The sequence below is a fragment of the Clarias gariepinus genome, chromosome 27, assembly GCF_024256425.1.
Source record: "Clarias gariepinus isolate MV-2021 ecotype Netherlands chromosome 27, CGAR_prim_01v2, whole genome shotgun sequence".
NCBI lineage: Eukaryota > Metazoa > Chordata > Actinopteri > Siluriformes > Clariidae > Clarias > Clarias gariepinus.
Genome location: NC_071126.1, coordinates 24387195 through 24459283, shown reverse-complemented (window position 1 = coordinate 24459283; position 72089 = coordinate 24387195). Strand labels below are relative to the sequence as shown.

Here is a 72089-nt window from a genome sequence, read left to right as displayed (position 1 = left end):
ATTCCTAGAGGCGAAGTGAACCCACGCGCCTCATAGGAGAGGGCAATAGCATCTCTCACGTAGCTTGCGGCTTCAAAACATGTAAAAACTGCTCTGACTTACGCCACTGGCTAATGCGGTGGACGTAAATCTGAAGAGCACGTACTGGACACAGTAAGTGAAGTCTCTCCTGCTCCGAAGCTGTAAAGGCGGAGGACAGAAGGCTTTAAAACAATAGGATGCATATTGGCAAATGTGTGCGGAGAGGACCAACTCTCCGCATCACAGACTTGCTGCAAAGGAATACCTCTTGCTAGTGCAATTGATGAGGCGATTCCCGTGGTTGAATGAACCCTGATTCCTAGAGGCGAAGTGAACCCACGCGCCTCATAGGAGAGGGCAATAGCATCTCTCACGCAGCTTGCGGCTTCAAACATGTAAAAGCTGCGGTGGATGTAAATCTGAAGAGCACGTACTGGACACAGTAAGTGATGTCTCTCCTGCTCCGAAGCTGTAAAGGCGGAGGACAGAAGGCTTAAAAACAATAGGATGCATGTTGGCAAATGTGTGTGGAGAGGACCAACCCTCCGTGTCACATACTTGCTGCAAGGGAATACCTCTTGCTAATGCAATTGATGAGGCGATTCCCCTGGTTGAATGAGCCCTGATTCCTAGAGGCGAAGTGAGCCCACGCGCCTCATAGGAGAGGGCAATAGTTGTCCGATCCTCTTAGAGAGGTAACACCACTTAGAATAGTCTTAATTACGCTGGCTGGACGACCAGCTTGACTTAGAGTCAGAGAGTAGTAAAGGGGACATTTGTGATCTTGCGAGCCAAAGAGGTCCACCTACGCTACATGAGATTTTCCAAGAATGTAAATCGCCCTGAGGGACAGGAATCTGGTGCGCTAGCTATTTAGCGGCGCGAGCACAGTCCGCCCTGGCGATTAATATACGAGACTGCCATAGTGTTGTCCACCCGCACTAGGACATGGTAGTCTCAACTGCTGGAGGAAGTGCTTTAGGGCCTGAAATAGAGCCATGATTTTGAGGCAATTAAGTGCCGCGCAAAAAGATGGCCTCTCCAGCTCCCTTGGGCTGGACGGTCATTTAAGACCGCACCCCAGCCCATGAGGGAAGCGTCTGTCGTTAGCATCTGCGACGACAAGACGAACTTAGAGTGGGACCCAGAGTCAGAAACCGGGGTCTGAACCACATAGGAAGGGTACGAAGCACCTGGCGCGTAGCCCTTATTGGGGATTGGCCCTAGAGTAAAATCCCCTGGTTCTTAGCCACAACTGAAATGCTCTCATGTGCAGAAGGTCCAAAGGTGTCACCGTGGATACAGCTGCCATGAGAGCTAAGATCTCTGAAAGTGATGGTCACTTTCTGGTCTAGCTTGATTTCCTTGATGGTGTTGAGAATGGATTCGACACGAGCGGGAGACAGCTGTGCCCGCTTACGCTCAAATTCCATGTGACACCCAAAAATGTTGTCCTCTAAACAGGAAAGAGCATGCTTTCATGGCATTGGATCTCAATCCTAGGAAACAAAGATTAGCTAGAACGACATGCTGATGTCGAAGCGCTAGCTACTGAGACTGGGCCGGCCAGTCATGTAATTCAATACGGATGCTCTGGAGTCGTTAGAGCCAGAAATACATCCATGTATTTTGTGTATGTGCGGGTGAAAAAGCTAGACCAAACGGAAGGACCCGATACTGGTAAGCTTCGCCCCCGAAAGCGAACCTCAGGAACCTCCTGTGTTGTGGCAATATTTCCATTGATTTATTTTAGATAGCGGTAAAGCCCGCAAAATCTAAAAAATTAGACGCAGCCCCCCGTTCCTCTTGCACTTTCCGGTTTCATGGAAGTGGAAACCACGCCATTGAAACGCGGAGGGTGATGTGAGAACTGAATCCTGTAGTTTCTCTGTACAGTGCTTAGTGCCCAAGGAGATATACTTGGCAGTAGCTTCCACGCTGCCAGTTTCTCAGAAAGGGGCAAAGCTCAGCGGCTTGGTTAAACGGGGGGGAGGGATGTTAGATGTTCGGCATCCTGAAACACGGCAGGAAAAACCCGAAGAACTAACATTTTATTGGAGACTGGAGTTGCCCGAAACACCAGTGGTGGCGGAGCAAGAACACCAACCTCCTGGGGGTGCCAGGGAAAACACTTTATTCTTTAAAAGGAATTCTGCGTGCCTATCCCCATTGGGGGGCCACCCCCCACGGTCCTGGGCACATGAACCTCAGGGCTTTTTTGTGAAGACAATATAGTCTGACCTCTTTTGAGGCGGACCCGGTCGAGACTGGGTGGCCGACAGTCCCGACTCTTGAGCAAGGCGGGGAAGGAATTTCCCGAAGGCTTGTTATACAAACTTCGCCTCATGAACCTAGTGGCGACCGAGTTAACGACATCGCCAAGTAGGCCGGGAGGCGAGATGGGGCATCGAGGAGGAATACACGATCCTTCTCCTTAATGCCCCTGAGATTCAACCACAAGTGCCTCTCCGCGGAGACCATAGCAGCCATAAAACGGCCGATAGCACGAGCCGTCTGCTTTGTTGCACGAAGAGACAAGTCTGTGGCCCGGCGTAAATCCAATACGCCTTACCTTGCAGAGCCCCGCCAGTACTCAAGTCTCTCAGCAGGTCAGCCTGGTAGGCGTGCAAAACCGCCATGGTGTGCAATGCGTCAACCTGACCTGCTGCCTGAAGAGCTTTTCCCTCCAGGGAAGATAAAAAGTCTACACAACTTGAAAGGAAATAATAGCTTTTCAGGAAGGATGATGTCCCAGAAGAGAGATAGCCTGGAAGCGTCTCTTCTATCTGGGTGTCATCATATAACTCCGCGTTTCTACCTCAATTATATTTAAATAAATAAATAAGTTGATGGCAGGAAAACACGGGATGAATACAGCTTACTCCATGAAAGGGTTAACTTATATGGAGATTGCTAAGAAAAGGGAAGAGAGCGTCGTTGAGGCTCCGCCCCCGGCCACCCGACAGAACCTGCCGTCTATGATTTTTTTTTTTTTTATTATTATTTTTAAGTGCTTAGAGCCTATTACCATCTCCGCGGAAGCAGGAGAGGATGTTTATCCTTGCCCATTCACAAGAAGCGCGGCGCGCGCTTGCGAGCGGACAGAGGGATTTCCCGATCCGATGAGAACGCGAAAGAAAGGAGTTTTAAATCCGTCTCTCACTGCTCTGCCGGATGCACGAGTTTAAGCCCCAGGAATGCGCGGCGGCTCGAAGATTCCCAAGGAATGCGAGGCGCGCGCGTAGCACTTAATCGAAGCAGTAAAGTGTAGAGATCGCCCTCCGATATGGATTATACACACGGAGGGACATCTCGTTTAAACTCTGCCATTATCGGTGAGTTAAACACTTATTTTTGTTGGTTAGACACAACACGCTCACAACTAGACAAGGTGAAGACAAGAATCTGAGGAATGTTTCCGGTTCACTCCTATTTATAACCTGCAGGTGCGTCCTATCAGATGACGTCACCTGACCGAGGTTATAAAAGCCAAAAATTTGGCGTGTTTGGTACACACATGCTTCACAACCGGCAACATGACAAGATGTTCCCATAGCGTTTTCACGCAGCATCGAGTGTAGCCTTTGAAAGGGAACTTTAAGTATTATTAAGTATGTCATGAAAAATATTGCAATAAGTAGTTTTATTATTTATTAATTAAAAATAGCATAAGCATCATGGGTTGTGTATTGAGTGATTTAAATCTGTTTTATTAATCGTTTTTTTCCCTCTTTTTTACCACATCATCTATTTATGAAACTATGTTGACGTAAGTTATGTTATATTTATTAAAAATAGTAACCGGCTGCTTGGACACTGCAGTTAACTAAAGCAGTCAATGCTCCATCTGGCGGAATTATACAGCATTACAACCATCTTTTTAGAAAGCGCATGGGGGCGTTTATGGGGCGGGGCATCGTTAACTACGTCATCGCGCGGGATCACATTCCGTGCACGGATCGATCATGGTCCTGTCACGGTCCTGTCATGGACCTATCATGCTCCAAGCGGCTGTTTGACGTGGCTTCCACTGTAGTGATTAACATTTTTTAAGTCACTTTTTAAATGTGTAAAGGGTCTATGCGAGAAGGCGTGAACTATCATTACTAATGCAGTGATTCACACCTGAGTAGACAAAGGCCTGCATACTGATCTGCATAATGAGCCATCAGACAGGTATGTGACTGAAAGAGGAGAGTTACAAGTGTGCGTGCATATTATTCACAAGTTCTGACGCGTGTCCTTAGTTACACAGTTTCATTGACGACTCCAGACATTTACATTTAGGCATTTGGCAAACGCTCTTATCCAGAGCGACTTACATTTTTATCTCATTACACATCTGAGCAGTTGAGGGTTAAGTGCCTTGCTCAAGGGCTCAACAGTGGCAACTTGGTGGTTGTGGGGTTTGAACCTGGGATCTTCCGAACCGTAGTCCAATACCTTATCCACTGAGCTACCCCTGTAGTCACGACAAGTCGCTTGCTGTGTTCTGTAGCTTCGATATTTATTGTATTCCTTTTTGCTTACTGTCTCACGGTCAAAAGCTTGTGTGCTTCACACCTTTCTGTATCCTTCCGTGTCTCAACAACAACTAACAACTAATGTGCGTAATAGACATGAAACTACATAACTGTGAGATGATGTCACAGAACAACTCATGAAATGATGTCACAATACAAATTACAGAGTATGATACTTAATGCTTAATGCTTAACTAATAAACTGAAATAAGATAAACATAACAAAAAATCACAAGAATGAAATATGGCCCTTACATTTCCAGCCCCTAATTGACAGGCAGGAGGACTGACAATTACACACATTTTTTGTTTTGTTGTTTTTTTGTTTTTTTTTTACAATTGGGCCACAACATTTACTATTGGATTAAAATTTGAATTAACTTTCTTAACACTTTAAACATTTGTTAACGGTTTAAGGTATTCATATCGTTGCGTACCAAATAAGAGAAAGATGACTACTTTATAAGGTAACTAACATTCTATTTCTCATATGAGGCACAGCTTATCGATGGGTCTTTCCAGGGTGCTGGTTTTAGTTTTGCCCAGCACACGTCTCACAAGTCCTTTTTTATCAAGGAACACTTTCGTGATCCGTCCGACGACCCATGAATTTCTTGGAGAAGACTCATCAATTATTAGGACTACATCTCCGATCGTGAGGTTTTTTCTCACCTGAGACCATTTTTGGCACTCCTGAAGCAAGGGCAAGTATTCACGCACCCATTGCTTCCAGAATAGGTCGGCAAGGTATTGAATTTGCTTCCACTTGCGACGTGTGTAAATGTCCTCTTTTTTGAAAAGTCCAGGAGGCAAGTTTGGTTGTTTTTTCATCAGCAGCAGGTGGTTAGATGTCAGGGGCTCCAGGTCTGTGGGATCGTCTGTAGCAGTGGTAAGGGGACGGTCATTCATTATAGCTTCCACCTCACACAGGAATGTATGCAAGCTCTCATCGTTTAGTGTTTGTTCTTTTAGTATGAACCTCAAGATTTTTTTAACTGATCTTATCTGCCTTTCCCATATTCCACCAAAATGAGACCCAGCAGGAGGTTTAAATATCCATTGTATCCCCTTTTGCATGAGGACGCCTTCAATTTTGGACTGATTCTACTGTTGGATAGCTTTACGCAATTCAGTCTCAGCACCTATGAAGTTTGTTCCATTATCACTTCTCATAACTGACACCTGGCCTCTTCTGCACATGAAGCGTCGAATAGCATTTAAGCAGGAGTCTGTATCTAATGACTGCGTGACTTCAATGTGCTCTTGTTGTCAAACAAGTTAACAATACGCCATATCTTTTAACATTACTTCTACTCCGTTTGACCTCTAAGGGTCCAAAATAGTCTACCCCTACGTTAGTGAACGGTGGGTGATCTGGTGTTATTCTATCATGTGGCAGTTCTGACATTTTTTGTTCACTATTCTTTGCTCTGATCTTTTTACGTCACACAACTGGACAGAAACTTTCTCACAAGGAAATTTGCAGTCGGAATCCAGTATTTCTGCCGCAATTTCAAAAGCATATAATTTCTTCCACAATGTCCGACCTGTTCGTGAATGTCTCTTAGGATTAAAGTTGTAATGTGTGAGTCTTTGGGTATAATGACTGGGTGTTTTACATGCTCAGGCAATGCCGACCTACCAAGACGTCCTCCAACTCTTAGCACTCCATCCTGCAGTACTGGATCTAGTTTGGAGAGACAACTGTTTCTTTTTACGGATGCATTACCCTTTTGTAACATGGAAATTTCGTCTTTGAATTTTTGGTTTTGAACGAACTTAATGACTTCGTTTTCTGCCATTGTTAGGTTCTTAATTGTTAGAGACTTATGGTTTTCTGTTATTGAGTTGTTTGCCTGTCCCTTAATCCCTTTTGTTCTCTGTTTAAGCATGTCCTTAACGCAAAGAATCCAGGCAGCGGATCTTTTCAGCTTGTACCAGTCAGAGTGATAGTTAATCAATTTACTCACGGCATCTGTGCTCTCTGTAGTCTTTACGAGATTCACTGAGGCTGAGTGTTTAATCTCAGTGTCATCCTCTTTCGTCGACAGATCATGAATGTTCTCAGGCCATTTACTCTCTGGTTTTTTAAGAAAGGGGGACCATGGATCCAATTGTTGTTTTTCATGAATTTTTCCCAGGAAACTCCTCTGGAAGCAGCGTCAGCTGGGTTTTTTGAAGTGTTGACATACCTCCACTGCTGTGGCTTGGTTGACTCTCGTATGATGGAGATTCTGTTAGCGCCAAAGTTTTAAAGCGAAGCTTCTCATTAACAATGTATCTTAAAACAGTTGTGCTGTCGGTCCAAAACACAGAGTCCAGCAGTTCTATTTCCAGTTGACCTTTCAGCATTTTGTCATTGTTTACAGCAACCACTGCCGCTGTCAATTCCATTCGGGGGATAGTAGTTTGTTTTCTCGCTACGCGAGAATTCCCCATCATGAATGCACAGTGTGTGAGTCCATCAGCATTTACTAACCTAATATATGCAAATTGGTAGCATTGTCTAGCTCATCCATGTAATCGATGCTTGACATGGTATTGTAACATTTTACTAGAAACAGGGAGAAAGGTGTCAGCGACTTTCCGTCCTCTGACTTTATTTCCGGCCAGTTGAGTGCCTTTTGCATCAGCGTTGTAGCAATTATTTGTCTGTTTCCAAACTTGTCATGTAACAGTCTCATAGCTTCTGCGTAGCCGCAATGTTCTGGCATAAGCTGGCAGCTTGTCACAAGGTCCCTAGGCTGTCCTTTAGTACACTGCTCAAGAAAGAACAGCCTGTCCAGATTGCTATCAGTTTTGGTTTCGATGCCATGTTTAAAGGCTCTTACAAAGGACGTGAACTCAAGAGGGTCACCATCGAATGAAGGAACATCGCGCGGAGGTAAGGAAAGTTGCCTCTGACTCTTCGCAAACATTTCTGTAAGATCTGCCTGAAGTGGCATCCTACCCTGAGGCTCCACTATGTCAGTGTTGTAAAGTGAGTGTTCGTTACCTTGGGTAGGCCGTTCCATTAGGGTGCTTGACATTATGGGTTAGACACTCGCATGCTTAAGTGGGTTGCTCGGAGGCGTGATGGCAGTTCGAGGTATTCCGTTGCCGAACTGTGGTCGTAGTGGTCGCTGTGCTCCGGTTCGGGGGGCATGCACCACTCGTTTCGACGACCACGCTCCGTCTCGCAGGATGTTGTTTTTAACGGTTCTGGTAAGAATTTAGTTTAGCATCGGCTATTGCAAGTGCCATTTCCATTTCCAGCCTTTCCTTTTGTGCCTTTAATTGTGCTTGTTTAGCCTTTAGTTGTGCTTTCATTTGCTCTTCCTCAGCCTTTAATCGTGCTTTCAATTGCTCTTCCTCAGCCTTTAATCGTGCTTTCAATTGCTCTTCCTCAGCCTTTAATCGTGCTTTCAATTGCTCTTCCTCAGCCTTTAATCGTGCTTTCAATTGCTCTTCCTCAGCCTTTAATTGTGCTTCTTCCAGTTCCAGCACCTGCCAATCTCTTAAGGTTGCTGCTTTAGCCAGCAAAGCTGCTCTGTTGGCTTCTGCCCTTTTTAGTCTAGTTTCGGATGCTGCTGACGTTAAGGACCTCTTGGATGCCGCTGACGTTACGCTTCCGTGCCTTTGGGGAGCGGGCGTCTTTCGCTCCAGCATTGACACACTGTCGTTTGGCGAAACTCCATCGTCAACTGTTTGGGGCAACTTAAAGCAATTACTAGTTTCAGCGATCCACGACTTTACTCTTACCATAAATTCTGAGCAGCGCGTCAATCTAGGGTGATACCAGTGGTGCTGATCGGTTTCACGCTCTTCATTATTTGCGCACGATCGCACTTTTACATTGCTTTCAATAAAGTCATTTAGCTTGTATTGGCGGCGCTTGGCCTTAACGTCATGCAAATTACAAGCATTGTCCATAAGCGCCTCTAGTTCATTGTATAATACAGTTAACTGACTCCACTTGCCTTCTCTGGCGTTCTTCAGTTCGTGAAGCTTGTCTGGAGAATCATTTTCGTCGAGCACTATCACCTGCTCAGATTCGCCGATAGCGACGTTATCCTTGCTGTGTAACATGGTGAAGTTTAAAGCAGGCAACTCTTGTCGCTTTCGGTTTTGGTTGCTCGTTGGCAATCGATGCGCGTTTTTGAAATCGCACGCGCGCTCTTAATTTTTGCAGTGGAGAAAGCTTTTGACTTTACATGTGTGTGCATGTTATTCACAAGTTCTGACGCGTGTCCTTTGTTACACACCTTTCTGTATCCTTCCGTGTCTCAACAACAACTAACAACTAACGTGCGTGATAGACATGAAACTACATAACTGTGAGATGATGTCACAGAACAACTCATGAAATGATGTCACAATACAAATTATGAGTATGATGCTTAATGCTTAACTAATAAACTGAAATAAGATAAACATAACAACAAATCACAAAAATTAAATATGGCCCTTACAACAAGAAAGAATCTAAAGACAAAATAAGGTATATATATTTCAGTGTTTAGGTTATTTAAGAATGTATTTGACACACAAAAAAAAATTAAGATTTACTTGTAAGTTCAGTTAAACAGTTTATTAGGCCTAAACAATTAAAGTTGACTTTTTAGCTGCATTACTGCAGTCACTATAACAGAAAATATAGCTGTTATAACAAATTACACATAAATTACGTGTTAAAATATAAAAGTGTAAGAACAGTGCAAAACTGAAACTCAGCAAATACTCCACAGAGAGACACAAAATACATATCTATAGAAAGCTTGAATTGTCTACTTTTACATTTACCAATACAACTCAAAAACAAATCTGTTTTTATGCTGTTTTTTTCTCATTACAGCTGATGTGATCCAGCCTCCCTGTGCGCGCGCTGTTGATGAAAGGTTCATTTCGATATGAACAGCGCGCGCACGGCAAGGCGGGATCACATTAGCTGTAATGAGCCGATACAGGAGAATCTGTACCACTCCCTACTTTTATACGGATTACATAAAAACAGATTATTTGTTTCCGAGTTGAATTAGTAAATGTAAAAGTAGACAATTCAAGCTTTCTATAAATATGTATTCTGTGTCTCTCTGTGGAGTATTTGCTGAGTTTCAGTTTATTTTACTAACGTGTTTCTCTCTGCAGTTCACGCAGACCAAAGCAACAGACAGCGCACCCGTTTTTTTTTTTATTTAATTAATGCACAAAGTTTTATTTTTACAGATGTGGTCATTAAGATTGCGCATGTTTTCCTGCGAGATGCCTCAATTTAGCGCGCGGAGCGCCGCGACTTGCCGTAAGCAACATTCGGGAATTTAAATAAATGTGTTGTGCTTCACTGAATATCCGCCAGATGACGCATGGAAGGACTTTATTTAAACGCCGGACCAATACAACGAAGAATTGTGTATAATTACTTAGTCTAAAACAATATTGTTCCCAATGCTGAAGCAAACATGAATTTTATTTTGCTTTACAACAGATCTTTCATGATAAATGCGTGTATATGTGCTTCATATTATTTTCATAATGATGAAATGAGATGCCCAAATTCGTGCTTTAAAATTCTTAATAAGTTTTTTATATATTTTTTGTAATGTTTTAACAGGGACAAAACAGTGAAAGACATGGCAATGTCTCGGTTTACATGGTGTTGAAATTAATTTAATTTCCTGATAGTAGGCTATATGATAGTCTTAACTATGCGAATGTCCTGATTCGTGAATATGCCAACATATCTTATTTAAAACGTAAAAAATGTGTCGACATCATCAGAAGACATGAATGAACTATATATATTATATTATTAAGTAAATATTATCTTATGACCACAAACTTTTTCGGGCTTTTTATAATAAGCATCATATTTGCTGTTTGTGTCCAGCATTTAATAATTATTTCATACATTATTTAACCACGGCTGGAAATAATAGCTGGAATGTGATGTGATTGTGAATTCATGACTAAAATAAAGCAGTTTGTCTTTTGTAAAGTACTTTCACTTTACAAAAGGCAGCGTTTTTATCAAAAGGTTGATAAACGTGTGTTGTACAGTATATACACCGCGAAAGCGCGCGCAGTTACTCACTTCTCACCTTTCATGTAGGTCTGCTCGGACTAATTCGTTTTAAACCCCTCAAAACTGCGTGTATATACAGCTCAAAACCTCCATCAGTTATTAAAGATAGCATCTATTTAGAAAAAATGCCCCAGTGATTTCGGAGCTTCAGGAAATCTCCCGGCGCTCTGCGCATAACACCGGGCCAACTCATGTCGAAAAGAATTTATAAACGGTTTCTAAACGTGGGCTATTGTTTTTTTTTTTTTACTTATAGTATTTGTTAATTTAATTTAAATGAGGTTTGGGCTTCATGCATGAAGTTTTCCAGAGCGACCGGCAGAAGTAGACTAATGATTATGAACGCGTCGGGAAAACAGCAAGCAGACTGACTCTGACCATTTAAAAAAACGTTTGCGTTCATTTTCTGACGCGCTCAAGTTCACCAAAAACAATACAGAACAGCGCACCTTATTTGCTTTCAAACATTTATAAAATCACGTTTTTCGTTATTGTGAGTGCGCTTAAATAAAAGTTGAGTCTTATAAAGGCATGTAGTCTTATATAGTTTTATTATATAGGTTTTGCACATTAATCAGAGTCCTCATCTGTTACATTTTTGAGGACAATAGTTTTTTTTCAGCCTGTCACGGCGTGCGCCCAAATCAATATCGCTCCTCGCTCACTAGTTAGGCAGCCTCCCCTTCAGATATGCGAAAAAGCGGGGCTGCGGAATTAAGCACGAATAGTGAAGAAGAGCTCTCCTTGCTAATGTTCCCGGGCTTCCAATTCGCGCTATAAAATACTCGGAGTTTGTTGGTTTACAGTGGATTTTACTACGCGGTGTGAGTGAGACGCGCGCACACAACGCGGAAGTGCGGCATGTAAACGAGGCAAATGGAACGCGCCCCAGGGACTTCAAAGAAGAGCAAGCGCAGGCGGACGGAGGCAGGAGCTGCTGTCCGCGGATGGTCGTCGTACTCGTATTTTATAGCGCAGGGTGAAAACCCGGGATCATTGGCATGGATTAGCTATGTCCAGCTCTGTACCAGCATGTCATGTGGGCATTATAAGACTAAAAAGTGGCAGCTGGCACGCCTAAAAATAACCGCAGGTTAATTTTTTTATAGTCTAAATTAAAATCCTCCTCTTTAGTGCCTCCTATTCCTATTAATCCTATTGTTCTTTTAGTGTCACTGCGTGTGCTTACAATGCCAGACAACATTCAAATGCAAATTATTCACTCTCCCCAAGTGTGAATCAGCTGTTCTCACCTATACATATTAACCTATACGTTCTCACCTAAAGTGTTTAGGTAAAATTCCACCTATACAAGTGTGACAAATATGCAAAGAAAAAAAATAGGAAGGGGCAAATACTTTTTCATGGCACTTCACGTGTAGTCAGATTGTTCCACTGGGCTGAAACTGTAGCAGGTGGAGTTATAGCACTTTTCAAATCACACTTACTATACACTGATATGAATAACTTTGAATGATGAATGCTACGTTAATATGATCTCGGGCTTGCTCCACATTATAAAAGCAAAGCGCGGAGTTTAGTCCGAGATCAGGGAAGTACGTGATGTGGTGGAAAATAGGCAGTGGCGGTTCTACACTGAATTGCTCCGCGGGCGAGACTCCCTCCCGCCCCACCCCCGTCAGCGCCACTTCTAACCAACCAAACCCCGTCTGAAGTCTGCTCGGTCTTGTTAATTTGTTGTAAAACCCCCAATTCTGTGAATTCCCCCAGCAGTGAAACCGGTTTGGTGACTTCACACCTGTTGTAAAGGTGAGATGGGGGATTACAGTAACTGTGGGTGCGCTTCACCTCGGAGCGCGCTGTCGCGTTGTATTCAATGAATAGACTAAAACAAAATCATGTTTGCTTCAGCATTGGAAACAACATTGTAATAGATTAACTTTATTAAAGATTATACACTTTTGTATTCTTTGTCCACACACGTGGGCAATTTTTAGATATTGATCCTTTCTCGATGCAGCGAATTTTCTGAGCAAATTAATAATAATTTCCATGAATGAAAAGGAGGAAGAAGAAAAGGTTATGCGAAAATAAGAAAAAGTTTTAGAGGTAAATGCTGTGAAATGCTTCAAATGAACAGATTCTGCCTATAACAGGTCAGGGACAGTGAGGCTGGATCCAGCAGCGCACCACATCCCACATCATAATACATGCTGATAATGACCAACACATCTCCCCTGCTCTACCAGAGCCAAGTAAAAAAAAAAGGCAATCAAACAGAATAAAATTAGTAGCAGCATTAACTTGTGCTAGTTATTATGATGGTGGTCAATATTAATTAAAATAATGTTTCTCAGCATTATTTCGTGTTAATATTGACTACCATAATAATTAAAGAATAAAATAAAAAATATTGTCTTTATAGATTTATATGTTTTGTCTTGATGTTCTTTTTTTTGTTTGTTTCTTTGACCCAATATATGTTCAGTGATACTTCAAATAACATGTTTAAATAGCATTGATTTCTGTATTGTGTTATATTTTTATACTAGTAACTGGTGTTAAAAATGTATCTCTACATTAATGAGCCAATGTATTATGGTGTGGGCCAGGAAGTCCAGGGCCACTTTTTGGTCCCAGTCCGCCCCTGTAATAACGTATGGAGAAAGCGCAGTCAAAGCCCGGGGATTCTGTGTTCCGCGGGGGCCAGTCGTGAATAGCTGTCACTCAGTGACAGCCAATGAAATTGAAGCATTTTTGTCGCTTTCCACGTGGTGTGGCGTTGCTTAAATAATATCCGTATAATATCCGTATATCCTATAAAATCGTCCAGACCCTGGTTCGAATCCCGCTCTGGGTGAAAATGTAATAAATGTGAATCCTTTGTTTTACACTTTTAGCTTATGATAATCATTAAATTATAGCAACTGTGAGGTGAGTGCTAATGTGTTTTATAGCTTAAGCAAAAAAAAATTCTCAATTGCAAACATGCATTTAGTACTGAAGCATAAGTTGATAATGTAATGGCTATATCTATGGCATTTTAGCGAATAGCACCAGCATATTGAGCACTGGCTGGGAATCGAACCCGGGTCTCCCGCATGGCGGGCGAATCACCTACCACTGAGCCACCAGTACCCGTCTGCTTTTAAAGCGCATAAAAACAATACTGTTATAGGCTAACGTCATACATCTTTGTAGTCCTTTTGCACACGCGCTGGTGCGTTACAATAATAATAATAAATTCGGAGAACTACTACTACTACTAATAATAATAATTCTGAATGAAAATGATGAATAAATACATATCAGTTTGAGCTTGACACGTTTATGAGCTCTGTCGCTTGCCGTCAATGGGCGCCTAAGAGACATAACATTTTTCGGCTTCAGTAGACACACAATACTTTAGACTGAAACACGACTGCCCCCTACAGGTATTGAAGGGCATTTTCACAGCTTGCCGCGCGCAACCGCGGCAAGTCGTGGGATCCCTTTTCCGAAAACGTGCGTTTTTAAAGGCCAGATCTGTAACATGTGTGCAAACCAAAAAAAAGTGAACACTTTACAGATTTGATTAATATATAGATCTTGTCTGTACGATCAAAACTGAAAGTGTAATTTAAGTTCTTATTGGCGTCATCAGGGGAAGACGCCTTAAAACGCATATATGCGTGCGCGGACCTCAGAGGGTTAAACTATCTGTTGCAATTTTAAAAGGCAGGTTTTGTATAAAGCTTGGGTCAGTCTTATTAGTCACGAGCATGAGTTCACTCTTTTGCCAATTTACACAGTAACCAGAGAACTTTCCAAAAGTCTTCAGTAAATCTAATAGGGGTGGGATGGATCGTTCTGGATCGAGTAGGTGGAGAATAATATCGTCGGCGTAGAGAGATATGTGATGGTCTAATTGGCGAAAAAATAAGTGGGTTATTTCTAATAGCAGTCGCAAGTGGTTCTATAGCTATGGCAAAAAGCAGGGGTGAGAGTGGGCACCCCTGTCTAGTGCCCCTATGCAATGCGAATTGTGAAGACTTGTCAAAATTGGTGAGCACCGAAGCCTTAGGTTTGGCATAAAGCATTTTCACCCAGCAGGAGAACGATTCTCCTAGATCAAATTCCTGGAGCACTGCAATAATATAACTCCACTCAATTTGGTCGAACGCCTTTTCGGCATCCAGAGAGAAGATGGCGACATTTGAAGCAGAATCTTGTTTTGAGTATAAAATGTTCATTAAGCATCTCACATTTAAGAAGGAAAAGCACCCAGGGATAAAACCGGTCTGATCAGGATGAATAATTTTGGCTATACATTTATTTAATCTGTTTGCAAGAATCTTAGTAAAGATTTTCAGATCTGAATTTAGAAGGGCTATGGTACGATATGATGCTGGATCTGTTTCATCTTTTCCTTTTTTAAGAATTAAAGAAATATTTGCGTCGTACATTGACTGAGGAAATTCCTGCTTATTAATAGAATGATTAAATAATCTGAGCATCAGAGGAGCAAGTTTTTAAAAATATTTCTTATAAAATTCAATTCCGAAGCCATCAGGTCCGGCGGCCTTACCATTGGGAAAAGATGCAATGGCTTCGAGTATTTCATTTAATGTTATCTTTGCATCAAGGGCGTCTTGATCTGCTTCATCTAATTTAGGGAGGTGTAGTGATTGAAGAAAGTAGGAAAGGGTTGTAGGGAAAGTGAGAGATCGAGATTCATACAAAGCCTCGTAAAATTCCTTAAAACATTTGTTGATGTCACTGGGGTTTGTCGTAAGGGTTCCATTCTTTTTCCTAATTTGGTGAATAGCTCTATTAGCTTGAATACTTCTTAATTGACGCGCGAGCAGCCTATCTGGTTTGTCTTCTAGCTCAAATTGCTTTTGTTTTATTTTTAATAGCATATTACTAATTTGGTCTGAAAAAATTGTATTATACTCCAATTTTAATGCTGCAATCTCTTTGAGAACCTCAGGGTCTGCTGAGTCTACATGTAAATGTTCAAGTTGATTAAGACGTGCTTCAATTGCTGACAGGCATTTTTTCCTTTGTTTTTTTAGGCTGGATTCATATAAAATTATGTATCCTCTTAATACCGCCTTAAGTGACTCCAACAGTGTTGAATCGGATACTTCCCCTGTGTAGTTGAACATAAGATACTTCTCTAACCATTCTGTTACACGTTGGGAAAAATAAAAATCAAAGAGAAATGTAGGATTGAATTGCCAGCTATAGCTGGGCTTAATTTCAAAAAGGTCAAGAGAAATGGTCACCGCAGAGTGGTCTGAGATTATTCTGTTGTGATGCTTAATTGCAGTTACACATGAGGCAACCTTGAAATCAGCCAGAAAAAAAACTGTTCTGGAATATGAGCTATGAACGTTAAAAAAAATGTATATTGTGTATCAGTTGGGTGGTTCAGCCTCCAAATGTCAACTAAATCATATGAGTTAATTAATTCATTTAAGGTGGAAGTGGAGTTGGGCAAGAGGCCACAGAACGGGCAGGAGTCCTGTCCAGAGTGGGATCTAGAACCAGGTTAAAGTCACCACCAATTATTAAATGTGTGTTAGACAAATTGGGGAGGAGATTAAAAACTTTACTGTAAAAGGATGGGTCATTATAATTTGGTCCATATAGATTTAAGAGTGTAATATGTACAGAAAAAATTAAACCCGAGACTATCACATTTCGACCATTTGGATCACTAATGGTAGATATATGCTTAAAAGGTATTGTTCTGCGGAACAGAATGGCCACTCCTCTAACACCTGCGAAACCCAGTTACACCTAAGTAGTCTTTGTTCATTATGCTTGATATGTGTCTCTTGCAAGAATATGATGTCAGCAGATATGGACTTCAAATAAGAAAAGACTTTGAACCTTTTCACCCGGTTATTAATGCCTCGTACATTCCAGCTGGCTAAGGTGACATTACAATTTAGGGATTGCATATTATATGGCAGTACAATTGAGCTTAAATTTTATGATAACTGTATGGAACTGGAGTTATTACAGTAAACAGGACAAAACATATAACACTTAACACATTCGTGAAAAAAGAGAACCCCCCCGCCCCCCGCCCTCTCTTTCATCCGCTTCCCCAAACGAAGTGAAATACAAAATACAAACCCCATATGAACCGTGGAGCTACAAGGATTTCTAAGGAGCAACAAGGACACTTATCAGCGGCAGTAAACTTAACCGTCGAGGAAAAAAAAACAAAAAAACAAACAAACAAACGGCTCCTCCTCTACCCTCGACGCATAAAATTAACAAAACTAGTGATTTTGAGCATTAGCATGAACCGATTATTAGAACACAGCATTACCGAACATTAGTATAGCAAAATACCGGAACCATAATCCCGCAAAAGGATACTTTCAATGTAGTCAAAAGTCTTGGTTATACTAGTGGGCGCGGATGGGCGCATTTGAGGAAGTCAACGGCTTCCTACATCCGAGAGCCCGGGTCACCACTCAGTGTAGCGGCGCATAAACAAGACCACACTCACAGGTGTCATAAACTAACCTGAGATGACCAGAAGACGTAGCTTTAGCGGTTAGCCCTTTGTAGCGTGAATGGTAAACCCAAACGCGGAAGAACACGAGTAGGCAGGATAATCACGCTTTTAATCTAAGGACTCTCAAAAAAGGGGAGCAAGGGAAAGACACAATCTAACCCGCGTCCTATAGATACACACTCGATCAGGAATTGAAACCAAAAAGGTGAGTAGTCACAGTTAGATGTAGGATTTCGACGTGGCATCGGCAAAACTCAATGACTGAGCGAGGTGCTATGGTTTGTTTACCTCTTTTATACTTCCTGGTTTGCGACCGCTTAACTTCCGGGTCCTAGTGCCGGTCGCGTTCCGAGTGTGCATGACAGTACCCCCCTGTCCAGGACCGGCTCCAGACGGTCCTGAGGTGGAGGATACCCTGTGACAGTAGTCCTGGATGAGCTCAGGGTCGAGGATGAACCGTGCTGGAACCCAAGATCACTCCTCGGGGCCGTAGCCTTCCCAATCGACCAGGTACTGGGTGCCCTTGCCCCGAGGGCGCGAATCAAGGATTCGTCGCACGGTGTAGGCGGGACCGCCGTCAATGATTCGGGGAGGATGAGCAGGGGGGGTGGGTGGAACCAGAGGTGAAGTGATGAAGGGTTTTAGTTGTGAAGTATGGAAGACTGGATGGATCCGGAGCGCCGCAGGCAGCTGGAGCCGGTAGGTGACAGGGTTAATCCGTAAAGTGATGCGGTATGGTCCGATGAACCTTGGTGATAATTTTCTTGACTCAGTGTGCAGATGGAGGTTTTTTTGTTGATAACCATACCTTGTCACCTACGTGGTACAAACGTCCCGGCGGGTGTCGGCGGCGATGCTGGGCGACGTAGCTGGTGTTGGCTCGCTGGATGGCGCGATTCGCTTGGTTCCATATCCGCCGACACCTACGGACCAACTGTTGGGCCGATGGTACGTCAACCTCCGGTTCTTGATGGTTGAACATGGGAGGTTGGAAACCATGGCACACCTCAAATGGGCTTAGGTTGGTGGCTGAGGAGACGTGGAGGTTGTGGGACAGTTCGGCCCATTTGAGGTAGCAGGCCCAGGAGCGCTGGCGATCGGAAACGAAACATCTTAGGTAGCGCTCCAGTTGTTGGTTGGTCCGTTCCGTCTGACCATAAGTCTGGGGGTGGTAACCGGATGACAGACTACAGGTGGAATTGATCAGACGGCAGAAGGCCTTCCAGAACCGGGCTGTGAACTGGGGCCCTCTGTCCGAGACGATGTCCTTTGGTAACCCATGCAGTCGGACTACGTGTTCCAAAATCAATTCTGCTGTGTCCCTTGCTGAGGGGAGTCCGGCTAGGGCCACCAGGTGCACGGCCTTGGAGAACCGATCAACGATGGTTAATATGGTGTCCTTACCCTCAGAAACCGGCAGGCCCGTGATGAAATCCAGGGCGATGTGCGTCCAGGGCCCTCGAGGAACAGGGAGTGGTTGGAGTTCTCCTGGAGCTGGTTGATTTGTGTCCTTTGCCCTGGCGCACACCGGGCACGCCTGAACGAACTCGCGGACGTCTCTCCTCAAGGAGGGCCACCAGAATGCCCGTTGAATAAACGATAGGGTTCGTCGGGCCCCAGAATGTCCGGCGATGATGGACGAATGGCCCCATTGGAGGACCTCCGCTCGTAGAGGTTGGGGCACGTGGAGTCGTCCAGGCGGCACACCTGCCGGTTCGGTCTCCGCCGCCTGTGCCTGGCGGACCCTGGTCTCCAAATCCCAGTGGAGGGGTGCGAGGATTCGTGATGGATGGATGACAGGCACGGGTTCCGCCCGGGGGAGATCGTCCTCATGCTGGCGTGATAGGGCGTCGGCTTTGGTGTTCTTCGACCCCGGGCGGTAAGAAAGATGAAAATTATATTGTTCAAAAAATAGCGCCCACCGTGCCTGCCGTGGATTGAGCTGTTTGAGGTTCTTGATGGTGATCAGGTTTTGGTGATCGGTCCAGACGATGAATGGCTCACTGGCGCCCTGGAGCCAGTGACGCCACTCCTCCAAAGCCCACTTTATGCCCAACAGCTCGCGGTCCCCTACCCCGTATCGCTGCTGAGTGGGGTCAAATTTTTTGGAGAAGAAACTGCAGGGATGCAGTTTCTGGTCTGGACCTCGTTGGGAGAGAACGGCGCCGGCGCCCACATCCGACGCGTTCACCTCCACAACAAAGGGTTTGTTGGCATCGGGATGAAGAAGAATCGGGGCGGTGGTGAAGCGATGGCAGAGTTCCTTGAAGGCTGAGATGGCAGTTGGATTGAGCTGAAAGGGGTGAGGTGAGGGCCTGGTCAATGTGGTTAATGGTGCTGCAACTGTACTGTAGCCCCGGATAAAGCGACGATAGAAATTCGCAAACCCGAGAAACCGCTGAAGCTGTTTGAGTGTCCTGGGTAGGGGCCAGTGACGTACAGCTTCTAGCTTCTGCGGGTCCATGGCCACACCCTGGGGCGAGATGACAAAACCCAGGAACGTGGTGGAGTGCTGGTGAAAAGCACATTTTTCCAGCTTGCAGTACAGTTGGTGAGCGAGCAATCTCTTTAAAACAGCACGTACGTGTTGGATATGTTCCTCCAGGTGGTGGGAGTAAATGAGAATGTCGTCCAGGTAGACGAACACCCATCGGCCCAGCATGTCTCGGAGGACGTCATTTATGAATTGTTGGAAGGCCGAGGGTGCGTTGCAGAGTCCAAATGGTATGACCAGGCTCTCATAATGTCTGGTGGGTGTGATGAATGCAGTCTTCCACTCATCACCCTCTCTGATGCGCACCAAGTTGTAGGCGCTCCGGAGGTCCAACTTGGTGAACACGGTGGCACCAGAGAGGGCGTCCAGGGCTGAGTTGGTGAGTGGCAGTGGATGTCTGTTCTTGATGGTGATGTTGTTTAGCCCCCGATAGTCGACACATGGGCGAAGTTCGCCCCCTTTTTTCTTGACGAAGAAGAACCCCGCGGCGGCAGGCGAGGTGGAGGGCCGGATGGTTCCCTGACGGAGGGCGTTGGTGACGTATTCCTCCATCGCCTGCGTCTCCGAGGTGGATAACGAGTAGAGATGGCCGCGGGGAGGGACGGAACCCGGCTGAAGTTCTATCGCCAGGTCGTATGGGCGATGAGGTGGGAGGTGGGTAGCTCGTCTCTTGCAGAAAACTTCGGCCAGGTCCCGATAGGCGACAGGAATGGCGTTGGTGTCGACGTCGGGGGCCTCGGACTCCCTGGAACACGTCCCAGTCCGTGCCTGTAGGCAGAGTTCGGCGCAGGTCGGCCCCCACTGGAGAATCCGGTTCTGGGTCCACAAAACGATCGGGTCGTGTTGGAGCAGCCAGGGATAGCCGAGGATGATGGGCGGTGATGAGATGGATGTTAGGTGGAATTGGATCTGTTCCTGGTGCTGGTCTATGGCGAGCGTGATGGGTTGGGTCTGATGGGTGATAGGGCTGGATGATAAGGGCCGACCGTCGACCGAAGTGATTTTTACCGGCTGGGATAACGCCTCAGTCCTCACCCCCAAATCTTTGGCATAATTAGAGTCAATGAAGTTACCCGCGGCACCGGAGTCGATGAACGCGGTGCTTCGAACTCGTTTGTGGCCAATTTGGAGGTTTACCTGAACCGTGAAGCGTGAGATGGTGGCGTCGATTGTGGAGGAGAGGTGGAGGGGGCCCGGTGAGTCTCCTCTTTCACTCACCGGGGCTGCGCGTTTCCCGGGCGAATCGGACAGATAGCCCGGTGGTGCGCCGCCGACCCACAGTAGGCACACAGCCCCTCTCGGTACCGTCGTTCGCGTTCCGCCACGGTCAGGGAGACGCGTCCTAATTGCATGGGTTCCCCGGCTCCGGTGTCAACCACGGCAGGAGGTGGAGATCCGACTGGTCCAGTAGTGGAGGTGGTGAGAGCAGTAGGTGGTCGTGGTGAGGTGTAGGAGAAGGTGGGTGCAGGCGGCAGGGTCCTAGGGGCTGGCTTCGGGCGGGAGAGGATGCGTTGATCAATACGGAGGGCGAGCTGGATCAATCCCTCCAGGGTAGCAGGAAGCTCTCGCCCGGCGAGCTCATCCTTGATGCGTGGAGCCAGTCCCTCGTAGAAGGATGTCCGGAGCGCGGCATCTCCCCAGTCGGTCTGCACGGCGAGGGTCCGGAACTCAGCAGCGTACCGGCTCACGGACGATCCTCCCTGCCGCAGATGATAGAGTTTGGTGTCGGTCTCCACCTCGCCCGCTGGGTGTTCGAACATGAGTCTGAGTTGGCGGGTGAACTCATTGTATGAGTGCGCGGTATCTGAATCCGCCAGGAGAACTGCCGTGGCCCACTCAGCTGCCTGCCTGGATAGCAATGAGACCAGAAGTGCGATGCGTAGCCGATCGGTGGAGTACCTGGTGGCATTAAACTCAAACACCAGATCAAGCGCTGTTAAAAACACATTACACTTCCCGTCCGTGCCGTCCCTTTTATCCGGAAGTGCCAAAAATACATCAGAAGGAGGGGGGGGGGTTGGTGCGGCGCCGCGGCCGCCGCGACGGGAGACCAGCTAGCCGCGCTATCCACAGCCGCCCAGAGATCCGCGTTCTCCCGCCGGAGCTCCGCGACCTCGCGGCGCTGGGCCGCAACGTCTTGGAGGTCCCGGCGCAGATTAGCGATCTCCCCGGTTAGCGTGTTGATAAGCTTGGCGTGCTGATCAACCACATCGCAGAGGTGCGCGTAATCCGCTGGGTTCACCGCGGTAGGCTCAGTCATTCTGTCATGAACTAACCTGAGATGACCAGAAGACGTAGCTTTAGCGGTTAGCCCTTTGTAGCGTGAATGGTAAACCCAAACGCGGAAGAACACGAGTAGGCAGGATAATCACGCTTTTAATCTAAGGACTCTCACAAAAGGGGAGCAAGGGAAAGACACAATCTAACCCGCGTCCTATAGATACACACTCGATCAGGAATTGAAACCAAAAAGGTGAGTACTCAGTTAGATGTAGGATTCCGACGTGGCATCGGCAAAACTCAATGACTGAGCGAGGTGCTATGGTTTGTTTACCTCTTTTATACTTCCTGGTTTGCGACCGCTTAACTTCCGGGTCCTAGTGCCGGTCACGTTCCGAGTGTGCATGACAACAGGCTTGACATACTTAGCACAATTGAACAAATTGTCAAGTGTACGTGTGTAGGAAGAAGTCAAGAAGCTGTGATAATTGCATTGGCAAATGCTTCAGCGTCCTCGACCAAATTGAAGATTCTCTTTTCCGATCCCTGAGTGACAATCAGACGCGCGGGGAACAGTAGTCCATACCTGACACCAGCCAATTTTCGGCGCTGCAGGGGTGACTGTTGTCAGGACAACCTCAGGATTAATTCTTTCACTGGGTAATGGTGGATTCTTGCTATTAGCATCCGGGGGCGCCCTCCTTTGGCTGGCAGGGGTCCAATGCGATGTGCGCGATCCACTTTTACTCCAGATGGGAAATTTTGGTCTCCCAGGATGGCCCGTATCAGCTTCTCCACAAATTCCGTTGGGCGACCATTTTCAACTTTCTCTTGTAGCCCCGCAATTTTAATATTTTGCCGACGGGAGCGACCCTCCAGTTCATCAAGCTTGATGTGTAGGGCTTTATTGGCGGCAACAATATCCTTGCAAAAAACCTCTAACTCGGAAATGCGACCGTCATGCTCGACTCTCGCGCCCTCGACATGCATTTGCTACAAGGTGTTTTCGATGGAGTTAAATCTGTCGTTCATCGACTTATCCATAGTTTGGATAGACGCTTGGATTGCTGCCAAGATTGGGGATAAGGCCGTGGTCTCGTCGTTGACAGTAGCACTAGCCGCTTGTTTAGCCAGTGTTTGCTTCTCCATCGACTGTTCATCTACATTAGCTGATCGGTCACATTTCTTCGTTTTAGGTTTCGTCATCTTGACTTCAGGCTTCAAATTATATTGTTTCGTTTTAATTTTGATTAAATGAAACTAGTTTGTCCGAGGTTAATAAAGGAGCTCCTCAAAACTACGTCTACTCTATTCGGTGCTCTCGAGCGCCCCCCTACAATATTTGTTAATTTAATTTAAATAGGGCTTGAGCTCCGGGATGTTGAGCATCGTGATCCTCAACTTTACTTTCTGTGACGGCGTGCGTCTGTGATGGGTGTGCGCCCAAATCTACTATCGCTACTCGCTCACTTCGTAGGCTCCCTGAATAGGCGGCAAAGGGACGGAGCATACATAATATATAAATACACACACATATATATCGTGATATATATATATATATATATATATATATATATATAGTTCATTCATGTCTTCTGATGATGGCGACACATTTTTACGCTTTAAATAAGATATGTTGGCATATTCATGAATCAGGACATTCGCATAGTTAACGCGGACACACAAACTCTCCGTACACGCACCCACCTTAAAATATAAAAATAAAAATAACTAGAGCTCCGCTGTCTACGCTAGAACGGACAGGATTCTGGAAACTAAAAAAAAAATAAAGATGTTCTCGGGGCTAACTGTATGCCCTTACAGAGGATTTATAGGAAGAGAGAGTTTGTGCTCTGTGCGCTTTAACCCGAGAGCGCGCGCTAAACTGTTTATGCGCGGCACTGCCACTGCCGTTACTGTACATACATATCCACAAATACTTTAACAACATGCACTTATCATGAATTGCATTTAATATGAATGTTACATATGAGACGCGCGCACAAACACATACTTATATAATATATTTACATAAAAACACATACCGTATACACATAAAAACATAATATAATCAGTAAATTTGTCAATTACACTCAAAGTAATTATGAAGTCTGATTTGATTGGTACCATTAAACATTTTATTTCTATTAATTCTATGTTTTGTTGGCGAAATACATTTTAGGCAGAGACGTCTGCTCTGTCTTGTTAAATAGTTTTAAACCTCTCAATTCCGCCAATTTCCCCTGCCAATATTTAACGTTTTAAATAAGATATGTTGGCATATTCACGAATCCGGACATTCGCATAGTTAACACTATCAGATAGCCTACTATCAGGAAATGTAATTAATTTTAATACCATTTAAACCGAGGCATTGCGATGTCTTTCATTATTTTATCCCTGTTAAGACATTACAAAAACTATATAAAAAAACTTTTTTACAAAAGCACGAATTTGGGCATCTCATTTCATCATTATGAAAATAACATGAAGCACATATGAACACGTTCATTATGAAATATCTGTTGTAAACAAAATAAAATCCATGTTTGCTTCAGCATTCATAAAGTCCTTCTATGCACCATCTAGAGGATATTCAGTGAAGCACAAAACGTTTATTTTAAATTCCCGAATGTTGCCTTCGGCAAGTCGCGGCACACCGTGCGCTAAATTGTGGCATCTCGCGGGAAAACACACGCAGTGTTAATGGCCACATCTGTACGACCGTCCATACAGTAAATAAAAAAAGTATCAAATCCAACTATTATATCTGATTTACAGTAATTGCTTTCATTAATCATTTTTTTTTTAATCTATTTTATGTTTTCATAGGGAAATAAGATTTAGGCAGAGACGTCCTCTGTCTTGTTAATTCATTTAAAAAAAACCTACAGTATTTGCCAACAGCGCACACAGTTTGATAATTTCACACCTATCGTGAATTAAAGGTGAGAAAAGATTCCGCAGAATCTTCTGACACAGTGCTTACTCTGAAGGACTATACTTGACAAGAATATAGAGAATAAGAATCATATTTATAATAAGATAATTAATTAAATAATAAAATTATATTAAGTAAGGACTTCATCTAAAAGCCAGACCGACCAAATTTCTAATTCACTACTGAAGTAGCAGAAGCTTATACTGTAGATATGTAGGTTACATTTTACCAAGTACAGTGGTTAATCATTTGGAATGTAGGTCCTACCGTCGCCGCGCTCGGCGGTACCGTTTGGCTTTGTGCGTTTGCTGGCTTTTACCGTTGAGTGGCGCTATATAACTACAGGCTGACGCCTCATGCCTTAGTTCATTCTCTGCTGGATTAATGAGACACAGAGTTTTAGAACTGCACGTAGTAGCGGATAAAATCAAGTAAAACATTGTAGTTAAACAAATTTATAATCACAGAACTAAAATGACGATACAAATGTAGAATTTAAATTAAATTAAATCTTATTAGGATCAAATTTAAACAAAATAAATGTTAACACAGTGAGCCTTTAAATTTTATCACGTGTAATTAGAAAAGACGCGTGTAGGGTTTTGTGTCGTCTTATATCTTGTGTTCTTTTTATAGTAGATTTATTAACTAAAATAAATGACCATAAAAATTATAACATTGTCAGGACGTTCTACTGCGTCAGCTGATGTTGGCCATTCAGCCCCGCTTGTGTTTGTGCGTTATTATAAGAATGAAATGCAGTAGACTGTTATGATCTGTAAACGGGTTCGACCCATGTTGCATGGGCGGCACCATAAAGCACGAACACGAGGCGAGGTCTTACGGGAAAAGGGTAATTTATTTAGGTAAAATGGGGAAGGAAAGTGTTGAAGGAGGGAGAATGGAAAGAATGGGATAAAGGTTGTGCATGTGCAGTTCTGGGGGCTGTGCCACACTGGCATGCGAGCACACAGCTGATGCTAAGTGTTGGTGCGAGTGGCAGAACTGAGCACGCGGAGGCAGCGCTCCTGCACGCTCCCTCGTGACGGCGCTTCTCCCGCTGTCGATGGCCGGCGCGAGTTCTCGCTGACGCAAAAACCTAACCACACTTTTCCTCTTCGGCAGCGGGGCTGCGAGGGCGGGCACGGTGCGGAAGTGTAGATGCCGCGGGAGCTCGCGCAGCTCTTTCTCGCGCTGTCCTCAGCGCGGAGATCAAAGGGCGGAATTCTAGTGTCCTTGTTTAAAGTCCCAGGGCGCGTCACATCTCCCCACTGACATGCTTTTTTTTATATTCTCCATTACATCACGTACTTCCCAGACCTTAGACAAAACTCCGCGCCTTGCTTTTATAATGTGGAGCAAGCCCGAGATCATATTAACGTTAATTATCGCCAGCCGGCACAAATAGGCGGCTGCGTCCCTTTGCTGCCTATTCAGGGAGCCTACGGAGTGAGGGAGTAGTTATAGTAGATTTGGGCGTACACCAATCACACGCGCACGCCGTGGCAGATCATCATAATTGTCCTAAACTTGTATTTCATAAGGTTTTCCGAGCGGTGGTACAGCGCAACGGGGGTCATTATTTACTATTAAACATTAAACGAATTTACAAAACTTAATGCGTGCGATTAAGCGCTGATTCCACGTAGGAAAGTAAAGAAGAGGATCCTGATGCTCAACATTCCGGAGACCAAACCCCATTTAAATTAAATTAACAAATATTGCATGTAAATAACAATAGCCCACGTTTAAAAAAGCATTTTTATTTAGATTATACAAAAATAATCCTGCATCTGTTTTAGGTGTTCCAGCTGCCACTGTTCTAAAATTCAAATTAAATCAAATCTTATTAGGTTCAAATTTAAGCACAATAAATGTTAACACAGTGAGCCTTTTGATTTTATCACTTGTAATTAGAAAAAAAGAGTGTATGGATTTGTGTCATCTTATTTCTTGTGTTCTTTAAATTTATAGTAGATTTATTAACTGAAATAAATGACCATAACATTAAAACAGTGTTAGGACGTTCTACTGCGTCAGCAGATGTCGGTCTTTCAGCCCCGCTTGTGTTTTTGCGTTATTATAAGAATGAAATGCAGTAGACTGTTATGATTTGTAACGGGTTCGACCCATGTCACTCAAACAACTCAGTTCAGGTGTAAGTAAATGGATAGAAAGTAATTGTCTGTGCTGTTTGGGGGAGGGACGTGCTAATGATTTGGTCGGCTCTGTGTGTGTGTGTGTGTGAGAGAGAGAGAGAGAGAGGGGTGTCGCGGTCGTTTTCAGTGAAACAAAGGCTCAGCTGAAAAATGTTAGGCACATCAGTCACTTAACCCCCAATAAAAGGTATTTGAGTGTTATGATAGTTGTAATATAACAGATGCGCACTGAATACTAAACCTAAACCAGGCACGGAGATTAATGAACCAAGATAGCCCCCATACCTGTTTAAAAAATAAATAAATAAATAAAAATACCAAAGAATATTATTGTGTATAGACTGATTAAAAACAATGCAATTTATGCTATCATAAGGAAAATAACAAGTTCTTTGATTCCAATGATTAAAAAAGGTAACAATGTCAACTTTAGAATCTAGAATCCAGGAGATTAAAATTACACAAATTGAAATCACTGAAAGTCTCCAGAAGAGCCTCAGATTCAAGAGGTTTTTAAAGTGGGGAGAAGTGCATTTCAGTTCCTCTGAATGTATAGGTGAGAACAGCCGATTCACACCTGGGGAGGGTGAATAATTTGTATTTGAATGTTGTCTGGCATTGTAAAGCACTATAGTGACACTAAAAGAACAACCCAGGATTAATAGGAATTCTTATACTGCATAAACATTATTTAGCACAAAAAAATTCCTCGTGCTCGGGAAAACTATGCGTGCGGTTGAGCGCTGGTTAGACTATAGGAAATTAAATCGGAGGGTTTTTATTTGGACTATTAAAAAAATAACCTGCGTCTATTTTTAGGCGTGCCAGCTGCCACTTTTTAGTTAGAAGTTTTCAATACAAATCTTATAATGCCCACATGACATGACGGAATAAGGCACGGCTGGTGATGATTGGGGTTTGTTGGGTTACAGTGGATTTTACTACCCGGTGTGAGTGCAATGGCCATCCTTCTGCTCGCGCTGACTCTGCTCTCCGCGGATGGCCGGACCGGCCCCTCTCACCTCTCGCTCCTTTGAAGTCCCCGGGGCGCGTTCCATTTGCCCTGCTTGCATGCCGCACTTCCGCGTTGTTGCACGCGCGCTGCATACACAGCGCGTAGTAAAATCCACTGTAGCCCAACAAACCCCGAGTATTTTATAGCGCGTGGTGCAACCCCGGGCAACGATAGCAACGATAGCTCACCAGTCATGTGTAATTCTGCGGTCCCGCTGCTTCGCATGTCTGAAGGGGAGGCTGCCTAACTAGTGAGCGAGGAGCGATATTGATTTGGGCGCACGCCGTGACAGGCTGAAAAAACTGTGTCAGATTAATGTGCAAAAACTATATAATAAAACTATATAAGACTACATGGCCTTTATAAGACTCAACTTTTATTTAAGCGCACTCACAATAACGAAAAACGTTGCGATTTTGTAAGTGTTGTAAGCTGCGCTGCTCTGTATTGTTTTTGGTGAACTTGAGCGCGTCAGAAAATGAACTCAAACGTTTTTTTAAATGGTCAGAGTCAGTCTGCTTGCTGTTTTCCCGACGCGTTCATAATCATTAGTCTACTTCTGCCGGTGCGCTCTGAAAAACTCCATGCATGCGGCTGAGCGCTGATTAAAACTATGTAGTAAAGTAAAGAGGAGAATCACGATGCCGAATCGAAGTCCTGAGCCCAAACCTCATTTAAATTAAATTAACAAATATTATAAGTAAAAAAACAATAGCCCATGTTTAGAAACAGTTTATAAATACTTTCCGACATGAGTTGGCCCGGTGTTATGCGCAGAGCGCCGGGAGATTTCCTGAAGCTCCGAAATCGCGGGGCATTTTTTCTAAATAGATGCTATCTTTAATAACTGATGGAGGTTTTGAGCTGTATACACACGCATTCCTGCCTATACAACTCTTAAAACTACACCTGTGACCCAATAACAGTAATATTTCAAACATTCTGCAGGCTGATATTTGGAGAAAGGAAAGAATAATGAATAAACCAGTTGTTGGGTCAAAATAACCCAACCAGGTGTTCATATGTAAACTACATCTCATATGAGCCAACATGGGCAACCCAACAATGTGTTTAAAGTACCTGAAATAATCCAGAACTTAAATAACAATAAACCGATACAGAGATACGCTGTATAACGGTCACTGTTGTATTTACGGCAACGAGCGAAAATGTCACTTTGCGCCACCTGGCGGCCATTTTACGAATGACTTTGAAATGCAACTAATTTATTTTGGCCGCTGACGTTTTTACGCGGCGGTGAGCGCGACGGTAATAACCATTCCAATTGATCAACTACTGTACAACTGCAAGTAAATACAAAAGTGCATGTAATGTTGTAAAATATGAATAAAACAGGATTAGACACAAATATGAGATGAGGTAGTATATACAATGAAAAAGTTATTTTCCTCAAATGTAAAGCAAATGCAATTATTAATTTATTGTGTATATTTAACTTTATTTAGCCATTTAAGTTATATGGAAAATAACATGCCTACCAACCAACTATCATTTTCTGTTTAAATTTAAAGATGTCCGCGCGTGTGCAAAAACACGAAGTACAACAAAGAATACAAAAGTGAATAATCTTTAATAAAGTTAGCCTAATACAATATTGTTTTCAATGCTGAAGCAAACATGATTTTGTTTTAGTCTATTCGCTCCGAGATGAACACTCACAGAACCCCAGTTACTAAAGTCCCTCTTCTCACCTTCGATGTAAATGAGCTTATCAAGCCGGTTTCGCTGATGGGGGAATTGAGGGGTTTAAAACGAATGAAGAAGACCGAGCAGACGTCTCTCCCTAAAATGTATTTCGCCAGCAAAACAGAAACAGAAACAGAAACATACAGTAAATAGAAAAAAATGTTTAATGGTACCAATCAAATCAGACTTAACAGTTGGATTTGATACTTTGAGTGTAATTCATAAATTTACTCAATATATTCAGATTTTGTAAAATAACGAAACCTGTTTCCTTCCTAGACCTTTTGTCTGCATCACAATAAACTGAAGCTCAGCACGTCTACTGTACTTTCCTTCTGTAATGTTTAAGTGGAATTAATTTTGCGTATATGCTTAAATATTCCTTTTTATTTATGGACAGGTGCATTATGTTTGATCTGCATTATTGCGAGAGGCGATGACTTTCTGGTGAAATATGTCTGCATTTTTATCCATGAATCGCACGCGTTTATCAGCCTTTTGATAAAAACGCTGTCTTTTATGTACGAGCCACGGGTTCACGCATGCTGATGAAAAGTTGATTGTGTAAGGCTGCTTTGCGGCAATGACAATTGCTAAAAGCGCTATACAAATAAAATTGAATTAAATTGAATTGATGAACAGCTTTATTTCAATCATAAATTCACAATTACATTCCAGCTATTATTTCCAGATAATGGATCAGTCAAATAATGAATAAAATAATTATTCAATGCTGGACACAAACAGCAAAAAACATGGTGATTATTATTATAAAAAGCCTGTAATGCTTCATGTTCATAAAACAATATTTACTTATGAAATATGATAAAATAATATATTGTTTATTCATGTCTTCTGATAATGTCGACACATTTTACGTTTTAAATAAGATACAGTGCTGTGAAAAACTATTTGCCCCCTTCCTGATTTCTTATTCTTTTGCATGTTTGTCACACTTAAATGTTTCTGATCATCAAAAACCGTTAACTATTAGTCAAAGATAACATAATTGAACACAAAATGCAGTTTTTAAATGATGGTTTTTATTATTTAGGGAGAAAAAAAAATCCAAACCTACATGGCCCTGTGTGAAAAAGTGATTGCCCCCCTTGTTAAAAAATAACTTAACTGTGGTTTATCACACCTGAGTTCAATTTCTGTAGTCACCCCCAGGCCTGATTACTGCCACACCTGTTTCAATCAAGAAATCACTTAAATAGGAGCTACCTGACACAGAGAAGTAGACCAAAAGCACCTCAAAAGCTAGACATCATGCCAAGATCCAAAGAAATTCAGGAACAAATGAGAACAAAAGTAATTGAGATCTATCAGTTTGGTAAAGGTTATAAAGCCATTTCTAAAGCTTTGGGACTCCAGCGAACCACAGTGAGAGCCATTATCCACAAATGGCAAAAACATGAAACAGTGGTGAACCTTCCCAGGAGTGGCCGGCCGACCAAAATTACCCCAAGAGCGCAGAGATAACTCATCCGAGAGGCCACAAAAGACCCCAGGACAACATCTAAAGAACTGCAGGCCTCACTTGCCTCAATTAGGGTCAGTGTTCACGACTCCACCATAAGAAAGAGACTGGGCAAAAACGGCCTGCATGGCAGATTTCCAAGGCGCCAACCACTTTTAAGCAAAAAGAACATTAAGGCTTATCTCAATTTTGCTAAAAAACATCTCAATGATTGCCAAGACTTTTGGGAAAATACCTTGTAGACCGATGAGACAAAAGTTGAACTTTTTGGAAGGTGCGTGTCCCTTTACATCTGGCGTAAAAGTAACACAGCATTTCAGAAAAAGAACATCATACCAACAGTAAAATATGGTGGTGGTAGTGTGATGGTCTGGGGTTGTTTTGCTGCTTCAGGACCTGGAAGGCTTGCTGTGATAGATGGAACCATAAATTCTACTGTCTACCAAAAAATCCTGAAGGAGAATGTTCGGCCATCTGTTTGTCAACTCAAGCTGAAGCGATCTTGGGTGCTGCAGCAGGACAATGACCCAAAACACACCAGCAAATCCACCTCTGAATGGCTGAAGAAAAACAAAATGAAGACTTTGGAGTGGCCTAGTCAAAGTCCTGACCTGAATCCTATTGAGATGTTGTGGCATGACCTTAAAAAGGCGGTTCATGCTAGAAAACCCTCAAATAAAGCTGAATTACAACAATTCTGCAAAGATGAGTGGGCCAAAATTTCTCCAGAGCGCTGTAAAAGACTCGTTGCAAGTTATCGCAAATGCTTGATTGCAGTTATTGCTGCTAAGGGTGGCCCAACCAGTTATTAGGTTCAGGGGGCAATTACTTTTTCACACAGGGCCATGTAGGTTTGGATTTTTTTTCTCCCTAAATAATACAAACCATCATTTAAAAACTGCATTTTGTGTTTACTTGTGTTATCTTTGACTAATAGTTAAATGTGTTTGATGATCAGAAACATTTTGTGTGACAAACATGCAAAAGAATAAGAAATCAGGAAGGGGGCAAATAGTTTTTCACACCACTGTATGTTGGCATATTCACGAATCAGGACATTCGCATAGTTAACACTATCAGATAGCCTACTATCAGGAAATTTAATTAATTTCAAGACCATTTAAATCGAGGCTTTGCCAGGTCTTTTATTGTTTCGTCCCTGTTACAACAAAACAAAAACTAAGAAAGAAAATAATATGAAGCACATATACACACATTCATCATGAAAGATCTGTTGTAAAACAAAATAAAATTCATGTTTGCTTCAGCATTGGAAACAATATTGTTTTAGGCTAACTAATTATACACAATTCATCGTTGTACTTGGTCCTGGCTTTAAATAATCCATGCGCCATCTGGTGGATATTCAGTAAAGCACAACACATTTATTTAAATTCCCAAATGTTGCTTGCGGCATGTCGCGGCACAGCGTGCGCCGAATTGCGGCATTTCTAGGGGAAAAAATGTGCATTCTTAATGGCCACATCTGTATAATGCATCTTAGATTATTAGACTTTAGACTAAAATGATTACAAAATCCGATTTATTTAATTATTAAACAGGTAAAAGGTCGCTGATTAGATAAATGAGGGTGATTGAACTGTGATCCACCATGATGCAAAATATTCGGGCCGCAACCGTGGCTTAAACATTAAATTAGAGACGTTTATTAGATATTTTAATCGAAAAAATTTTTCCAAATTTTCCCTTAGTGGCGTTTTGTATATTAGATATTTTTTACCCTAGTGGCATTCCATAGCTGACTGCACCCCAAAGCATCATGGGCAACCTAAATCTGCAGTATATTTTAACAAATAACTTCTTAACAACAAAAGATAGAGTCGTGCCGTTTTTTGCGATGTGATATTTGTGACACTGAATAACACAATAAATACAATATAAATAACTGAATAATACAATATAAATTGAAAATCCACCATCAGTGTGAAAAATATGCCGATCAAGGACCAGGGTTGGCCTTCCACTAAGCCTTAGTTTGGCTGGGGATTTTACTTTTTGATAGAATTTTTCCAAGGTGGCCACCCAGTAGAAGCTTGTTGATCTGATTTTGGGGTCATCCGCTGGGATCAGATGGTCTCCACTCACTTCCTGGTGCATCAGACTCTGCCCAAGTGGTTCTGGAGACCTAGTGGTGTTAACAAAGAGCCACTGGCAGAGAGGTGAGTCATGGTCTTCTACTAGTCTTCACTATATTCAAGAGGCTGATTGTATGATGGTTCAGGTTGTATTAGGATACTTTCAGTAAATTTAAACCTTAACTCTATAGTCTTTAATTATACCAGTGTTATAAATAGGACTTTAAAAAGATTCATTTATTTAAATGAATATTTTAAACAAACAAATAAATAAACATAAATTACTTATTCAATTGGCTATGGGACACGAGCCGAGGACTGATCGACCTACAGCTGGCCGCCATGGATGAGGGTGTCTAGTAATGAAAGTAACCCTAACCTTTAGTGTCCAATATTGAATTTTATTATGTTATTAATTGGTCAGTGAAACAGCAGCTGGTTCTCTTACTGCCTACTCGTTCCAAAACTAAACTAAATGTAAGGGATTGCTGGTAAAAGGTTCTGTGACCAAGACTCATCAGAAGGCTGGCAGCACTTCCTATATCGTTATAGGATATTTTTCTGAATGCTTTTGGGTGAGGCTAATCCTTTTAATGAATAAGAGAAGGCTAGAGTCAGGTCAGTAATAATTATGTTGATTAGATCTGGAATATTTCTGGACTCTTTTATGAAGAGGCTTTGGTATTTTTAGTCAAGTACTATATTTAGAATTTTCAAGCATGCTCAATTTCTCCTGAGCCACAGAGATCTAAATTGTGACAAATTTCCAGATTCCCTAGATTTTCAGCAATCTTAAGATTATACCAGTTTGGAAACAAATTAGGGAACATGGAAAAGACCCCTAAAACCTGTAAATTTATTACACACCAACACACAAAAGTATGCTCATAACTTTATTATTTAATTAAATCAGAACAGAGAAGACGCAAAGAAGCGCACACATGTCTCACCCTCAGCACCATAAGCAGAAATGTAGATGATCTATAAATGCTGCTATGTTTCTCATACAGTATCACCTCTGGATTGGTTAAAATTTTATTTTTTAATCTGCTTAAAATCCGAATATTTTACTCCATCATACACATACACACCATACTGCCATCCTGCAGCAAGGAAGGCTGTACTGGTGTATGAATGGTGTGCTGTTTGATCTGAAATGTTTCCTCTCAGCGGTAGAAGATGAACACCGCCGCCTCTGTCAACTGTTTACTGGCGCTGTTGTGAATGTGTGTGCCATAACCATTGTAGTCAAAAGAAGTAAAGTCACCACACTGCCTTGGAGAGTCTTCTGGAAAATGCCCACCTCCTCCTATACAGCACTACACACACAGAGTAGCAGCAGGTTATTCATTCTTCCTCCTCTTACCTTTATCCTCTTAGCTTGCCTCTTATACAGGATGTGAGCTGGTGAGCCACTAGCTTATTCAAATTTCTGTTGCATCATCAAGAAGCAGAAGCAAGAAAGTAGACAAACTGACTGAATCCTATTAGTTAGAATAACTAGTATTTATTTAAAGATTTTTTTTCTTTTGCCTATTTTTTTCTGAGAAAATGTAATCACTGTGTTGTGACATTAGCCATGTTAGTCACCTAGTTTAGTTATGCCAATTTCAGTTTTCTTCAAACTTTTCTATTTCTTTTTTTTATCACTGCGCCCCCTAGTTGTTCAGGTGTGTTGGTGTGTGTGTGTGTGTGTTGGAGGTTCATAACTGAGGGTTTCTACACATTACAGCCAGAAATGGCCCTGACATACAGGAACATTGTCACTCATGTAAAAGCAAAACCATGAGTGCAATTCACATCTGGTTGCAAATGATTTCTTAGTCAATTTACTTTTTTGTAAAAATGGTTCACATAATTAAATGTAATTTTTAAACGATTCCAGATTCTTTCATTAACATGGACAAATGGCTCCCTTCATTCAAGTACATGACACTTTTGATCCTAGTTACTTTGGTAAAAGATTCAAAAAGGGGTTAAGCTTTGTGTGCAAATGACTGCTTTGACCCAGATACTATTAAAATGATTAAAAATAGATTAATTTATCTGTTCAAACGACTCCTTTGATTCAGGTTTCTTTGTAAATTATTCAAAATTGATTCATTTATTTGTGACTCCTCTGACTTAGAGACTATTGTATGATTTCTAATAAACACCAATTTCCCGATTTAAAGCCAGGTTTTAATCGCTGTGTGAACAGAACAGTTTTCATTCTCACATGTTCCACGCCACAGCCTTTGGGTTTGACTCCTGAGCAGATTGCCGTCGCCGCCCTCTCCGTGTTTATCGCTCGGAATGTGATGTATCCGGGTTCAGTGATCTCTGGAGAGACAAATTAATATATATATATATATATATATATATATATATATTTATATATATATATATATATATATATATTTTTTTTTTTTTTCATTGCATGTTTCTTATATTTAGTTTTTATACAGACTTCTAACGCTGGGTCCATACAGGTAATGGTTGAAATTAGCATTCCCTGTGTCATACACTACAGGAACAGAGGGGCCGTGGTCTTTTGGGCAACTTCCTATGTTGTACTTCACTGGGAATCTCTGCAACGAGAAGTGTTAATGTAAATATAGTAACTATACACTACTCTGGTTATAATTGTTGTTTAAGTGTTACATTAATGTAGCTGCCTTCTAATGTTAGAAGGTAGCCTCATGTGGTAGCTATGCAGTGGTCAAGGTGGTTCATATCAGTTGCCTAGCAACAGGATTTACATTAAGTGTCTCACCTTAAACAGATTGTAGAGGTTTCCTCCATAGTAGTCGAGGAAACCGGTCTTGGTGTGGTAGCGAAGAAATGCAGCTTGTTTCCACTGATCCACTTGCTCATCATTAGGAACATGCCACACTGCCACATCCTTCGCTGTGATGGCATAATACCCAGGATTCTGTGGGGAAAAAGTACAGACATGAAGATGAAGGAAAAGAGTAGGATTCTTCTCATGTTATATTTTCCTAATAATTAGATTAGATTAGATTTAACTTTGTCATTGTGCAGAGTACATGTGCAGAGCCAATGAAATGCAGTTAGCATTTAACTAGAAGTGCATAAGTTGCTATTTACAATAAATACAATGCACAGAGGATGCATTTGGTTATAGTTATGGTTTATGTAGTGATAATGTACAGTATAACCATTCAAGATTATGCAGTAGGTGTGCTAAAGTAAACAGAAGGGGAATTTGGTAATATGTGGAATAGTGCCTGCCCGATAGTAGAAGAGTAAACAATCCATGATTGGGGTGAAAAAAATTTTGATAATTCCTCTCGCCCTTTGCAGACAGCGTTTCTTGTAAATGTCTTTTAGGGTGGGTAGCTGAGTGCCAATGATTCGTTGAGCAGTTTTCACCACCCTCTGAAGGACTTTCAAGGTCCTGAGCAGTGCAATTGCTATACCACACTGAGATGCAGTTTGTAAGAATGCTCTCAATGGAACAGCAGTAAAAGTCCTCCAGTATCCTGGAACACTTATACTTTTTAAGCCTTCTCTGAAAGTACAGACATTGCTGTGATCAGGAAAGAAAAGTTGGTTACACTCTCAACAGCAGCTCCATTGATCTGAATGGGAGCATGAGTGTGATTGCCATCGTCGGAAATTCACACTATGACACCAGATGCTTGATCCCCTGCCTATATGCTGTTTTGTCATTACCTCTGATCAGACTATTATCTGCTGACTTGATAATGCTGTTGGACGCATAGCTAAATACACAGTTATGAGGGAAAAGGGAGTATAGGAGAGGGGACAATACCCATCCCTGAGGAACTCCTTTACTAAGGGGAGGGACTGAAGGAGGTGTGACTAGTCAGGCAAACATACTGTGATCTGTTTTTAAGGAAGTCTAGAGTCCAGTTGCAGAGTGGTGTGCTGAAAATGCCAAGCTGTTTCAGCTTCAGGGATAGCTTGGAAGGACTGTGTTAAAAGCTAAACTAAAATCTAGAAACAATATTTTTCCATAGGTGTCGGCGTTGTCTTGGTGAGTCAAGGCAGAATGTCATCCTCAGTTAACCTATAATGGCATTAGGCAAACTGGCCCTAAGTTTGTGGCAGACAGGCTTTGAGGTGCGTGAGGACCAGTCTTTCAAAGCATTTTGCAATGATGGGGTGAGTGTGACAGGTCGAAAGTCACAGAGTGCTGTTGCAGCGGAGTGCTTTGCCACTAGCAAAATGGTTGTAGACTTAAAGCAGGTTGGGACAGCAGACTGGGCCAAGGACAGGTTGAAGATATCTGTGAAGACCTCAGCCAACTGGTCTGTGCATGTTCTGAATATTTGGCCTGGGATGCCATCAGGGCCAGCTGCTTTCCTTGCATTACTCTACTCAAAGTAGCACACACTTCAGAGGTGGAGGGTGTGAGCACCTGCTTACCTGGTAGTAGCTCTGCTTTGACCATGGGTTCTGTGTTCCCTTTTTCAAAATGATGTTGAGCTCATCTGAGAGTGATGCAGAACCTCTGGGTGGTTTCAAGTCAATGATGGACTGGATCACTTGCCATATGCGTCAAGGGTCAGCAGTTGAAGTGCTCGTCAATCCAGTGTTTCTGTTGTTGTGGAACCGGCTAATATTATAAGTTGTCATATGTCCCAGCTTACTTTAGGAGATCTATTGCATGAAGCTAAATGTGTTTCAGAGATGAAAACTCAACGAAGACTCAGGAAGAGGCGCCAAGGCCCATTGAGGGAAGATGCAGCAGAGGCCCCTCGAACAGACTATGCTGTATCATGCTGTATTATGCGCAGAGAGGAAGCTGTTGACCTCTGCAAGGCTGTGGTTACCAGCAATGTTCCTCTCACCTAACGATGAACTGTATAGAGTCACGTTTACTACTGCTGTACAATGTGTTTCAGTTTGGCAGAAAGCCAGCCCTGAGATAAAAATATGTATTTTGATGTGTGCTTTAGGTCTAGTTAGAAGCAGTATATGCTTAGTTTTGTGTGCCAGTATTTACCTTATAAGGTCAAGGCCTGCTAATTGGTTAGTAGCATAAGGCTGTTAGAACATTAACATTAAATAGAACATTAGAGTTACAGAACCAGGGTATAAGAGTTCTGTTTTACTCCTGAATTGTTCTTTGGTACTTGGGCAGTGTTAGCATACACTGTTAATTTAGGTTCACAAGCCTTTGTGTTCTTTTATTTTCCATTGAACCCTTTGCTTAGTATTTACTATTGTATTCACCATGAATCTACCTCATTTTATTTGCTTTAAGTTGTTGTAGTTTGCAATATAAAATAATAAAAGGACTGCCTCCCATTGCGAGGCCAGTACCCCCAGCACATTGCTGAAGGTGTGAGTTTTGTTTTGTGTTTGAGAGCAGACGGTTCCGGGGACTACATTTCCAAGGACCTTTTATAAGGCGAGTCTTGCGCTTATCTTTACAGAATTTAACACCGGTAATGTTTTGTCCTTTGCATATAGACATGTCCTATTTGTGTGGATTATTAAATGCAGCAAAACACTGTTCATATGTGGCTTTGCAGATTCCACTCCTCAGATTGGCTCTGGCGATGCTGTATGCTTACCAGTCTTTAGACTTGAAAGCTATATTGCATGCTTTGAGCAGAAGGCAAACTTCCTGATTAATCCAGAACTACTGATTAAGGGATGCTACAGTGTTTCTTTATGTGGTCACCTAATCCACACAGTGAGTTTGTGTAGGTATCACTATTGGTAACTGAGTCAGTGGTTGCCTGAGCAGCAAATTCACTTCAGTCTGTGTGAGAACTGCTGCTGGAGAGAGGCGTCAACTCCATCCAGCCAGACTTTAGCAGTCCTGATTGTTTGTTTTACACTTTGATGACTGGAGATTACTTGGGCAGCAGAATTAAGGTAATCATGGTTTGTTTATTGAAGGTGAACAAGAAGGATAGAGGATTGGCACTCCTGAGCCGCCAGTGATTCAGACCCCTTCTGCACTCTGGACTTGTCTGACTCATCCTGGTTGGAGATCTTATCGCATGGATGTGCCCCATGTGGTCTGTTTGAGATGCTCGTAGTGACTGGGGAGGCTTCCATTTTACCATGAAGATGGTTCTGGCCTCAGCTGATGCTGACAGCTGTTTTCTGAGGACTTGTGACTGCAGTCGCTAGATAGTTCAGGACTGGAGTTTCCTACAGGTTACCTAAGCCTCAAATAACAAACTGGACCCCATATTAACTCAGACATCAGTAACTTAACTTAACACACAGTTTGATGGCATATCGATCCCCGCTATCTGTTTCACCCAAATGAGAATTGAGTCTGGTTCCTTTCAATGGTTCTTCCTATTGTCATCTCAGAGACATTTTTCCTTGCCACCGTTACCCTCAACTTGCTTATCACGGACAATCTGATCATTCTGATTTCATACAAACTTCAATAATTTTCTTTGATTTGCTTTTAGTGACGATAATTGTTAAAAGCGCTAAACAAATAAAATTTAATGCAATTAAATTCAATTTTAATAAATTTATTTTCTTTCACTCTATTTCCCTTTCCTTTGTGTGACTTCCTTCACCTCATCACAACTATTAACCATTCCATATAATTTCATCATGTTCCTGCTGCTTTTAAGAAGGCATCCAGCAGAGATCAGCAACCATTGCCCAGTATAGCTAATCACTTTTATTTCTAAAATTCTTGAAAAGACTGTTTACAACCAAATGTCTCCTTATCTTTCACAGATAAACCATAATGATCCCAACCAATCCGGACTCAAAGTGGCACATTCCACAGATACTGCCCTTCTGTCAGTCACTAAGAAGCTCCACGCTGCTAGATCAGCTAAACTATCTGTCCTCATTTTCCTGGACCTGTCAGCTGCATTTGACATGGTGAACCATAAAATTATATTAACTTTTCTCACAAGCCTTGGAATCTGTGAAACAGCATAGCAGTGGTTTGCTTCTTACCTAGAAGATAAATCGTATGAGGTGACATAGATGGGATCCACATCTGCCACATGCAGACTCTCTACTGTTGTCCCACAGGGTTCAGTATTTAGTCCTTTTCTGTTCTCCCTTTGCACACGGTCTCATGGTAACGTCATATCATCACATGGCTTTTTACACCATTGCTATGCAGATGGCACATAACTTATTCTCTTCTTTCCTTCCTTAGAAACTCACATTTCCACCTGGATCTCGGCATGTCTTTCAGACATCTCATCCTGGATGGCAGATCATCAGCCGAAGCTCAATCTGAGTAAAAACAAACTGCTGTTCATTCCTGGTGCTTTATCCCCCAGTCAAGACCTTGTGATCTCCCTGGACAACAATCAGATCACTCCTTGCACCACTGCCTGCAACCTTGGGGTAACTATGGGCAATCATCTGTCATTCTCACCACACATTGCTAACCTCACTTGCACTCATTAATTTTTCCTTTACAACATCATAAGAATCTACTCATTTCTTTTTTTAGTGCTGTACAAGTATAAAACAATAAGTCAGCAGGAACTATACAACATATCTACTTAATATTCATCGCTCACTATTACAATTAATATGTATTATTATGTATCCAGAGACTTTTCTGTTCTTTTCTGTTCTGGCACCTAGGCACCTAGGAATGAACTTCCTTTAGATGTCCAACCAGCTGAGTCTTTGACCGCCCCAACCCACAAAGACACACACACACACACACACACACACACACACACACAAACAAACAAAAAAACCTTCTTCCTTAGAAACCCAGTGTAAGTATTTATTCAATGATGAAAAAGGAAACTTTAAATCACTTTCTGACTAATTTGCTTTGAATAAGAGTATCTGCCAAATGCCTAAATGTAAATGAAAACATTAGCCACACTTGTGTAAAATGGTTTAGTGTTTTCTGTCACCTAGTAAAGTAGAATACATTCTGTTGGAACTATGTCTTTCACCGTTTGCAAAGCTCCTTTACCTGCTTTGCATAGAGTTTTAACACTGGGCTTATTATTTGACTGTGTTATTGTTATGGCACTCAGTTACTCGTTATCTCAACTACGAAGCCTGAAATGACACCCTCGCCTCAACGCATCTACATACAGGCTCTGCAAGGATCATTTCCTTTGATCAGTCAATTTCCACTGTTATGCAGACGACACTCAACTTTATATCAGTTTTCGACACTACCATCCCTTTCCTACTAACTCTGTTTCTGCTTGTGTTGATGACATAAATGCCTGGATGACCAGTAACCTTCTCAAGGTACAATACTGATAAAACAGATAAAACAGATTTTTTACTTGTTGGTTCACCTAAAAACGTTGTTTCTCTCTGTACTGATACTGTTAACATTCTGGGTATAATTTTTGACTCCCATCTTTCCTTTCTACCTCACATTTCTGCTGGGGGTGATAGTGCTCGCTATGTGAAAGTGCTCGCTATGTTGCAAGCTTCCTTACAAAATTCAGTGGTATTTGGTCAAAGGTGAAAATTATGTCCAAAGAATAGTACATAAATATGCACAAATATGACAAATCTGAAGAGATGCTGAGCCTTGCGGTGTGTATGCACCGCCATCTTGATCAACGTCATGATGGAATATTGGAACGTTAGTAGTAGTTAGCATTGTTAGTGTGTGTGCTATTAGTGTAAAGTTTAAAAAATTCTAGTGATATCTATGACGTGTTTTCAGTTGTTTAGGTTTGTGTGTTGGTTTGTTGTGATTCGGACCTTGAAGTCATCGCTGGTTGAAGCTTCTGCGGTGCCAAATGTAACAGTGTTACTCCATGATCCATCTCCATCAGGTTGGTTCCGACTTCCACCCTGCTGACTTGACCAGCGATCACCTGTCACAGCAAAATTTGATAAGTGATGGATGATGTTAAATTAAGACCTATAAATTTTATTATAAATATAAACATGAAGTTAGATCATGGACCAATGGTGCATTTCCCGTAAAGGTTGTTCTCATGAACGCTGGCCACCAGAGTCCAACCTCCTCCTGCAGTTGTCATGTCGCAGTATGTCTGGTACACAACCCCTTTGGGTGTGCTTAGGTAATAAAGACCATCTGCAACAACACCATAAAACAATAACATTATGTTCCAGATGGTAATGCTCTAAAATGGTTCTTAACATGTGCTTTTTACAAGAAAGTTGTTTCAACACATACCTTGTACAACATTAAATTGTTCCTTGAGGTCTTTGCAGCTTTGTAGACTGGAATATTCCAGTTCTGGAGAAATAAATGTGAGGTCAATGTTTTTGTCATACATTTATTTTTCTATGAATGCCAAGAGTTAGATGAGATTTACAGAAATGTTAGATGAGCGTTAGATAGATGTTACACTTAAAGGTGTATATATACTGTTCACACCTTCATACAGTATGAGTTTGGACACACCTTTTTATCTAATGGCTTTTCTTCATTTCTGTTTTCATAATTGTATATTAATACTAAAGACTTTATGACAGAACAAATATGAAATTATAAACTCAACAAAAATGTGTTCCATATCTGGGAACTCCTTCAAGATTTAAAAAAAAACATTTCAAGTGATGTCCTCACTTGGTAGCCATTAGCAGGTGGTAGCACTGCGGGTTAGTGACATTTAGCAAGTAAACACTCCGCCACTTTAGTAATCATGGATCAGTGAAATGAGCAAAAAAAATTATTTCTTTTATCACTTCTAGTTTTGTTGGATTGTAAAAAATGTCCCGTTTTTTTGTCACCCTGTACTTACTTATAAAATACTTTTTAATAATAAAATATACATACAGTGGAACCTCGGATTATGAGTAACGCGGTTTACGAGTGTTTCGGAAGACAAGCAAAGATTTTTAATAATTTTTTACTTAAAAAACGAGCGTTGTCGTGGTTTACGAGCACCGAGTATCATGTATAACGCATGCGCTTCTTGTTTTGACACCGAGCGTTGCATCATCACAACTGAGCCAACGGTTTTTCTGTCTCTGGTGCTGCAGGTATTCATCTCCCCTGCTGAGTCTTAGTGCTCGTCTTTTACTGGTATGATCAATCGGTGTGTGTTTCTTTCTCTTGCACTGCAGAGTGTGTGTATTATGTGTGTGTGCGCATAATTTGACACCGCACTGGGCACACACAAACACACACACACACGCTCTCTTTCTCTCTCGCCTTTACTTGTGTCAGTGTTTGAGTGTGTGTGTTATGTGTGTGTGTGTTATGTGTGTGTGTGCGCACGTAATTTGACACCGTGCCGGTTCTCTCTCTCTCGCCTTTAATGTGTTTGTGTGTGTAAAACAGAGAGGGGTTGCTTCACTCACACACAACCGGCACAGTGTCAAATTACGCTCGCACACACACATAACACACACTCAGCAGCGCAGGAGAGAGAAAAACACACACACACAGTGCCTGTGATTATAAATGGAAACACATCTGTCGGGATTTTAATTTTTACTTCTTTTAAGGTAACGAGCAGGTTAATTTGTTTTATTTTTAATTTAAATTTTGTGTTAATTATTTTTATGTATTTATTTTTGGGGGCTGTGGAACAAATACATTTAATTTCCATTATTTCTTATGGGAAAATGTGCTTTGATTTACGAGTGTTTTAGAATACGAGCTCGCTTCCTAAACAAATTGTGCTCGTAATCTAAGGTTCCACTATATTGTTATTTAATATATACATCATGTCATTTAATAATATTAACACTCTTTATTTTATTTTAAACTGACCGTCCTTAGGTCGTGAGGAAATGGCTTAATACGTAGAGTTTGGATCTTATTATTATTATTATTATTATTACAAATATGTAGTGAAAGAGTGTGTGAAATCTGTACCTCTAAAAGACAGAGAGAGGTTTATGACCCCAAATGCCACAAACAGAGTGATCCAGCGTGCCATCTTTGTTAGGAGACAAAAAACATTGTATTGTTGTAACATTACATTACAGGCTGTAGAAGCTCTCATTGGCTGTTTGCTTTATGCATCTCTACACAGATATAAATCAGATATGCTCATCTCTGATTAATCATAAAACATAATATCAACACCAACAGTTTAGTAGTATTTTATATAAACTTATATAATATATATTCTATACAAATTCTGTAGAATAATTATGTCAGAAATTATAATCCCATATAAAGCACACTGCTTACCCCTTAAAATTCGAAATGCAACAATGGACAACGTTAACCACATGCACATGTGTTACTGTAGCATTCCCCCCCTCAAATAAACATGTTATGTGTCGTTTTGTTATTTTGGGTTCTCTGTAGCTACTTTATCTCTTTTTGTGCGAGTCTGATCATGGCTAAGGTCACATTTATGGAAAAAAAATAACTCCTGAAGGGTTTATGAATCTCAAGCACCACTGTAAATGTGACAAAGGTGACATGTGTTATACTGTGCTTAGGTGGAACAACTTTAAGTATACTTAGGGTACTTAAAGTATATGGCTGTGTATATACTAACGTACATAGTTAACCTATAGCAATATAGTACACATTATACTTTAGCACTATAGTTTATTTATCTTTAACAAAACTTCAGATTGTTTACCTTATGCCAATGAAAATATGACCTTAAAAGGATGCTGATCCAAATTCAATCATACTCCATAATAAACTGTGCCTACCTTACACCTCAGCCAAACCACCTAGGGCCACCTACTGCTTTTTGATCACATTGTAATGCTAGATGGCCTTTCTGTTTCATCAAGACCTTGGTGTGATTATACATTTCAGTTTTTTATTTGAACCTCAGTAGATAAAATGACCATAATAGCATACTTTCATCTCAGAAATATTGCCAAGATAAGGAAAATATTATCACTAAACATATATGAATTTTTACTTTATTCAAAATTATGCTTTTATCACGTCTAGGTTGGACTATTGTAATTCCTTGCATAAACAAGCTTCAATACACCAATAATAAAAAGCACTGAATAGTCTCGCGCCACAGTACCTGAGTGAACTGCTAGTGTCTAATAATCGGCCACACCTACTTTAATCAAAGGATGCAGGCTGCTTGTCAGTATACATATTACAAAAACTACGGCAGGGAATAAAGCTTTTTCTTACAAAATCCCAAAGTTATGGAATAGCCTTCCAATTAATGTTCAGATCTTAGACACAGTCTCAGTGTTTAAGCTAAAAACATATTTACAGTGAAACCTCGAATTAAGTAACGTGGTTTGCGAGTGTTCCGCAAGACGAGCAAAGGTTTTTAATAAATTTTGACTTGAAAAACGAGTAGGTCTTGGTTTACGAGTACAGAGTATCATGTATCACATATGTGCTTCTTGTTTTGATGCCAAGCGTCATGTGATCACAATTGAGCCAATGTTTTTTCTCTCTCTTGCGCTGCAGAGTTGTGGATAATCGTCTCCCCTGCTGGGTCTTAGTGCGCATCTCTCACTGGTATAATCAACATCCCTGCATGCGTGTGCTGTTTACTGTAACACTGTGACCATGTGTGTGTGTGTGTGTGTGTGTGTGTGTGTGTGAAACATTTTATTTTGTGTTTATAAGCGCATGTGTACAGTTTCTTATAACACGTGTGCCCGCAAAAGAAAGTCTCATTAGAGAGGTTAAAAATAAATTTTCTCCCTCAGCCTGTTGTTATGTGTGCGCATGTGTTCAGCTCCAGCAGAGTGACTCTAGGAGCCTGTGGCAGGGACTAAGAACAATAACGGACTATAAAGCACCAACATCCGGTATGACGAATGCTGACGTGACTCTGGCAGACGAGCTGAACACCTTCTATGCTCGCTTCGAGGCTGCAGCTAAAGACGCTAGCAATGCTAATGCTATTGGTGCTAACGGCTGCAGACAGGAAGACACAGCCAGCACCGGAAACACGTTCATCATCTCTGAGCATGACGTGAGGAGAGCCTTTAGGAGAGTGAACACCAGGAAAGCAGCAGGACCAGATGGCATCTGAGGTCGAATCCTCAGAGCCTGTGCAGACCAGCTAGCACCTTTGTTCAGAGACATATTCAACCTCTCTTTATCTCAGTCAGTAATTTCCACATGCTTCAAAGAATCCATCATTGTTCCTATTCTGAAGAAACCTTATCCTGCTTCCCTCAATGATTATTGCCCTGTAGCCCTCACCTCAGTAGTGATGAAGTCAGGGGCCAGGGGTAGCTCAGTGGTTAAGGCATTGGACTACGGTTTGGAAGATCCCAAGTTCAAACCCCACAACCACCAAGTTGCCACTGTTGGGCCCTTGAGCAAGGCCCTTAACCCTCAACTGCTCAGATGTATAATGAGATAAAAATGTAAGTCGCTCTGGATAAGAGCGTCTGCCAAATGCCTAAATGTTAATGTAATGAAGTGCTTTGAGCAGCTGGTCAGAGACTTCATCATTTCTTCACCCCCGGGCACACTCAATCCACTACAATTCGCTTACTGTCATTCATTATACCTGGGAACGAGTTTCTTAAATCTAATAATTTTTCTTTTAACTGGAGCTACATTATCGAAGCTTTAACAGAATGTTAAAATGTCAAAAACAATCACACACAATTGCTATAGCCAGCCTGTGGCTGTTTAGGGTCAAGTTTACATGGGCTTCTCAGTCTCTTGTTTATTTTATTTCTGATTTCAAGCCAGTGATTCTCTGTCAGATTGTAAATCTCTGGTAAGCCTCAAATGGACATAGCACCATAAAGACACTTGCTGCATACACATCTGGGCGAAGCTCTCCTGTCAGGAAAGACTTTTTGTAAAATGTACCTTCCAGTTCAGCGGTCAGAGGCCTAAGAGACACATTTAGAAGTAGTGTGCTTTTCTTGGGATTACTGATGATGAAAGGGCAGGCTGGGGTGGCAGGTAAGGTAGCCTTTTCCCTCATCCAAGTCGATTGGCCCAAAAGCCGATGTCCACAAAAGGGGTATACATATACTCTGTTTAACAGAAACCTAGATTAAACAGGACGAGCATGTAGCTCTAAATGAAGCTAGTCCTCCTGGATACAGCTACATACACCAGCCTCGGTTAACTGGTAAAGGAGGAGGCGTTGCAGTTATTTACAATGATAATTTGACTATTGTACAAAAACATAGACACAAATTTAATTCATTTTAAATTCTTTATAGTAACATAAGTGTATTTAACTATATTAAGTCAGCTCAGTCGATTCTGCTAATTGTCATTTAAAGACCTCCAGGGCCGTACTCTGAATTTCTTAGTGAATTTGCAGATTTCCTCTCAAACCTAGCCGTTCCTGTAGACAAAGTGTTAATTGCTGGAGATTTTAATATTCATTTTGAAAATCCAGAAGACCCTCTGAGAACAGCATATATGTCCATACTGGACTCGGTAGGAGTAAATCAGTGTGTAGTAGGACCCACTCATAAAGCAGGTCACACTTTAGATTTAATAATATTATTCGGATTAAGTATAAGAAATTTATTCACAATTTCACTATATGAGGTTATATCAGATCACTATCTTATCTCAATTCAAGTGTGTCACAGTAATAATGTACGCACAGCGCCGCGCTACCGTATGAAACGTACATTTACATCAACTACCAAACAGAGTTTTATCAGTAATCTCCCAGAGTTCCCAACTTCGATTAGATCACCGTCTGACCCCACAGAACTCGATCAGGCGACTGAATATTTAGAGTCGACATTTCGCTATACCTTAGATAATGTAGCTCCAGTTAAAAGAAAAATTATTGGAGATAAGAAACTTGCTCCCTGGTATAACGATTACACGCGCACTTTAAAACATACCGCTTGGAAATTAGAACGTAAATGGCGTCAAACTAAATTGTTAGTATTTCAAATAGCATGGAAGGAGAGCATCCTGAACTATAAAAAAGCTCTTAGTGTAGGCACAACAACATCATGCAATAGTGAGGACTTAATTAACTTTTTTAATAATAAAATTGTAAATATTAGGCATAAAATTGAGGTTTTGAAACCGAACAATGTAATTGATGCACATGTTAATCTAGCCATGTCAGATCAGAACCTAGAATACTTTACTCCCCTTGAAGAGAATGAACTAATTTCACTCATCTCTTCTGCAAATTCATAAACCGGTATATTAGATCCTGTACCGACACATTTTCTATAACAGATAGTACCAGCAATAACAGAACTCCTGCTGAGAATAATTAATTCTTCACTCAGCATTGGTTATGTTCCAAAATCTTTTAAATTAGCAGTTATCAAACCAATAATTAAGAAACCTGACCTCGACCCCTGTCAGCTGTCCAGTTACAGGCCAATATCAAACCTCCCCTTTATCTCTAAGATTCTGGAAAAGATGGTAGCGGAGCAGCTATGCTCATATCTACATAGAAATGGCATACATGAACTGTATCAGTCAGGATTTAGGCCTCACCACAGCACAGAGACAGCACTCGTTAAAGTAGTAAATTACATCCTATTGGCCTCTGATCAGGGTTGTGTAACTATGCTTGTATTACTCGACCTTAGTGCAGCTTTTAACACCATTGATCACGCTATTCTTCTTCACAGATTAGAAAACATAGTAGGAATTAAGGGTACAGCCCTCTCCTGGCTCAGATCCTATCTGACCCATCGTTATCAGTATGTAGACTTAAATGGTGATAATTCTGCATGTTCTCTAGTGGAGTTTGGCGTTCCGCAGGATTCAGTTTTAGGTCCACTGCTTTTTTCCCTTTACATACTTCCTCTGGGCAACATAATCCGTAAGCATGATATTAGTTTTCATTGTTATGCTGACGATACACAGTTATATGTCTCAGCAAAACCTGATGAGAAAAAACAGCTTACTAAAATTGAGCAATGTGTGCAGGACATAAGAAATTGGATGCTAATTAACTTCCTTCTGCTTAATCCGGATAAGACAGAAATTCTAGTCATAGGACCGCATACAGCTAGGAGTAAAATTTTAGATCACACCGTAACTTTAGATGGCCTTTCTGTTCCATCAAGTGCAGCAGTGAAAGACCTTGGTGTGATTATAGATTCCAGCCTTTCATTTGAAGCTCATGTAGATAATATTACCAGGATAGCATTTTTTCACCTCAGAAATATTGCCAGGATAAGAAATTTATTGTCACTAAACGATGCAGAAAAACTAGTTCATGCTTTTATCACCTCTAGGTTGGACTATTGTAATGCCTTACTGTCTGGTTGTTCAGCTAGATGCAGAAGCTTCAGGTAGTCCAGAATGCAGCAGCAAGAGTTCTCACTAAAACCAGTCACGAGCACATCACCCCTATCTTATCTTCACTGCATTGGCTCCCTGTGAAATTTCGCATTGATTTTAAAATACTACTCTTGACATATAAAGCATTAAATGGTCTCGCGCCGCAGTACCTAAGCGAACTGCTAGTGTCTTACGATCCGCCACGCCTACTTCGATCAAAGGATGCAGGCTGCTTCTCAGTACTGCGTATTATGAAAAATACAGCTTTGGGGCTTACAAAGCCCCAAAATTGTGAAATAATCTTCCAAATAGTGTTCGGAACTCAAACACGGTCTCAGTGTTTAAGTCCAGGCTAAAAACCTATTTATTTAGCCAAGCATTTTTATAAATAGATTTGCCTTGGGCAAAGGAGCAGATCTGGGGGACTCATTGGCGTAGAGTATTATGGTGAACTGGTATGTTTGGATGCTGTCTTCCTCACTCTCATTGATCACTCAGGTTTGCTGACAGTAAGGTGATTGTTTGCTTTACATCTCAGGAAGCCCTCATGTTTGTGTTTCCTTCTGGCTCTCCCTTTTAGTTATGCTGTCATAGTTAGTCCTGCCGGAGTCTCTGCTTGCACTCTACAGTTAATATACATTCACATTATACATTGTGTGACTGTGACCATACCTAACTGCCATCTCTCCTCCTCTTCTCTTTCTCCTCCTCTTTCTCTTTCCTCTCTCCTCCTGTCTCCCCCTTTTACTCGTTCTCTCTCTCTCTATCGAGCTACACATGTCATTCCTGAGCTGCCAGTGATCCAGACTCCCTCTGCCCTCCGGACCTGTCTGACCCATCCTGGTGCCCCGCTTCTGGTTGAAGATCTCGTCACATGGATGCCCCGTGTGTCTCTCTGGGATGCGTCAGGTGTCTGGGGATGATTCTCTCTACCTAGAAGATGGTTCTGGCCTTGACTGGTGTTGACTGGTGGTGACAGTTCGATAGTTCAGGACTGGAACTTCCTACAAGTCTACAAGTCTACATCACTTAACATCAGCTATTATAGCTGAACTGCCTGCCATCTAACACACCGTATAAATGCAGATTATTTACTGCTTTCTGTTTCACCCAAATGAGGATGGGTTCCCTGTTAAGTCTGGTTCCTCTCAAGGTTTCTTCCTATTACCATCTCAGGGAGTTTTTCCTTGCCACTGTTGCCCTCGGCTTGCTCACCAGGGACAAACCGACAATTTTGATTCATACAAATTCACATTTCATACAAACTTAAATAATTCTTTTGATTGTGTAAAACTGCTTTGCGGCAATGAAAATTGCTAAAAGCACTATACAAATAAAATTGAATTGAATTGAATCGAATCTTTGGTTTGGATTTCTTTGTTTGCATTGCCCTCGGCCAAGTCTTCGGACCTTAAAAGCCAACATTCACAAGCGGGGTAAGGGGGAAAACTTGGAAGAACAAAAGATCCTGAATATTTCTGGATTTCTTCATTTGTATTGCCCTCAGCCAAGTCTGGGGACCCAAAGAGCCAATGTCCACAAGAGGGTGAGGGGGACCAGAGATGAGCTGCTGCAACATTGGAGGAATGAAGGTTTTCTTGTGTTTTCGTCATGTGAAATGAGGCAAAGCCATAAAACAAGAGCTTGTTAGTGCCATAAAGGTATTTGGAGAGACAAGAGTTTCCCAAGACTTCTGTAGCACACTAATCACCAGACATCATGCGCCTGTGATAAATATTCCCTCCTTACAATACCAATCAGGAATATCTAACGCCAAAGGGCGGACCACCCTTCGTGTCAAGCTCTGTAAAGGTTTTTTTTTTGAGGATAATTCAGCACTCACCTTAGAGTCAGTCCTTGAGAATGTAGCCCCCAGGGTGGTCTCTTTCAATCCTCAAAAAATAACTTATTGCACTAGGGCACACCTTTTATTTGTTTTTAAAATGCAAGCAGTAACTACGAAGCAATATAAGTTAGAATAACTAAGCAAAATGGTTCATAGGAGAATAAGATATAAGTACAAGGACCTGTGCACACAACCTTATATACCTTGGTTCAGTGACTCATGTCCTTACAACACTTCCCTACCAGCACAAGATCAGTTTTCTACCCCTTTTATGGTCATAAACGATGAGCAGAGATGAAACGCTTATTACAGCTAAAATTCCAATATTTTCATATACAACCCTAGAAAAAAAATGAGACCACTGCAATTTACTCCAGAAAGTTTATGCAATGTCATTAAGAGAAAGATGGATGGTCACAAACCATTAAGCAAAGCTGAGCAGTTTGCTTCTTTGCAAAAAGAGTGGTATAAAGTTATCCAACAGCAATGTAAAAAATTGGTGGAAAGCATGCCAAAACGGATGAAAGCTGGAATTGCAAATTGGGTCAGCAGTTGTCAGCAGTTTACAAAAAATTAAAGAAAAAAAACTGTTCTCACCAATACAGGAGCCTGTAAGAAAAAAATTAATAAATATACTGCTTATTTTGCAGCGTGCTCTTATTTTTTTCCCAGAGCTGTACAGTTTTGTTTATTTTTTGACTATCTAATAATTTTTATTCATAAAAATTTTCACATTTAATACACATTTCTTTTTTTTATTGTGCTTTGTGACAATGACAAGTAAAAGTGCTATAAAAATAAAATTAAACTGAACACTCATATATGTATGCTATAATATTATCATAGCACTTTACTTTTTATTCCATAAGCAGGTTTACATATTCTTCAGAGGTGCAAGTAACCACAATGACTCCTCACAGTGCATTCAAGGTGCTGACCGGGTCACCAACTGTCTCTGCCTCATTTTCCGCATGACCCTGTTGAGCGGCCACTTCTCTGTCCACAGCAGTTGCAGCCGTTGCAAGCTGGGGTGGTGTGTCACTCTAAAGTTCCTTTTGCGAGGGTCTTGCGAAACTCCCTGCGATGTGTGTGTATTTTTCTGTGTTCGTTTGAGAGAGAGAGTGTTCTTAGCTATCCATGTTCTAACTTTGACATCTGCATTTTTTTGTTAGTAAAATAAACTCATCCATATACAGACTTACAATTATTTAATAGCTTCAGTGTTCATGAACACTCTGAAAGTGTTTACCATAGCCTTTTTCATAGCATTTTTTTTTTAATTAACTATATTGCACCTTTAGTCATAAAAACAATTGATTTAGTAACATTTATCTACTTACTATTTATGTGGTGGTGAGCACTGCTGATAAATCATCGCTATTCAGCAGTCTGGCCTCCAATCACACGAAAATAATCAGACTTAATACAAACATGCTGTTAGCGCAATATCATAACATCTAGAATTGACTGTATACATACCATAAACAATGTAACGTGTCGAGGTTGAGTCATGGTGTGCGTCTCCCTTCTCCATTCTAAAAATTGCACAACAGTGATTCCCCTTCACGAATCAAGCAGTGACTGATTCAATGAGTGACTTGCGTAGTTCTATGCCAATAAGTGACTGGCAACACTCTAAGCCAATGAGGTTCAGCTCCAGGTTGACAGTAGCTAAATGATGTTGGGGGGGCAATCATGTTTCAGTGGAGGGGCGGTGCCACCCTGTTTCCCCTGCCTGGCAGAGTTGGAGCTTGAACCACTGACCTTCCGATAAGTTAAATTCAATTCAAATTTTATTTTATTTGTATAGCGCTTTTAGCAATTTTCATTGCCGCAAAGCAGCTTTACACAAACAAAATAATTATTTAAGTTAGTTAGTTTAAGTATGAAATGTGAATGTGTATGAATCAAAATGGTCAGTTTGTCCCTGGTGAGCAAGTTGAGAGCGACAGTGGCAAGGAAAAACTCCTTGAGATGGTAATAGGAAGAAACCTTGAGAGGAACCAGACTCAACAGGGAACCCATCCTAATTTGGGTGAAACAGAAAGCAGTAAATGATCTGCATTTATACAGTGTGTTAGGTGGCAGGCAGTTCAGCTATAATAGCTGATGTTAACTGATGTTAATATGGAGTCCAGGTAGTTATTGAAGACCCAGGTAGACTTGTAGGAAGTTCCAGTCCTGAACTATCGAACTGTCAAGTCCCCAGAGAAACAGTTGCCAACACCAGTCGAGGCCAGAACCATCTTCTAGGTAGAGAGAATCATCCCCAGATACCAGACGCATCCCAAAGAGACACACGGGGCATCCATGTGACGAGATCTTCAACCAGAAGTGGGGCACCAGGATGGGTCAGACAGGTCCGGAGGGCAGAGGGAGTCTGGATCACAGGCGGCTCAGGAACGACGTGTAGCTCGACAGAGAGAAAGAAAAAGTGAAAGGGGGAGACGGGGAGAGAGGAAAGAGAAAGAGGGGGAGAAAGAGAAGAAGAGGAGAGATGGCAGTTAGGTATGGTCACAGTCACACAATGTATAATGTGAATGTATATTAACTGTAGAGTGCAAGCAGAGACTCCGGCAGGACTAACCATGATAGCATAACTAAAAAAGAGAGCCAGAAGAAAACACAAACATGAGGGCTTCCTGACATGTAAAGCAAACAATCACCTCACCGTCGGCAAACCTGAGTGATCAATGAGAGTGAGGAAGACAGCATCTAAACATACCAGTTCACCATAATACTCTACGTCCATAAGTCCCCCAGATCTGCTCCTTTACCTAAGGCAAATCTATTTATAAAAATGCTTGGCTAAATAAATAGGTTTTTAGCCTGGACTTAAACACTGAGACTGTGTCTGAGTCCCGAACACTATGTGGAAGACTATTTCATAATTTTGGGGCTTTGTAAGAAAAAGCTCTGCCCCCAGCTGTATTTTTTATAATGCGTGGTACTGAGAAGCATCCTGCATCTTTTGATCAAAGTAGGCGTGGCGGTTCGTAAGACACTAGCAGTTCGCTCAGGTACTGCGGCGCGAGACCATTTAATGCTTCATATGTCAAGAGTAGTATTTTAAAATCAATGTGAAGTTTCACAGGGAGCCAATGCAGTGAAGATAAGATAGGGGTGATGTGCTCATATCTTCTGTTTCTAGTGAGGACTCTTGCTGCATTCTGGACTAGCTGAAGCTTATTTATGCACGTAGCTGAACAACCAGACAGTAAGGCATTACAATAGTCCAACCTAGAGGTAATAAAAGCATGAACTAGTTTTTCTGCATCGTTTAGCGGCAATATATTTCTTATCTTGGCAATATTTCTGAGGTGAAAAAATGCTATCCTGGTAATATTATCTACATGAGCTTCAAATGAAAGGCTGGAATCAATAATCACACCAATCGCACTTGATGGAACAGAAAGGCCATCTAAAGTTACGGTGTGATCTAAAATTTTACTCCTACCTGTATTCGGTCCTATGACTAGAACTTCTGTCTTATCCGGATTAAGCAGAAGGAAGTTAATTAGCATCCAATTTCTTATGTCCTGCACACATTGCTCAATTTTAGTAAGCTGTTTTTTCTCATCAGGTTTTGCTGAGACATATAACTGTGTATCGTCAGCATAACAATGAAAACTAATATCATGCTTACGGATAATGTTGCCCAGAGGAAGCATGTAAAGGGAAAAAAGCAGTGGACCTAAAACTGAACCCTGCGGAACACCCAACTTCACTAGAGAACATGCAGAATAATCACCATTTAAGTCTACATACTGATAACAATGGGTCAGATAGGATCTGAGCCAGGAGAGGGCTGTACCCTTAATTTCTACTACATTTTTTAATCTGTGAAGAAGAATAGCGTGATCAATGGTGTCAAAAGCTGCACTGAGGTTAAGTAATACAAGCATAGTTACACAACCCTGATCAGAGGCCAATATGAGGTCATTTACTACTTTAACGAGTGCTGTCTCTGTGCTGTGGTGAGGCCTAAATCCTGACTGATACAGTTCATGTATGCCATTTCTATGTAGATATGAGCATAGCTGCTCCGCTACCCTCTTTTCCAGAATCTTAGAGATAAAGGGTAGGTTTGATATTGGCGTGTAACTGGACAGCTGACAGGGGTCGAGGTCAGGTTTCTTAATTATTGGTTTGATAACTGCTAATTTAAAAGACTTTGGAACATAATGTCATGATTTATGCCCGGTCTGCCTTGTGCTCTCTTTTTCCCACGCTGTCACTTTGTCCATGTGCTCATGTTTACCTTAGTCTGTCTGTGTCCTTTCCCACGCCCCCGTTTCCGCCCCGTCTGCACACCTGTCTCTAATCCCCGTCTGATTACTCTAGCATTTAAGCACGCGCTGCGCGCTGCTTAAATCGCTGGATTATCTTGTGTATTTTGCCTCGATTCTCTCGCGTTATTTTTGTTCCTGCTTTCATGTTGCCAAGTCTGCTTTGTTTCTCGTTTTTGCTTTCGGTTTCTCGTCTCGGTTTTGTTTGCCTCGCTCTTTGATCTCCCGGTTTTGACCTCGCGCTTCCTTGCTTTGACCACGGCTTTTGTTTCTCGTTTTTTGGATTGTCGCTTCGCTGATTCAACACCAAGCAAACCCTCACTGATGTCATGAATCAGCTCCAACGGCTCCATCTCTCTCCGGCACAAAATGGGGGCCTCTGCACGCAACAGGAGCCACGACTTCCTGCCCCCCCCACGTATGAAGGAGATCCAGGCACCTGTCGCTCCTTCCTCTCTCAGTGCACGCTGATATTTGAACTCCAGTCATCCACATTTCTCACTGAACACTCCAAGGTCGCCTACGTGATAACTCTCCTCTCAGGACGGGCTAGGGAGTGGAGCACTGCACTCTGGGATGCTCATGACCCCTGCTGCTCCAACTACGAGCACTTCGCTAAGGAGATGAAGAGGGTGTTTGATCGCTCGTGTCACGGCAGGGAGGCAGGTCACAAGCTGTTAACACTCCACCAAGGTTCACGTTCAGCCTATGACTACGCCATAGAGTTCCAGACCCTAGCTCTCTCCAGCGGGTGGAATAGTCGGGCCCTAAGTGACGCCTTCTTCGAAGGTCTAACTGAGATGCTCCAGGATACCTTGATCTCCCAAGAACTTCCCTCGTCGCTCCAAGATCTCATGGATCTAGCCGGCCGAGTAGATTCGCGCCTCCGCCTTCGAGAGCCAACTAGACTCCCAAAGAACTCCCGCGACCTCGCTCCCCTCAAACTGATCCTCAGGAGAGACCCATGTGACTGGACAGGACCGGCGTCTCCCCTGAAGAACGACGACGACGCAGAGTAGATGGTGCGTGCTTCTACTGTGGGAGATCTTGTCATCAGCTCAGGAACTGTCCTGTAAAAAGGGAGCGTCTTCTAGTACAGCTGGGAGGATTGGAGGGTGAGACACCAGAAAGATTCTCAGATCAACGCCGCCTGTTTCCAGTCTTCCTCATCCACGAGCAACGGACCCATCTGGTGCAGGCACTGATTGATTCAGGTTTAGATCGCAACCTGATCAATGCGACTTCTGCCAAGACCCTAGGAATCCCCGCTCTACCCTTGGAGACCCATCTCAAAGTTCAGGCACTCGACGGTAGCCCGCTTCCACCTATCACACACAGAACGCCCCTCATCGGGCTAAGGGTCTCAGGCAACCATTTTGAACAGACTTCACTATTTATCATGGAGGGATCACATGCTACTGTTGTCCTGGGCCTGCCCTGGCTAACCCGTCACAATCCTCAACTCGATTGGGTCAGAAACACAATCATAGCTTGGAACCCGTCATGCGCCACTACCTGCCTGCGAGCTGCAGCCACGTCTTGCCTCAGTCCTGCATCTGTGAAGGAACCGCCGGATCTCATAGCTGTCCCGTCAGAGTACCATGATCTCAAGGAGGTCTTCAGTAAATCTCGTGCTGTCTCCCTGCCCCCCCACCGACCATATGACTGCGCTATCGACCTGCTCCCAGGCACCACGCCCCCCAAGGGCCGCCTATATTCTTTGTCACCCAGGGAACGTGAAGCTATGAACCATTACATCTCGGAGTCCCTCGCGGCAGGGATCATTCGCCCCTCCTCCTCCCCGGCGGGAGCCGGCTTCTTCTTCGTGGGCAAAAAAGATGGGTCCCTTCGTCCATGCATCGACTATAGGGGCCTTAACCAGATCACAGTAAAGAACCGCTATCCCCTTCCATTAATGACAACCGCCTTTGAACTTCTCCAGGAAGCAAAGATCTTTTCCAAACTGGACCTTCGCAACGCATACCACCTCGTCCGAATCCGAGAGGGTGACGAATGGAAGACTGCTTTTAATACTCCAACAGGACACTATGAGTACCTGGTGGTCCCGTTTGGCCTGACCAACGCCCCGGCCGTCTTTCAGGCTCTCATCAACGATGTCCTCAGAGATTTTCTGAATTTATTTGTATTTGTGTATTTAGATGACATTTTAATCTTCTCCCGAGACCTAGGGGAGCACCAACACCATGTTCGACGGGTGCTACAAAGACTGTTAGAAAACAATCTCTTCCTCAAAGCAGAAAAGTGCGAATTTCACACAACAACCACCACCTTCCTGGGATTCGTTATTGGCCCCTCAGGCATCGAAATGGAGCCTGCCAAGCTCCATGCAGTCACAAACTGGCCCACGCCCACCACAAGACAGGAACTTTAAAGATTCTTGGGTTTTGCCAACTTTTATCGTCGGTTCATCTGAGGCTACAGCTCCATCGCTGCCCCTTTAGCGGCCCTGACTTCTCCCAAGATGTGTTTCCGTTGGGACATGACCTCTGAAAAAGCCTTCTCAGAACTCAAGAAACGCTTCACGTCTGCCCCAATCCTGACTATTCCAGATCTGTCATGCCAATTTGTTGTGGAAGTCGACGCCTCCAGCACAGGGGTAGGAGGTGTCCTTTCCCAGAGAGCTGCACATGACAACAAGCTACACCCATGCTCTTTCTTCTCTCACCGCTTAACTCCTGCTGAGGTGAATTATGGCATCGGCGATCGAGAACTGCTGGCCATCAAGCTGGCCCTAGAAGAATGGAGACACTGGTTAGAGGGGACGGAGACCCCATTTTTGGTCTGGACCGACCACAAGAACCTCGAATATCTGCAGAACGCCAAGAGGCTAAACTCTCGCCAGGCTCGGTGGGCACTGTTCTTCGCCAGATTCAACTTCGTTCTCTCCTATCGTCCTGGGTCCAAGAATTCCAAGCCAGATGCACTCTTCAGGCAGTTTTCTCCTACTCACGACTCCGCTGCCAACGAAACCATTATTCCCCCGTCATGCTTGCTCGCAGCTGCTGAGCTTGATATCGAAACCAAGGTCCAGCAAGCCCTGTCTCATGAACCCGGGCCAAGTAACGTGCCTCCAAACCGCCTGTTTGTTCCACTTTCCCTACGTTCTCAAGTTCTGGAATGGGCACACAGCTCCAAGCTTTCCTGTCATCCTGGCTCAGCTCGAACTCTGTCTCTAATCCAACAACGTTTCTGGTGGTCCACGGTCAAGGAAGACACCTCCAGCTTTGTGGCAGCATGTGACACCTGTGCTAGATGCAAGCACACCAACACCGCGCCGGCAGGCCTCCTCAGACCATTACCTATCCCATCTCGTCCATGGTCTAACATTGCCCTGGACTTTGTCACAGGGTTACCCTCCTCCAACGGCCACTCATGCATTATGACCGTGGTGGATCGGTTCTCTAAGGCCGCCCATTTCATTCCGCTACCCAAGCTTCCATCCGCCAAGGAAACCGCTGATCTCATGATAACGCAGGTTTTCAGGCTGCACGGTCTCCCCAATGACATCATCTCTGACCGTGGGCCCCAATTTACATCACAATTTTGGAAGGCGTTCTGTAGACTCATTGGAGCCACCCCGAGTCTGTCCTCAGGCTTTCACCCCCAATCCAATGGACAGACGGAAAGAAAGAACCAGTCCCTTGAGGTAGCCTTAAGGTGCATGGCCCCCCGAGATGTCGCCTCCTGGAGCAAGTTCCTGCCTTGGGTGGAATACGCCCACAACTCCCAAGTATCGTCATCTACTGGTTTGTCTCCCTTCCAGTGCTGTCTGGGCTATCAACCACCCTTATTCCCGTCTCAGGAGGAGGAGGTCAGTGTCCCATCAGCCCAAGTTTTTGTCAGGCGCTGCAGAAAGACCTGGCTGCAAGCGAGGAGAACACTGTTACGGGTCGGCAGAAGATATAAGACACAGGCTGACCGCAGACGCTCTCAGGCTCCCAAGTACAGGGTGGGGCAGAGAGTCATGCTTGCCGCCAGAGATATTCCCCTAAAGACCACCTGCCGCAAGCTTTCCCCTCGTTACCTCGGCCCCTTCACCATCACCAAGATAGTCAACCCCTGCGCTGTTAAACTCTTGCTCCCCTCAACTATGCGACGAATCAATCCTACGTTTCACGTGTCCCAGCTGCGCCGTCTCGCCTCATGTCCATTAAGACTCGCGCTTCCTTGCTTTGACCACGGCTTTTGTTTCTCGTTTTTTGGATTGTCGCTTCGCTGATTGATTTCCCGGTTACCGATTAAACGCCTCCCCTTCTGACTACTGCTCTCGCTTTACGATTTGACTTAAACGCTGCGCTGATTTATCTCCCGGTATTGACCTCCGCTTCCGCATTCCGACCTCGCTCTTGTTTTCACGTTGCTGTCACTCATCTGCGCCTGGATTCACCTCGTTCCGCTCTGCACCGCGACACATAACCAATGCTGAGTGAAGAATTAATTATTCTCAACAGGGGTTCTGTTATTGCTGGTACTATCTGTTTAAGAAAATGTGTCAGTACAGGATCTAATATACAAGTTGATAAATTTGCAGAAGAGATGAGTGAAATTAGTTCATTCTCTTCAAGGGAAGTAAAGTATTTTAGGTTCTGATCTGACATGGCTAGATTACCTTCTGCATCAATTACATTGTTTGGTTTCAAAACCTCAATTTTATTTTTACAAATATTTACAATTTTATTATTAAAAAAGTTAATAAAGTCCTGACTATTGCATGATGTTGTTGTAGAGATTTCTGCAGTGGTCTTATTTCTGGTTAATTTGGCTACAGCATTAAATAAAATTCTAGGATTATTTTTGTTATTTTCTACAAGAGTGGAGAGATATGTTGATCTAGCTACACTAAGAGCTTTTCTATAGTTCAGGATGCTCTCCTTCCATGCTATTTGAAATACTAACAATTTAGTTTGATGCCATTTACGTTCTAATTTCCAAGCGGTCTGTTTTAAAGTGCGCGTGAGATCATTATACAAGGGGGCAAGTTTCTTATCTCTAATAATTTTTCTTTTAACTGGAGCAACATTATCTAAGGTATAGCAAAATGTCGACTCTAAATATTCAGTCGCCTGATCGAGTTCTGTGGGGTCAGACGGTGATTTAATCGAAGTTGGGAACTCTGGGAGATTACTGATAAAACTCAGTTTGGTAGTTGATGTGAATGTACGTTTCATACGGTAGCGCGGCGCTGTGCGTACATTATTACTGTGACACACTTGAATTGAGACAAGATAGTGATCTGAGTTAACTTCAGATAGCGGAATTGTGAATACATTTCTTATATTTAATCAAAATAATATTATTAAATCTAAAGTGTGACCTGCTTAATGAGTGGGTCCTACTACACACTGATTTACTCCTACCGAGTCCAGTATGGACATAAATGCTGTTCTTAGAGGGTCTTCTGGATTCTCAAAATGAATATTAAAATCTCCAGCAATTAACACTTTGTCTACAGAAACGACTAGGTTTGAGAAGAAATCTGCAAATTCACTAAGAAATTCAGAGTATGGCCCTGGAGGTCTGTAAATGACAATTAGCGGTGTAGGTGCATGTTATTCACAAGTTCTGACGCGTGTCTTTTGTTACACAGTGTCACTGACGACATCAGACATTTCGTTGATTTCTTTGTCTCTTGTTTATTTTCAACATCAAAAACAACGGTTGTTACAGTTTCTTGCATAAATCCACTGTAGTCACGACAAGTCGCTCGCGGTGTTCTGTAGCTTCAATAGATTACAGTTAAAACAACTTATTTTACTGTATTCCTTTTAGCTTACTGTCTCACGTTATCATGGTCAAAAGCTTGTGTGCTCCACACCTTTCTGTATCCTTCCGTGTCTTAACAACAACTAACAACTAACGTGCGTGATAACCATGAAACTGCATAACTGTGGGATGATGTCACAGAACAACTCATGAAATGATGTCACAATACAAATTATAAGTATGATACTTAATGCTTAATGCTTAACTAATAAACTGAAATAAGATAAACATAACAACAAATCACAAGAATGAAATATGGCCCTTACATTTCCAGCCCCTAATTGACAGGCAGGAAGACTGACAATTACACACATTTTTTTTTTTTTTTTTACAATTGGGCCACAACATTTACTATTGGATTAAAATTTGAATTAACTTTCTTAACACTTTAAACATTTGTTAACGGTTTAAGGTATTCATATCGTTGCGTACCAAATAAGAGAAAGATGACTACTTTATAAGGTAACTAACATTCTATTTCTCATATGAGGCACAGCTTATCGATGGGTCTTTCCAGGGTACTGGTTTTAGTTTTGACCAGTACACGTCTCACAAGTCCTTTTTTATCAGGGAACACTTTCGTGATCCGTCCGACGACCCATGAATTTCTTGGAGAAGACTCATCAATTATTAGAACTACGTCTCCAATTAAAAGGTTTTTTCTCACCTGAGACCATTTTTGGCGCTCCTGAAGCAAGGGCAAGTATTCACGCACCCATCGCTTCCAGAATAGGTCGGCAAGGTACTGAATTTGCTTTCACTTGCGACGTGCGTAAATGTCCTCTTTTTTGAAAAGTCCAGGAGGCAAGTTTGGCTGTTTTTTCATCAGCAGCAGGTGGTTAGGTGTCAGGGGCTCCAGGTCTGTGGGATCGTCTGTAGCAGTGGTAAGGGGACGGTCATTCATTATAGCTTCCACCTCACACAGGAATGTGTGCAAGCTCTCATCATTTAATGTTTGTTCTTTTAGTACAGACCTCAAGATTTTTTTAACTGACCTTATCTGCCTTTCCCATATTCCACCGAAGTGAGACCCAGCAGGAGGATTAAATATCCATTGTATCCCCTTTTGCATGAGGACGCCTTCAATTTTTGACTGATTCCACTGTTGGATAGCTTTACGCGATTCAGTCTCAGCGCCTATGAAGTTTGTTCCATTATCACTTCTCGTAACTGAAACCTGGCCTCTTCTGCACATGAAGCGTCGAATAGCATTTAAGCAGGAGTCTGTATCTAATGACTGCGCGACTTCAATGTGCACGGCTCTTGTTCTCAGACAAGTAAACAATACGCCATATTTTTTAACATTACTTCTACCCCGTTTGACCTCGAAGGGTCCAAAATAGTCTACCCCTACGTTAGTGAATGGTGGGTGATCTGGTGTTATTCTATCTCGTGGCAGTTCTGACATTTTTTGTTCACTATTCTTCGCTCTGATCTTTTTGCATGTCACACAACTGGACAGAAACTTTCTCACAAGGGAATTTGCTGTCGGAATCCATTATTTCTGCCGCAATTTTGAAAGCATATAATTCCTTCCACAATGTCCGACCTGTTCGTGAGTGTTTCTTAAGATTAGAGTTGCAATGTGTGAGTCTTTGGGTATAATAACAGGGTGTTTTGCATGCTCAGGCATTGCAGACCTACCAAGACGTCCTCCAACTCTTAGCACTCCGTCCTGCAGTACTGGATCTAGTTTGAAAAGACAACTGTTTCTTTTTACGGATGCGTTACCCTTTTGTAACATGGAAATTTCGTCTTTGAATTTTTGGTTTTGAACGAACTTAATGACTTCGTTTTCTGCCATTGTTAAGTCCTTAATTGTTAAAAACTTATGGTTTTCTGTCATTGAGTTGTTTGCCTGTCCCTTAATCCTTTTTGTTCTCTGTTTAAGCATGTCTTTAACGCAAAGAATCCAGGCGACGGATCTTTTTAGCTTATACCAGTCAGAGTGATAGTTAATCAGTTTACTCACGGCATCTGTGCTCTCTGTAGTTTTTACGAGATTCACTGAGGCTGAGTGTTTAATCTCTCTCTTGAGTCATCCTCTTTCGTCGACAGATTGTGAATGTTCTCAGGCCATTTACTCTCTGGTGTTTTAAGAAAGGGGGGACCATGGATCCAATTGTTGTTTTTCATGAATTTTTCACAGGAAACTCCTCTGGAAGCAGCGTCAGCTGGGTTTTTCGAAGTGTTGACGTACCTCCACTGCTGTGGCTTGGTTGACTCTCGTATGATGGAGATTCTGTTAGCGACAAAGGTTTTAAAGCAAAGTTTTTCATTAACAATGTATCTCAAGACAGTTGTGCTGTCGGTCCAAAACACAGAGTCCAGCAGTTCTATTTCCAGTTGACCTTTCAACATTTTATCGTTGTTTACAGCAACCACTGCCGCTGTCAATTCCATTCAGGGGATAGTAGTTTGTTTCAAGGGCGCTACGAGAGAATTCCCCATCATGAATGCACAGTGTGTGAGTCCATCAGCATTTACTAACCTAATATACGAGACAACTCCATATCCCATTTCACTTGCATCTGAGAAGTGGTGAAGTTGTGCTGTAGTTGTAACTCCAAAGTCAACTGGTTTTACGCATCTTGCTACACTAAACTTAGACAATTGATGCAACTTGTATAGCCAGGCCCTCCATCTTTTTATAAGTTGTTCGGGAATGTCATCGTCCCAAGCGAGTCTCTTTTTACATAACTGCTGCATTAAGATCTTAGCTGGCAGTATGACTGGTGCAAGGAAGCCTAAGGGGTCATAAATTGAACTAGTGACTGACAAGATTCCTCTTCTGGTCACGGGCCGCTCTTTTAAACTAATCTTGAACTTGAGCGTGTCTGAATTAATACACCACAGCACCCCTAGAGCTCTTTTAACAGGGAGTGCGTCTTTACTCAAATCTAAGTCCCTCACGTCTTTAATTCTCTCACCCTCAGGGATGGAAGCTAGCAATGTACGACTATTACTTGCCCACTTAGTGAGGTGAAACCCTCCACTTGCGCACAGTTTGGTGAGATTACTATATAGCGCAACTGCTTGACTATGACTAGAGACAGACTTCAAGCAGTCGTCTACATAAAAGTTTTTAAGAACTGTGTTGACTGCCTCGGCAGATGCATTGCTACGGTTTTCTTCTGCTGTTTTCCTAAAGGCGAAGTTAGCTACACTTGGAGATGATTTTGCACCAAACAAATGAACAACCATTTTATACTCAACCAAGTCCTGACTCACGTCTCCATTCGGCCACCACAGGAAACGCAACAAGTCTGTGTCCTTTTCCGGAACTCTAACCTGATAGTACATGGCTTCCACGTCTGCCATCATGGCAACTTCTTCTTGTCTAAAGCGTGCGAGCACCCCAATGAGTGAGTTTGTCAGGTCGGGTCCCTGCAGAAGCTCGCTATTTAATGATATTCCCTGATAGCTGGCAGCACAGTCAAAGACTACCCTTAGCTTTTTCTTTTGAGGATGGTATACACCATGGTGAGGTATGTACCACACTTGCCCGTCTTGTCGACTTAGATGAGGTGTGAGGACCTTGACTGCATGACCCTTTTCAAACATGTCGTTCATGAAGTTTAAATACTCTTTGTGAAAGGAGCGGTTATGCTTAAACTTTCGTTTGAGGTTCATTGCGCGCTGCATGGCTGCGCTTCGGTTATTGGGCATTTGAATAGCTGCTTTTTTAAATGGGAGACCGATGTAGAAGTGATTATCGGTAAACTGCAGAGAGTTAGTTACAGAGTCTAAAAACTGATAGTCCTCCTGTGACAACTCAGCGTTGTCATCACAATTCCGTTCAGGAAAATCATGGTTGTACTGTTGTATCAGCATTTGTTCTACACTTTCGATGGAAACTCTGTTGACTGCAACGCTCACTTGCTCATTGTCACATGTGCCTTCCTCGACCGACTCTCGAAGAGGTCCATTTATGGTCCATCCAAGAGCGGTCTTTACTGCGTATGGCCCATTGTGCCTGCTGTTAATTACTCGCCATGGTTCTAGGAGCCTGTGCTCTTTGTTACCTATGAGAATTTCAACTCCAGCATTAATGTGAGGCAGTTTTACTTCGCTGAGGTATGGCCACTTATCGATGTCGTGCTGTTGTGGAATGTTTTCCACTGAGACTGGAATACTCTTTTGTGTGAACACTTTGGGGAGTTCAACAAAGGTGTTTTCTTCCAGACTGCTAACCTCTAGGTCAGTAAGCACGTAACTTTCTACTTGTTTCCTCGCGTTCATGGTGCTTAACATGATGTCAATTTTTTTACCTTGTACGTTTAATCGCCTTGCTAATGACTCTGTACAAAAGGTACAGTGGGAGCCACGTCAAACAGCCGCTTGGAGCATGATAGGTCCATGACAGGACCGTGACAGGACCATGATCGATCCGTGCACGGAATGTGATCCCCCGCGATGACGTAGTTAACGATGCCCCACCCCATAAACGCCCCCATGCGCTTTCTAAAAAGATAGTTGCAATGCTGTATAATTCCGCCAGATGGAGCATTGACTGCTTCTGCAGTGTCCAAGCAGCCGGTTACTATATTTAATATATATATATATATATATATATCATAACTTACGTCAACATAGTTTCATAAAAAGATGATGTGGTAAAAAAGAGGGATAAAAAACGATTCATAAAACAGATTTAAATCACTCAATACACAATCCATGATGCTTATGCTATTTTAATTAATGATTAAATTAATTAATAAAACTACTTATTGCAATATTTTTCACGACATCCTTAATAATACTTAAAGACGGTAACATCTGTAATTTATCTATACCAGTCGTTATAGGTACGGAATACAAATGCGGACTATGTACAGTATTTTACATTATGGTGTTTTTATCTATTTCCGTTTAATACACTGGTAGATAATATTTTACTGCAAAGTAAAGCTTAAAATTTAACTTCTGCTTGAGTTTGTTTTCGTTATATTTTTGATGTTTTCGCTGATGTTTTTTTCGCTGATAGTCAAAAATTGGCATAACAAATCGATTAATAACGCATAATATCTGGAACAAATATCTGTTCATACGGATCAGTATGTCTTTAGTCATTTAACCAGCATAACGTTTCCCCATCAAAGATCTGATGGGACATTAATCACTTATCACTACGGTGAATAGATGCGGCAGCAGAGTCAGATTAAATCCCCATAAACATTCACACCTGAACACAATACTAACAGAACTAAACAGGTCCAGAGGGTCAGCGCCTGTTATCAGGACAGGAATCACCTACAGGATAACACTGTAATTTTACTGCTTATATATTTTTGCCATAGTTTCATTTGGTTTTACGCGATTTCATGTTTTACTTGTTCGTGTGTGTACGTGTGTCTGTGTGTGTGTGTGTGTGTGTGTGAGAGAGAGAGAGAGAGAGAGAGAGCGTGCGCGAGAGAGGGCTTATATTGTGATTTATCCAGGGTTACTAAAGACTGGCTTACTACTACTAATAAAAAATATTTCAATGTAACCCATGGGTCTCAATCACAAAATCAGCCAACGCTGTAAACGGACAAGACAAATTATATAGGCTACCCTGAAACGTTAAGTTTAACATTAAAAAAAATAATAATAAAAAAATTATATATATATATATATATATATATATATATATATATATATAAGATCAACTATTATTGTCAAGTTTACGGGGCTTCTCAGTCTTTCGTTAATTTTACTACTGACTCGAAACCAATGTGGCTTATTAAAGATGCACTGTTTTATTGGACATGGCTGTTTTGTAATGTTCTGCAAAATAAACTCTGTCTACGGTTCGAATATACTGTGAACGTCTCAAAGTCACGTCTCTAGATCCTTCTGCAGTAATGTTATCGTGGTGTAAATTATCACTTGCAGACAAAATAGTCTAGTAACGAAAGTAATGAATTTGTCACTACTCTTCTCTTACGCAGCACGGCTAAAAAGATAAGAAAAGTTACACCAATCCTGCCATGATGCTACCCTGTCCCAACACTGGCTGGGGAGATGAACTCATACCAAAACTCCAAAACTTACTATTATTTCATGAGATGAAATTAAGCTAGGATGAAGAAAACAAAAATTAACTCCCCTCTGTGTAGTATCTAAGTAGAGTGTAACTGGGGCAGCCACAAAATGCCCCCCGTGTAACTCTGATTAGGAAAAGCTCACGGACACCAAACCTGCAGCACTTTGGTGTAATTTTTATTATCTTTTTAGCCGTGCTGCATAAGAGAAGAGTAGTGACAAATTCGTTAATTTTAATAACGTGATGTTTGATTTGATATTATATCATTTCCAAGTTTGATAGTGTTGAGTGTTTGATAGTGTTGATTTTAGAGTGCATTATACGTGCGATGCGAAAAGGAAGTAAATAAACACGTAGCAATGCAAAGAGGACAGAGCTGCGAAATATTTAAGCAATATAAATTCAACAAAGTGTGATCATAATGGTGGTTGTTGCTGCTGTTTAGGTAATTGGTTCCATCGTGTTACTGAACGCAACTGTGTTCACAAAACCGAGCGGAGGGAAAGAAAAAACACTCGCTATAGCATTTAAATGAAAAGGGGCGGCGGCTTTTCTTTGAAGATAGCGATTGCGTAATAGGGGGCAATCCGTGCCGGGGGGTTAGGGCATAACACACCTCTGAACGTCTTTTGTCTTGTAAATTATTATCTTCGTTCACCTTCCAATTCCCCACAGCGCACACACTCTCTACACTGTTGCTATGTCTGTTGGGGCACTTGGTTATACACAGCACTTGTATATATCCCGCAAAATAAACATTAAACATAAACAACATCTTATCATTGTGTAAATTATTAACATATTGGTGTCTTTTAATTGAGGACAAAAACAGACCCTGCGCTTGTGTTTAGGACTGATGCTGAACAGCTGTGTTCATAGGTTTAATCAACGATTTACAAGACAACAGTTAAAGCGTTTGTGGATGAGAGGTGTGTGTGTGTGTGTGCGCGCGCGCTCCGGCATTTCTCCGTTGCTTTAACACAAACATTTGGGCAGAGACAAGTAAGTCTGAAGTACCCCTCCCCCCGCCAAACACACACACACACACACAGCAATTAGCACCATGTCACAGTCAGTATTCTCCACTGAGGTTTCTTACCTTCCACTCCTTCTAAGTTTGTCTTTGCTCTTTTAATGGAGTTCTTAAAAAAACCCAAAACTTTTATACTGAGAAAAAATTATTATGGGTCACATAGTCACAAACTAGCACAGATACATATGATCAAATTAAAACTGTTGTTTTAATTTGTTTCTATAACCAGTAATAATAATAATAATTATTATTATTATTATTATTATTAGCCTAACTCTTTGACTATTTAAAACAACGTCGGGTCCCATTTTTTGCACATTGAAGTTGTTGATTTAAGTAAATGTATTTTTAAATACACAAACAATCCCCCAACAATTAAAACACGCACACATGACTTTAAAAATAAAATTTATTCTTCCAAAACTAGTCAAAGGTAAAACAATAATTTGTATAAAACATGTAAAAACATGTAAAATTTTTGCTTAAAGGTCATTAAAATACCCGGATAACACCAGCTGCTTATCAGTCTCTATCTGGTTCTTTTATATTAAAATATCATTTTAAAAAAATAAATAAATAAAGATGGAACTGTTTAATTCTTTGTTTTCCCCCTAAAGTATCAGACGTTTTGCAATTCTATGTTCAGAACATACAGTAGACCTGACCAAACATCATTCTAAAGCTCCTACAGCTCCCTCAACAGCTTGTTCAGGCTCATCCAGTATCTCCAAAAGGCCAACCGTCATCCGTCTGACCCCCCAATCCTCCAGGGCGGAACTCTGATTAAAGAAAACAGGAGTATTTAGTGAAGACAAAGATAAATAAACGTTACAGAATATCTAGTTGTAATAAATATAAAAGATATTAGTAAACCTACACCACAGAGTGTGTAAAATACTGTTTTGGGGAATTCTGGAATGTAAATAAACTGGGATAACTTTAACCAGTGAACTTTGTTAGTGTTAACCATGGTTTGTCTGTATTATCGTCTGCATTAAATTAAAATGCGCTTTTCATACAAATAAGTTAGGCGATATAACACTCGTATATATTAGTTCATCTCTGAAGCCAAACTATAACTTACCCAGTACTGAAGCCCCCCACACCTCCTCACACACCTCCCCACACACACACCTCCCCCTCCTCACACTCCTTAACTGATAAACACTTCAGAGTTTTTATCCATCTCGGTAACTAAGCGCTCGCGCTACCGCGCAAAGTCACGGCCAAACTGAGAAAAATATAAACCGGGTTATGAGCGTTTAGCTCGCGAGCTCCTGTACATCTATCCTCAGCTTGTGTCCTTCATGAACTGCAACACATTATATTCACAGATATAACCTGCAGATTAACTCTTACCCAAAGAATAAATAAATGCTGAATTTATCCAGACAACACGCGGTCAGACTCTAAAGGCATTTTTATAGAGCACAAACACTCTTCATCCGGTAGTGCAGCTTTTGTAATAGGGACATTAATAGTATTTTCGAAGCTTTAGTGTCTTTTTTAGTTAAAGAGGAGTGACATTGCGAGTTTGTGACACTGACAGTAAGCTGTAATGTTAACTCCAGACTTGGTAAACAGCTCATTAAGTTATCTAAAGTTACATCTGACCGCTGCTGGTGCTGCCAGTGATTTTCTAAACGGCCAGTAAAAAAACTAAACTGGAAAATAAACTGTAAACTAATCCCAAACAAATTTTATAAATTAAAACACCACTTACCGCGAATAGTCCATTAAGCCGCCATCTTCATCTCTAGTGCAGTTTGGTAGCGTCAGTTCGGCGGGGGTTAAAATCACGTGACTGCAACTCAGCGCAGCTAAATTGCTGGCTTGTGTTAACGTGTCCTTGAGAACGAAGCGCCATCTAGTGGTGGAACCAGGTAAATGCATAAATAGGGCTTGAATGGGCGTGTTTACTGTGAAATCTTGACACGCCTTTCTCGAAGAAAAAGGAGGGGGGATTACGGCGTGCATAGGGCAGCCGTACGCCATTCGTACGCAATTCACACTTCCGCGGCTATTTGGCGTGGCTCCATCTGTAGCAGAGCTACCTGGGTCCATAAAGGCGTATACTTCTACTGTCTTGTTGCCTTTCTTGGACTTTATTTTAACAGGAACCATGGAGAGAATACAGTCATCTCCAGCCCCGATACACACACTCGTTTCGTGACTCGCTGCAACAGGCAATGTTTGAACTGGTTCGGTTTCGTCAGCCTTTACGATCGCTTGAGCTGTGTCTTTTGCTGCAATGTGTAGCATGCGAGGATGTTTCTTTGAGCACAACTGACATGTAATTTTCTTCGTGCAGTCTTTGCTTAAGTGTCCTTTTACTAAACAGCCAAAGCAGAATCCATTCTTTTTTAGAAAGTCCAATTTGACCTTATATGTCTCATTGTTAAATTGGTGGCATTCATCTAGGGTATGATCTTGCTCACAGGATGCACAAGGTTTAGTGAAGGCACTAATAACTAATGCACCACTACTCTTTACTGTAATTGAGTCTTTATGATTTTTACCAACCTGTTTTACGCCGGTCGCAAAGCTGCTACCTCTCTTTTCTTCCATTTTTTGCTTGAATCCTGAAGGGGATTTGTTGCTGTGTTTTTTACCACTAGTCGAAACGTTCAGGTCTCCAAAAAGTGGGTTGGACATTACCTTTGCTTCTCGTTCTACGAATTTCATCAGCTGCACGAACTTAGCTCTTTCCTCATTGCGCTCCTCGTACTCGTATACGTGGCTTCTCCATTTTTCACGCAATTTGTAGGGCAGTTTTGAGGCAACACTCCTCAAGTTGGTAGCATTGTCTAGCTCATCCATGTAATCAATGCTTGACATGGTATTGTAACATTTTACTAGGAACAGGGAGAAAGTTTTTAGCGACTTTCCGTCCTCTGACTTTATTTCCGGCCAGTTGAGTGCCTTTTGCATCAGCGTTGTAGCGATTATTTGTCTATTTCCGAAATTGTCATGTAACAGTTTCATAGCCTCTGCGTAACCACGATGTTCTGGCATGAGCTGGCAGCTTTTCACTAGGTCCCTAGGCTGTCCTTTAGTGTACTGCTCAAGAAAGAACAGCCTTTCCAGATTGCTATCAGTTTTGGTTTCGATGGCATGTTTAAAGGCTCTTACGAAGGACGTGAACTCAAGAGGGTCACCGTAGAAGAAAGGAACGTTACGCGGAGGTAAGGAAAGTTGCCTCTGACTCTTCGCAAACATTTCTGTAAGATCTGCCTGAAGTGGCATCCTACTCTGAGGCTCCACTATGTCAGTGTTGTAAAGTGAGTGTTCGTTACCTTGGGTAGGTCGTTCCATTAGGGTGCTTGACATTATGGGTTTGGCACTCACTGGCATGCTTAAGTGGGTTGCTCGGAGGCGTGATGGCAGCTCGAGGTATTCCGTTGCCGAACTGTGGTCGCAGTGGTCGTTGTGCTCTGGTTCCGGGGGGCATGCACCACTTGTTTCGACGACCACGCTCCGTCTCGCAGGATGTTGTTTTTTACGGTTCTGGTAAGAATTTAGTTCAGCATCGGCTATTGCAAGCGCCGTTTCCAATTCCAGCCTTTCCTTTTGTGCCTTTAATTGTGCTTGCTTAGCCTTTAGTTGTGCTTTCATCTGCTCTTCCTCAGCCTTTAATCGTGCTTCCTCCAGTTCCAGCGCCTGCCGATCTCTCAAGGTTGCTGCTTTAGCCAGCAAAGCTGCTCTGTTGGCTTCTGCCCTTTTTAGTCTAGCTTCGGATGCTGCTGACGTTAAGGACCTCTTGGATGCTGCTGACGTTACGCTTCCGTGCCTTTGGGGGGCGGGCGTCTTGCGCTCCAGCA

General features: G+C 42.2%; 1 protein-coding gene across 1 annotated transcript; it reads right to left on the bottom strand.

Moving 5' to 3' along the window:
• Nucleotides 1–34098: 34098 nt before the first annotated feature.
• Nucleotides 34099–51275, bottom strand: LOC128515108 (intelectin-like). The gene is made up of 9 exons (XM_053489139.1): nt 51132–51275; nt 43964–44027; nt 42311–42373; nt 42077–42208; nt 41869–41984; nt 35957–36115; nt 35651–35771; nt 35420–35523; nt 34099–34520 (listed from the first exon to the last, which is right to left on the bottom strand). Exons 2-9 carry the CDS (start codon nt 44025–44027, stop codon nt 34368–34370), a joined length of 912 nt encoding a protein of 303 aa, XP_053345114.1. The 5' UTR covers nt 51132–51275; the 3' UTR covers nt 34099–34367.
• Nucleotides 51276–72089: the final 20814 nt, after the last annotated feature.

Bases quoted from the DNA above. Each gene is read 5' to 3' on its own strand.
- LOC128515108 (XM_053489139.1), bottom strand. From the start codon at position 44,027: ATGGCACGCTGGATCACTCTGTTTGTGGCATTTGGGGTCATAAACCTC. The intron at 36,116-41,868 runs GTCCGAATCACA...TTTTCCCCACAG, and splicing joins CAACCAGCGATGACTTCAAG to AATCCTGGGTATTATGCCAT. The intron at 35,772-35,956 runs GTGAGACACTTA...TTCTCGTTGCAG, and splicing joins ACCTCTACAATCTGTTTAAG to AGATTCCCAGTGAAGTACAA.